Source organism: Glycine max, chromosome 17, assembly GCF_000004515.6.
Source record: "Glycine max cultivar Williams 82 chromosome 17, Glycine_max_v4.0, whole genome shotgun sequence".
NCBI classification, from domain to species: Eukaryota; Viridiplantae; Streptophyta; class Magnoliopsida; order Fabales; family Fabaceae; genus Glycine; species Glycine max.
The window spans coordinates 13,378,300-13,450,073 of NC_038253.2; the positions used below are offsets into that span (position 1 = coordinate 13,378,300).

General features: G+C 31.0%; 2 protein-coding genes, 2 long non-coding RNA genes, 1 other non-coding gene and 1 pseudogene across 5 annotated transcripts; 5 read left to right on the forward strand and 1 right to left on the reverse strand.

The window, feature by feature from the left end:
* Positions 1-21,066: 21,066 nt before the first annotated feature.
* On the forward strand, positions 21,067-21,259 carry MIR1520O (microRNA MIR1520o). Its single transcript, NR_048716.1, has one exon. It is a non-coding gene; the product is annotated as a microRNA MIR1520o (primary transcript).
* Positions 21,260-23,162: 1,903 nt separating this feature from the next.
* LOC100807653 (probable xyloglucan endotransglucosylase/hydrolase protein 6) lies at positions 23,163-25,410 on the forward strand. Its single transcript, XM_003549948.5, has 4 exons — positions 23,163-23,676; positions 23,950-24,050; positions 24,145-24,341; positions 24,684-25,410. Exons 1-4 carry the CDS (start codon positions 23,487-23,489, stop codon positions 25,072-25,074), a joined length of 879 nt encoding a protein of 292 aa, XP_003549996.1. The 5' UTR covers positions 23,163-23,486; the 3' UTR covers positions 25,075-25,410.
* Positions 25,411-43,203: 17,793 nt separating this feature from the next.
* On the forward strand, positions 43,204-43,928 carry LOC112999990 (uncharacterized). The gene is made up of 3 exons (XR_003265263.2): positions 43,204-43,273; positions 43,558-43,618; positions 43,881-43,928. It is a non-coding gene; the product is annotated as an uncharacterized lncRNA (long non-coding RNA).
* Positions 43,929-45,830: 1,902 nt separating this feature from the next.
* On the forward strand, positions 45,831-47,756 carry LOC121173846 (uncharacterized). The gene is made up of 3 exons (XR_005889364.1): positions 45,831-45,881; positions 47,407-47,522; positions 47,696-47,756. It is a non-coding gene; the product is annotated as an uncharacterized lncRNA (long non-coding RNA).
* A 245-nt stretch (positions 47,757-48,001) lies between these two features.
* LOC100790875 (glycine-rich RNA-binding protein 2, mitochondrial-like) lies at positions 48,002-49,554 on the forward strand (annotated as a pseudogene).
* Positions 49,555-59,651: 10,097 nt separating this feature from the next.
* Positions 59,652-61,044, reverse strand: LOC100807123 (homeobox-leucine zipper protein HAT22). The gene is made up of 3 exons (NM_001317665.1): positions 60,478-61,044; positions 60,045-60,124; positions 59,652-59,943 (listed from the first exon to the last, which is right to left on the reverse strand). The coding sequence occupies exons 1-3, from the start codon at positions 61,042-61,044 to the stop codon at positions 59,652-59,654; spliced, it is 939 nt and encodes a 312-aa protein (NP_001304594.1).
* Positions 61,045-71,774: the final 10,730 nt, after the last annotated feature.

Consider the following 71,774-nt stretch of genomic DNA (forward strand, 5'->3'; position numbering starts at 1 on the left):
GTCACGTTAGCACAGATATTCAGGACTTCGAGTTAGCCATGTTGTGATTATGTGTCATAAGTAAGACTTAAGGCTTTTTTTTTTTCCTAGGTGAGAGAATAGGTGTCTCTCAATTCATTAGGTTAGAAACTAATTTCATTTGTGGTGTGTAACTTGTGACATCCTCTACCCCACACACATATATGTAATAATGAAATATAGATGTGGAACTATTTAAAAGTTCATAAAACACATAGTATCTAAAAACATTTTTAAGGGTAAAAGGTTCACATTCACTACTCAAGTATCGAAATAGAACTAGCCCAAATAAGGAAATCAAATTGTCTCGGCTCAAAACTCGGTTGTCCAAGTTTATAAAAAGGAATTCAACTAACAGTGGAAACCATAAAACAACTACACTGTTCATGAAATCATAACATGTGAATTAAAAGTCCTATGCCCCAATGTCACGTCTATTAGAGCATTTCCTTGAGAAGGGCTAAGCCCCTCCATCTCTAGCATGATCATCATCATAGGTTGGCTCACCTGAAACAAAATGACATTCAGTCCAAACACAACCACACACCAAGAGTGAGTTATCACATTTCTAAATAAAATATGAATAAACAAAGACATAAGCAAAATACATTACATAAATATTTATCACATAGCACAACGTAATACGATTCTTGTCACTTCACCCCATTATCATTTAACATTTATTTTTCAATCACCAATCATATTACACATGAATCACACACTTAACCCAAGACATAACAACATTCATAATTTCATAGTAAACAATACACAGGCGTTATGCAACAATTATACTACGACTCAAGCTTATATGCAATGTGATACCACCAGGGTGCTTATGAGTACATAATAGGACACGACACACAATGAGTATGTTAGGTCACTCTCACTAAGTGAATCATGAGGTGACCAGTCAGGGTCACTCTGTTTTTTGATAATGCTCCAACTATATGGGATCAACATAGACTTAAGGGAGTACTCAAACTGAGTGTATTTACCTCCAAAGCCTAGACTCCAAAGAATTCATTAGGACATTACCTTCCTGATTCAGGTTCAACTCCTAAAACAACTTTTGCATGCAGGCACTGCTCATGAATTATACAATACCCATGACCTTACACTTATTTTCAAACACATTTAACATAATGCGCTATAATTTAACACCTCAACTCCCTAACTTGGAATCCTACACTTTCCTTTTAACACCTCGCGCATAAACATTTTTCTCGAGGTAAAAACCAATTGGGTTATTGTATAATTCACACCTCACAACACAAGTAATATCACCTCAAGTATTAACCACATACTTATTCACAACCAAATTCCATGTCAAGAATTCTTATACATACATAAATATATAGCTAACACATATGCATAATATCTTATCTTAATATTTCCAAATCCCAAAACAATTAATTTTCAAGATCTTACCATGACATAATAATAATAATAATAATAATAATAATAATAATAATAATAATAATAGAAGACACAATCCGTGAACAAATTACTCCTAGATGTAACAAAGCTTTCCTATATGTTTATAATGACAAATTGTCCTGGTTTAGATCAAACTTACATAAACCATATAAATGAAATCTTTCTTGCTGACAACTACTAATTATGAGTATATTTTAGGGTTAAATTATATACAAATTTGTAATTTTTCTTTCCTAATTTTTCCTTTTTGACCAAATAACTATTAAATTAACATCATTTAAGTTTTTGTGTAGAAAAATATTAAAAGTGGTGAATTCATGATGCTTGGTGAGTAAAATAAAGCAAAAAAAAAAATAAAAATAGGATAATTCAAGAAGGTAGGGATAATTAAGGAAAGCAAACTAATTAAGGAAAATAAGGTTAATTAAGGAAAGTAGGGTTAATTAAGGAAAACAAACTAATTTAGGAAAGTAAGAGCGAGCTTAGTGCAAGAAGTCCGCTAATCTGCACTTATAAAAGAAGAAGAGAGAAGAAGGAAAAGACATACAGAAATTCCAAGAAAATACAATTCCTTATAGATGGCAAAGGCTAGAAGAATGAGAAACAAACATTGAGAGTCATTCCTTCCCTCCATTCCCTTTCTTATCTTCTTCCCCTTTACTAAATATTCCTCTCTTGCAATTGTAAAGCCTCCATGACAATGAGAGGCTAAACCCCCTTTGTTGGGAACTTGACAGCCAACTACTCTTGATATAATTTTTCTTTCTATCTATTTATGAATATTAAATTTTCATTATCTTTTGCTATGCTTAATATTATTTTTTGTGGCTTGATCACCCATTTGCATGAAAAGTTTTACAAGTAACGTTAGGAAATGTTATTTTCTAATAGAACTGGGAAAGGGTATCTAAATAAAGTCATCACTAGGAATGAGTTGATTTTTGTTTAGCCTGTTATACATATTTATTCTTAATGCAATTTATAATTTTAACTCTGCAAAGGGATTTGGGAGAGAAAATAGATAAATTAGGCTATTTCATACAGCGAACCAAAGTTAGATTTTACTAGTAGATGTAAGTGTAAATTGGAATAATTATAAATAGAGAAAAATCATTAACATTACATCAAAGAGTAGCTCTAGTAAACTAAGTTTCCAACATTCTCATCTTTTAAATTTACTTCTACAATATTATTGAGTTCTCTAATCTTTTTGTCTTTTAATTCAAATTCTTGTTTAATTTCTCCTATTGTTTGATTTAATTTTCTGCAAATTTAAATTACTATTTTTCTTATAACCTTTTCAAGTCAATTTTCTTTAACTTCTTTTATTAATAAAATATTTATCTACATAAGTACTAACAAAGTTCATGTGGATTCAACCCTCGAACTTCTGTTTTAACTTTACTACTTGGGACACATTGGTGCACTTGCCAATCCATCAACAAGTTTTTGGCGCCGTTGCCGAGGACTTTGTTCTTTGTAGTTGGTATTATGAATATTCTATTTTTTTAGCTATTTATTTTTCTCTAATTCATTTTTTGAAAAAAAAATCTAGTTTTCAAATTTTCTTTTTCACTCTTAATTTTAATCTTTAGTTTTTAATTTTTATTTTTCTGTGATAACATACACGCTAGTCTTTTTGTTTCTTGTATGTGAGAAAACAATCTTGTTCCATTGGATTTAGAGATTGAAACAACGTGTAGAAGAAACAACACTGCAAGAAGAAAGAGAAAACAATAAGGGAATCAAGAACTATCATCCTCTATATCATTTTCTTCTTTTCCACATCCCAACTTTGAAGAACACATCATGGCAAAAGACTAGCCACAGAGGATCACCTTGGAGGATTACTTTAGTACCTCTACACCTTTGTATTTCACAAGCACAACCCGACCTGAAGTTCAAGCTGCCAACATCACTTATCCACATTCTCTCATCTAGTAGATTCAAGGCAATCTCTTTCATTGGCTACCAAATGAAGATCCATATGCCCACCTTGCTACATACATAAAGATTTTCAACACAGTGAAAATAGCTGGAGTTCCTAAAGATGCTATTCGCCTCAACCTATTTTCCTTCTCCTTGGCTAGTGAAGCAAAAAGATGGGTGCACTCGTTCAAGGGAAATAGCTTGCGAACATGGGAAGAGGTGGTAGAGAAGTTCTTGAAGAAATATTTTCCCAAGTTCAAGACCATTGAAGGGAAGGTGGAGATATCTTCATTCCACCAATTTCCCGATGAATCACTAAGTGAAGCTCTTGACCGCTTCCATGGTCTACTCCAAAAGACTCCCACCCACGGGTTTAGCGAGTTGGTTCAGATCAATATCTTCATTGATGGCCTGCGACCCCATTCGAAGCAGTTACTTGATGTCTCCGCTGGTGGGAAGATCAAATTAAAGACATCTGATGAAGCTATGGAGTTGATTGAAAACATGGCAGCTAGTGACCATGTCATCCTTCATGATTGAGCCTACATGCCTACAAAGAAGAGTCTTCTTGAGCTCACATCACAAGACACATTATCAGCCCAAAACAAGCTCCTAGCCAAGCAAATAGAGACCCTCACAGAGACGTTGAGCAAGCTTCCTCAACAGTTGCATGTAGTGCAACCTGTCCATTCTTCAGTCATGCAAATTGGGGGATGCAACATTTGTGGTGAGACCCATGAGTCAGGCATGTGCATTGCTTAAGATGATGCATCTAAAGAGGTCAACTATATGACCAATACACACTGTCAAGGGTTCCATCAAGGAAGACCTCCAGGATACCATCAAGGGGAAAATTTCTCTCAACATCAAGGCCAAGGTTGGAGATCCCATCTTGGAAATAACTTCAACAAAGATCAAGGTGGTCCATCTATTCGACCTCCCAATCAAGGACTTGATTTATATGAGAGAACCACCAAGCTAGAAAACACTTTGATTCAGTTTATGCAGGTTTCTCTGTCAAATCACAAGAGCATTGAGTCTGCCATTAGGAATCTGGAGGTATAAGTGGACCAATTAGCTAAGCAATTTGCTTAAACATCCACGAACAGTTTTGTGGCCAACACGAAGAAGAATCCCAAGGAGGAGTGTAAGGTAATTTTCACTAGGAGTCAGAGGAGGGAGAATGCAGAAAGAGAAAAAAAAGTTGATGGAGTATTGGAGTATGTGAGTTATGATGAAGGAGAGAATAAAAAGAGAGAAAAGGATGAAGAAGAGAAAAATGAGAGTAAGGAGAGAGGTGATGAGGTTTTTCCTATTAAGCCAAAAGTCAGTTAACTAGGGAGGCTAGAAAAGAGATACCCTCAGTCCTAGTGAAGGACATCCCATATCCCTTGGTGCCATGAAAGAAAGACAAGGAGCGATATTTTACTTGGTTTCTTGGCATCTTTAATAAGTTGGAGATCACCATCCCCTTTAGAGAGGTCTTACAGTAGATGCCTTTGTATACCAAATTTCTGACGGAACTTCTCACAAAGAAAGGAAAACATATCAATGATGAAAGCATTATGGTGGAAGGAAATTATAGTGCTGCAATCCAGAAAAATTTACCATAAAAATTCAAAGACCTGGGAAATTTAATCATCCCATGCTCTATTGGGGATGTGTTAATGGGTAAAGCTCTTGTTGATCTGGGGGCAAACATTAATTTGATGCCTCTCTCTATGTGCTAGAGAATAAAAAATCTGAAGGTTGCTTATACTAAAATGACTATTCAACTAGCAAATCACTCCATTATCAGACCATATGGTGTAGTTAAAGATGTCCTGGTTAAAGTTTGTCAATTCACTTTTCTGGTGGACTTTGTGATAATAGACATAGAAGAAGATTTTGATATTCCTTTAGTATTGGGCAGACCATTCATGCTGACTGCAAAATGTGTTGTGGACATGGGAAATGGAAATTTGGAGATGATTGTAGAGGACCAGAAAGCCATCTTCAACTTGTTTGACGCAATAAAGCATTCTAGTGATAGCAAGACTAGCTTTAAGGTTAAGGCAATTGAGCAAGAAGCTGACTATGCTAAGCAGCATTTGAAGTCTAAGTTTCTAGAAGAAGATGAAAACAAGCCAGTTAAGAATCCAGCAGACCCTTCCATTGTCTTCCCGGGGCCAAGGCGGGTCAGGGCCCGAGCCACTCCACACGCTCCACCATCTCCACCTCCGGTGATCCCTCCTTCAGTTACAATCGAAAAGTCTTCTCCCTCTTCTTATCTGCCGAAGTAGCTCCTCTCTATGCTGCAGAGCCTCCACAACAACCAGTACCTTTTGATGCAGAGCTTTCACCAACTATCTCTCCAGCCGCCAGTGATGACACCAGAGGCATTCTTATCTCAGGTTGCCTGGCTAGGAGTCCAACTTCATTCTGTAAGGGGGGGGGGTGATACCTTTGATACTGGTAATGATGATGCCGCAGAGGCTGAAGCTGATAATGATTACATTACGAACATCACTGTTGCACATGAAGCTTGAGATCTAGGGCCCACACAGGATTGAGGCCCATTATGATAAGGATTTTTCTTTAATTTTCTTAATTTGTCTTTATTTATTTTGTTTTGTTTTCATTTTAATTTCTTGCATTTAGGACAATTTAAATTCAGTGGTTTAATTTCAATAGTTTAAATTTAGTCATTTAATAGTTTCAAATTAGTTGGATGCATGATAGAGAAGTAGGTACTTATTGATTGGTTACAACACATTTTGAGTGAACCATTGCATGAGTGAGATAAACTGCGTATTAATGAGTATTTTTGTGAATGGTTGATTCTCGTGCTAGCAGACATCATAGTAAGTGTTGGAGTGTAAACTAACAGTATAAGAGTGAAAATGTTAGTATTTTTGACAGAAAAACATGGAAAAAGAACCTGAATACTTCAATGAAAATCAGTAAGTTATGTGAACTTTAAACTGTGAGAGACTGGTTTTAATTTTCTAATTCTGCATGATTCTTGGATTACTTGAAATACATGTATGATGTGGAGATGATCAAGGCCATTTTTGTTATTTTAATTCAACTACTTAGCCAAAAAGTCATCTTGTGAATGAATGTATCCCTTGTACCTTTTTTGAACCTAATGTAAATAAAAATTTGTCATTGGAACCCAAGCCCAAAATGTTGAGATTAACTAACTACCCTTTCTTAGGTTGTAGGAGAGTACTCATGAATCTAGACAAATTTGTCCCAAATTTGGGAAATGTTTTTGGGTGATTTTCTATTACAGTAAAATGAATGCATAACACAAGTTCAATTGAGTCACAAAATATGGTTTTACTCCAACCCAGTATGAATGTTAATTGAAAAAAAAGAAGAAGAAAGAATTGTTATTTTAAAGAATAAAAGCTGGGGTAAACCATCATCAAAGAAAATGAATGTGCTGAAAAGAGTAGCAAAGTACTAAGGTTGGTGTTTGTGAAAAATTCTAAGTTGTGGTTTGTAAATAATTTGGGGGAATGAATGCTCTCCTAGATCCTAAGTTTTGAATCCTAGAAAAACCATGACTTCTTCGTTAGCCTAGCCACGTTACAAGCCTAATAAAGTCCTTAGTGATCCACATTGTGCATGTATGATTGCATTGACTGAGATGACGTGCAAAGTTGGAAATTCTACTATTCAGTTGTTATAATTTAAACACTTTTACCGAGACACTTGAGGGATTAAGAGAAACTCTAGCCTTGTGAGGACAAGTTTGGTGATTATTCCTTGTGATATGTCATTCTTGCAAACCATTTCATTTGAAGTGCATCTTGTTCTGCTCCTTTCATGAACTTATGACAACTGTGAACTTGAGAATTGGCCAATGAAGCTTTTTAGAATGTATGCAGTTATCTCATGAATTGTGATTGGTAAATTCTGAAATTTTTCTTTTTGTTTGAGGACAAGCAAAACTTTAAATTTGGGGGAGTTTGATAACTACTAATTATGAGTATATTTTGGGGTTAAATTATATAGGAATTTATAATTTTTCTCTCTTAATTTTTCCTTTTTGAGCAAATAATTGTTAAATTAACATCATTTAAGTTTTTGTGTAGAAAAATATTAAAAGTGATGAATTTATGATGCTTAGTGAGTAAAATAAAACAAAAAAAGAAAAACATGATAATTCAAGAAGGCAAGAATAATTAAGGAAAATGAGCTAATTTAGGAAATCATGGCTAATTAAGAAAAACAGGGTTAATTAAGGAACTCGGACTAATTAAGAAAAACAGAATAATTAAGAAAAACATAACTAATTAAGAAAAACATAACTAATTAAGGAAAGTAGACTAATTCAGGAAAGTAAAGGCAGACTTAGTGCAAGAAGTCCGCTAATATGCACCTATAAAAGAAGAAGAGATATGAAGAAAAAGACACACAAAAATTCCAATAGAATACAATTCCTTATAGAAGGTAAATGTTAAAGAAGGAGAAGCAAGCATCAGGAGTCCTTCCTTCCCTTCATTCCCTTTCTTATCTTGTTCCCCTTTACTAAATATTCCCCTTTGCAATTGTAAAGCCTCCATGACAATGAGAGGCTAAACCCCATTTGTTGGGAACTTAGCAGTCAACTACTACTCTTGATATAATCTTTCTTTCTATCTATTTATAAATATTACATTTGCATTATCTTTTGTTATGCTTAATATTATTGTTTATGGCTTGATCACCTATTTGCATGGTAAGTTTTAGGGATAGCGTTAGGAAATGTTATTTTCTAATAGACCTGGGAAAGAGTATCTAAATAAAGTCATCACTAGGGATGAATTAATTTTTGTTTAGCTTGTTATACATATTTATTCTTAATGCAATTTACAATTTTAGCTCTGCAAAGGAATTTGGGAGAGAAAATAGATAAATTAGGTTCTTTCATACGGCGGACTAGAGTTAGATTATATTAGTAGATGTAGGTGTAAATTGGAAAAATGATAAATAGAGAAAAATCATTAACATTACATCAAAGAGTAGCTCCGATAGATTAAGTTCCCAACATTCTCATCTTCTAAATTTACTTCCACAATATTATTGAGTTCTATAATTTTTCTGTCTTTTAATTCAAATTCTTGTTTAATTTCTCCTCTTATTTGATTTAAATTTCTGCCAATTTAAATGATTATTTTTCTCATAATCTTTTCAACTCAATTTTTTTAACTTCTTTTATTAATAAAATATTCATCTACTTAAGTACAAACAAAGTTCATGTGGATTCAACACTTGAACTTTCATTTTAACTTTACTACTTGAAACGCATTGATATACTTGTCAATCTATCAACATTTGCAAATTTTAATTATATAGTCACGTGTAGTGTACTAGCAAAAAAAAAGAAGGAACCACTTATTTATCACTCATAATATAAAATAATATTTCATATATATCTTTTCTTTTATATACAAATATTTTATATGGTTTAAACATAGTAACCATCACAAGGCTAAGGATCCGTATCTCCAAATTGTTTCAATTGAAAATATATTCATATAATGACGAAGCTTTAATCAATTTTATGATCAACACACAACTTCTTCTGAAAGTTTATTAAAGAAATGACTTTGAAGTTAAAAAACATTTTAATACCTTATACCTACACAAACATTACCGACACACAATCACAAAACAAGGACTTATAGGACTTATGACTCGTGAATTGGAATAAAGGAGGAAAGGTCAAGTTATAACATTTATACGGTAGACTTTTCACTCATAATTGCTACATATAGTCACAATAAGGAATTAATTTCCTCTTCGTCACATTTTTATTTCACATGGAAGAAACAACATGATACTCGTGATGGAAATTTACAGATTAAACATTGAATACAATACTTCAAGCAAATAATTTACTTTTCATAATTGAATTAATACAATTACTTAGATTTACGCTAACACACATGAATATTTAAAGGTAATTCAATCATTTGGAAAAAAGTATAGTTCGTATACATGAATATTCAATGCACTCAAATCATAATCTTAATTTCAACGATTCATGCTAAATAAATAAAAAATTCAATTCTTAGGATTCACACTCAACACAAAAACATATCAATTTCACAAAAATTTCGCATTGGGATACCAATTGGTCTGTCAAACACAATCAATCCGCGATTAAAAACATAAAAACAGAATTGAATTTTATAAAACAACCCAAAAAATAATCTCTAGAGATCCTTCCACATGTTCATTTTAATCCACAAGCGTGAGTAACTCATCCCTCGATGTAGTCGCTCAAGCGTTCTTCGTTAACAATGGTGACGTTTTTGGTACTCTCTAGAACTTTTCCTCCGATTGCTCTGTTAGGGTTATTGAGAGTCAGAGAAAAAGGAGCAGAAAATATTTTGTAAAATTGCTTTATGGTTATTTATATAGTGAGATTTCTAATGACCTAATTCTTATTCTTATTTTATTTATTTATTAAAAAAAAACAAAGGAAACAAGTTGTTACATAACTACTGCTGGTCCAAGAAAATTGTTCACACGGTGAAAATCACGAACATGGATTTTTTCTGAAAAATAAATCGTTCTCACTCATGTGTAGGTAATAAAATCTTCCACCACTGCGTTAATCTTTTGGATTAAGACTTAAGGCTTTAAGTTATAAATTAGGGTAAAAAATGACACTTAATCTGATCATGTATTCAACTCCCTCATTTGATTCTGCGGGGTCGAACCTATAATCGACTCTGACTCACTTATCCGATATGCTACCAAATTCATGACCTAAGTTTGATAACGCTCGTTAAATAGAACGCGTAATATTAAACCAAAAGTTGTAATTACAGAGTACTATAACTTTATCTATTTAATTCTATCAGCAAAATTCATGAACTTGAGCTTTGCTAGCTCAGTCTCACATCCCATCCATAAGCACATTAAGCATCGAAAAATGAGGTGGTTGTCACACCCACATCAAATTAAGAGCAAAACGACAAAGTTTCATTGTTCTGCAGCTGTTTTATATAATATGTAGTATAGTCTATCACCCTTTATATCCATTCACTTTAGGACAACAATATTTAATGTAATCATATTAAGCTGCCATTTAATAATTTATTATGGATACACCAAATTAAGGGTTGACAACGTTCTTATCTATGAACAATAACATGTGGTGTCTATGTACGTCTACATCTGAATGGAAAGCAAATGGGAAGGGTTCATTCAACTTTAACTCATCATCTGGAAATTTGTCCAGCTCCTTCAATTATTTTATTCTGTATGATGCTGCTTCATAAGCCATCCACGTCAATGTTTATATTTCAAATGTGGTTTATTTGATAGTTCTGCGCATTATGAGAAAAGGAAAAGTGGGTCTTAATCAGTTTCAAATTCTCAATAAAGTGACCAACATTGGCTCTGTACTGAAAGTGATTCATGTATTCCAAGCCACAAGAAACTCCAGCAAACTACACTGTATGATATTGACACAGCAATATGTCTCAAACAGATCTCATCAGGATGCATAAATTAGTTGTTATACCTTACGTGTTATGTTCTGCGATAATTTGAAATACGAGAATTCACCATATGGTACTACCTATGCTTACAAATCTGGGGGTTTTAACACAGGGACTAAGAATTTATTTGGTTCCAATATGAAGAACAGGTGAAAATTTATAGCCAAAACTATAATAATTGATTGGAAAACTATAGTAACAGTGAACTTGTACAGCTATTTTTGTTCAATTATAGTAATAGTTATATAATAATAATCATAAAACTTGTCCAGCTATATATATTTAGTCCAACCAATCCAATAATCGAGCTAAGAGAGATGTAATCAAACCTATCAATAGCAACCCCTCTCTGTTAAGGGTTATATTGGATTGTTAGAAATGAGTACTAAGGGGGATGTGCAAAAAATGGGTTTGGTTCAAACTGATTTGCATCCGAACTGAAATTGAACCGATTTTCAACCAAACTGGCTTGAAAAAAAGAGAACTGCATTGTTGTAAAAAAAAAAAAAACAGTTTGAAAATCAATGGTTCATGAAACCAGTTTAAAACTGGTTTAAAATCGATTTTCTAAAATTAATTTGGTTTCAAACTGATTTTCTAAAACAATTTGATTATTTGGATTTAAAACTAAACCTGTTAGAACAATTTGAAACCGGTTCGGTTTGTGATTTTTACCAAACTGTTTTTTTTCACACCCGTAAAATTGACATCTCTATATAGAGCACTTACCTACAGTCAATCTCTTCTGTCATTTTAATCAAATACAATGAGTTGCTTTGTTGGTACTCCTCTATTCTTCTTTGAGTTTATTGATGTGTGGCCACATCAATTAGGTGTTACTTGCATTGCATCTCTTTTCATTTAGTTAAGATCGACTTTAAGAGGCCCAAATGTATTCTAAAATTAAAGTGGTTAAAATATTATATAGGTTGAAATTGATATTTGTATTATTATTTTTATTATAAATAATTAGATATTAACACCTGGATAGATAGTATCCATTGATTAACATCAATTAGTTTTATATAAATTTTTTCTTCTTTTAAGAAATCAATTAATGAGAAATGAATTAAATTTATATTGTTTTCTCTACAGTCTTTTAATGATGTTTTTCTTAGGAATAGAGTAGCATAGTTTGTGCTTCCTAACAATCTCCGTTACAAAGAAGTTTTAATTTAAACTTGCTCATGAGAACCCCAAAACATGTTGATATCCTGTTATCTTCACCAACGTGTAATGATACATTACACATTACGATTTTTAAAAGGAATGTCAATAGGTAGAATAAGAAAACTATAATATCTGTCTCCATATTTACATTTTGAAAAACATCTACTTTTTTGCACCTTGCACGCCTCTGTAACAATTTTAACATCTGTATCCTTACCCAGATACTTATATACTTGCGCATATTTTAAACCTATCACTTGCATTTTTGTTAATACTTAAGTAAAGAACTTGGAGCTTATGGGATTTTTTGCAACTTTCAATCTGCTTAAGAGAATGAAAGTTCAGAATTCCACAAGTGGAAACAAACTTTAAGCTGGAAATTAGAAGGATGAATGGATAAGATTGTTCTTTAGAATCTGATTGGAGCTAACAAGAACCCAGCTAGTCCAAGATTCGACATCTGATTAAGCATTTTGAAAAGCTTATGGTATTATCAGTGGCTGTACGTGCCATCAAATCTACTCAGAGAAACCAAATTTTTTGTCGGTGGCCAACTCCAGCAGATTCTAATTAATAGCCATAAAAATGTACATGAATTTAGTAAGATAGTTGTGCATTATTTGATTTGATTAAAATGTTTTGTCCTAAACGAAAAAAGAAATTATTGTCGCCATATCTATTTTGTAATAAGGCGATTGGAGGTTGTTATTTATTGCACACAATCTATAAGCAGTTTATTCTAAAAGGAAAGGAAAAAAAAAAACTCATAGGGATTTGAGAACTGGTTTACATTAATCTTCCACATCCAGTTCTGTACTAGCAAAGTTGATAAGAAATTTTTCTGAATGATAAAAAAAAAGTTGACAAGAAAAAAAAGGGGGAAATAGCAACGGGTAAATTTATTTATGGTTTAATTAAGATTGTAATTAAAATGGTCCCTCATCCCTTAGGTTAAGCTTTTGTTAATCTTCTCAATATGTTAGTCACATTTTACTGTACATGTTTCACAATGACATTTCCTTTTTGTTGTTTTTAGAGGAATGCTACCAACATTTCTTTTAATATTATTTTTTTCATACTTTTTTTTATGATTAACTGAAATTTATTAAAACTTTTCTCAATTTTCTCAATTTGTTAGTCACATTTTACTTAACAAGATTCAAAAAGATATTTTATTTCATTATTTTTAAAGAAATACTTTATCTAGTATTTTCTTTTTAAGATTAACTATTGGACACAGTTAGTGACAGATCATGGTAAAAAAATAATTATAGATAAAAAAATATTATAATTTTTTACGAAATACATAATCTCATCATAAAAAGAAAATCAAAATGTCTAAACTTTTGCGAATTTAAAATGATAAAATGAGTAAAATTAGTATCAATTTATTTTTTCTTTTATTTGTTACATTCTTTTATTGAAAAAAACATATTTTATGGCCGCAATATATTTTTTTTAGGGGACAAAAACACCAATTTTGATCCGCCGCCATTGTGAATGACTCACTAGTTGGATCGCTAAATCCATTGACTCAGACCGAGCCACACCAAGTCTGTTGCATGGACAATTCATTTAGTGGCTCAATTGATGATCATGTCCTTTCTCATACTAAGAATGATGATGGAGTGAATATATACATTTCGGTGTTTCGCTATCAGCTGTTGATGGCTGTAGCCCGTATGTAGTCCACTACTGTCTTTGTCTTTTGGCCCCTCACTCTTCTAAAATTTCCTTTTTTCCATGTTTACCAAAATACCAATGTAAACGTAATAATCTAATGCACACAAATAATCTTACAAATTATAAGAAAACAGAGACATGATTTACGCACGAGTTAATTTTACAACTTTTTCATTCCCTTTTATAATAATTTTCAAATACATTTGCGTTGCTTTCTAGATTTTAATAGCCATGCATGATGTTAGTATTTTGCAATTTTGGTATGCATTAATATGAATGCCATTATTATTTTCTAGTATTTTCAGTGAATATACATGCGAAGCTTCATCAAACTAATTAGTGAGACTCAAGAAGTGGAAGCTGCTTGAATAAGGAGGCTTCCATATCCGGTATTTTTTATTCTATTTTTGTGGTATAGTGATGATTCGAAATATAATTGAACATATAATGTCTTATAATTAATTAATTAAATTCTTCACCGTTCGTTCTCTCCAAATAAATTAGCTTTGGTCCTATGAAGCATTACGCTTATTGAAAGGATTCCCTTGATCATATATAGCTGTATGCAGCTGCCTTTTATTATAGAGACTAAGACATGCATTTTATTTTTGGCCACAAAGAAGGCATCTTATGTGTTGTGTTTGTGGCAAAAATATTAGTGCTTTGCACTGCACTTGCATTTGGTATTTGGAAGCCCTTCGGTCCCTCACCTCACCTCGATCATTCTGCTTTTACTTGTTAGAATTGTGATTTTTGGACACTTTCCACAATATAAATATAGTTTGGTTAATATTTAGTTATAAGATTGACTTGATAATTAAAAGAAGATGGAAAAAAAAGTTATAAATTTGATTTTTTTTACTAATTAATAAATTAATATTTATCGATAAATATATATATATATATATATATATATATATATATATATATATATATATATATTTAATGAGAAACTATTTATTTATTGTTAATTGTAGTCCAGATTGAGCACAGCATAAATAGTGCTGTTGTTTGGATAAAAAAAGATATAAGATACAAGGGTTATTGAATTACAGCAGCCCCAAAATAGAACCACAAAAAGCAACAAACGCATAGCCATACAAATACCAGCTAATATACAGTGTACGCCCTTTGAACCTGAATAGTGTTTTGACCCTAAAACAATGGTGTTTTGTTAAATGTAACATTCGAAGAACATTTGTACAAGTCAGAAGTTCCGCATTCGAACACGAGGTCGTAATGTTTCAATAGTTGTCATATAAATGTTTGAACGTTATAAAATTACACGAGAATCTCTCTTCTTTTTTTTTTAAGATTACCCATTTTTCTTTTTAATAAGCCCTGCAAAACGCGAATATCTCATTAACTATGTTAGACCAAAATGAATAAAATTAAGGACTATAAATTGTTGGGATTTGATCTTTGAAGGATTAGATTCTTAAAAATAACCTTACTAAATAAAATTGGTTTTATATGTGATTTAGGAGTCAAAAGGATTTCTTTTTCTTTTCTAGAGTCCAGTACTAATCTACCAAATATTGCAACCTATTTGAGGAATTGACTTCTTTTAACATGTTTTTTTTTTCTTCATACGTACATATAATTTTGAGATTGAACCTGACTACACGTGGATAAAATTATTTCGATAATTTCCCCATATCTTTATAACTTTCTTTGCAAGAGTTTTAAAATGATTTTTTTAGAAAAAATAAACAGCCAAAAGTTTATTAAAAAACTGAAGTTAAATACATTAATTAGCGATTGTAAAGATAAATTTGTAAGGATCATCAAGAAGATAAACGTCATATTCGAAATCTAATTATTGAATAGTACGTTCTGGCTAGGAGCAATGAGTAGGTCCCACGTTGGAGGTAACTGCCAATAGGACCTGTTCGTGATCAATCAACTTCTCTAATAAGCTGTCCACGCTCTACAGATTAACACATAACACATAGCTCAAACAGTTATATATGAATTAATGGCTGACCTCGACTCAGCTACACGACCCTCAATTTTGAAAAAAGGAAATTTAAAGATGCCAGTGAAGCTCATAAGTAACAACATTGTTAGGCCTGTCACCAGTAATACTAATGAACAATTAAATTCGTACCAAACCTATTTCTCAAACTTATCATCCGCAAAATCAATAGTTATATTCTTTACTATAGGGTTAGGGTTTTAGGGTTAGGGGTTATGGTTAGGTTTTAGGGTTTATGGATTTGGCTTAGGGCTTGTGGTTAGGGTTTTGTGTTAGTGGTTAGGGTTTAGGTTTAGGGTTAGGGCTTAGGGGTTTAAGGCTTAGGGTTTTAGGGTTAGGGGGTAGGGTTGGGTTTTATGGTTAGGGGTTAGGGTTAGGGATGTGGCTTAGGGCTTGGGGTTAGGGTTCAGGTGTTTGGGGTAGGGTTAGGGTTAGGGTTTAGGTGTTTGGGGTAGGGTTTAAGTTAGGGTTTAGGTGCTTTGGGGTAGGGTTAGGGTTAGGGTTTAGGTGTTTGGGGGTAGGGTTTAAGTTAGGGTTTAGGTGCTTTGGGGTAGGGTTAGGGTTAGGGTTTATGTGTTTGGGGTAGGGTTAGGGTTTATGACTTAGGTTTTAAGGCTTAGGGGTTTGGATTATGGGTTAGGGGTTAGGGCTTAGGGTTTACGATTAGGGTTTAGGGTTAGGGTTTATGATTATGTTTTTAACTAACGAATTCATTGAACCCCACAAATTGCTAATGTACACAAACCAAAATAAGTTATGTTTTTAACTAACAAATTTATTCAACCCCGCAAATTCAATACATTGAAGAAAACTTAAACAAATACAAGTCACTCGACTAACATACATAAATCAATGAGTTGAACAACTCCCACGCTCAGATTGCATTGGACAGTGACGCCTGTTATGCCCTTCAGCTCCACATCTACTGTATTTTTGTCGATGCTCAGAGGGTTCGACCCAATCCATCTCATTCCTTATCCTTGTTGATTTTGGCCGACCTTTCGCACGAATTGTTGTTGGATCAGGGATAAGTGTCCATGCGTCATTAGAAGGAGGAATAACCGCTTCATTCCCAAGAGGCCACCATTGTGCGGAGTAAGCTTTTACGATGTGCTCATTTGTATAAACAACATCTATATATTGGTAGTAGTTCAGGCTCACGTAACCACAAGCTGCAATAATATGTGAACATGGATAGTGAAGCGCAGAATACCTTCCGCATTGACAATAATGACCATTCAAGTTAACTGCCCACTTTTGTCCGCCACGTTGCGTAATAGGATTGAAGGTCTCCTCTACTTCAAACCTTGTGGAGTGGATGTCATACACGCAAACGATGTGCGAACAAGCTTGTTCTTAATTTTTTCGAAGTTCTTTAACAAGCTTTGAACAATATACTTGCCCTTCATTTAACTGTTTCTGGGCTTGGCGGCCACGCTCAACAAAGTACTTCGACACCTACTGTACGTTGATTTGACCAATGTTGTTATGGGAATGTTGTGACAATCCTTCAAAACCTTATTGATACATTCTGAGAGGTTGATTGTCATGTGGCCATATCGACGTCCTTCTCTATCATAAGCCATCGTCCATTTTTCCTTTGAAATGCGATCAATCCATGTTGCTATGGCTGGACTCAATTCACGAAATTTTTCTAAATTTTGATAAAAAACTGTGCTTGCAAGGAGTGTAGGCTGCATAAAATTAGTTATGAATAACAATTTTAAGTATATATAAAAGTTAAATAAACGTCACCATCAAATATGAAATCTTACCCAATTTCTTCAACATTTCTTTTTGTTTGGCATTATTGAATTTTTGATTGAAGTTGTTTGCTATGTGTCGCACGCAGTAGACATGATAACCGTGGGGAGGTTGGCAACCAAGTGCTTCGTTAGCGACAGCGGACTTTATACTCGCGTGTCAATCAGATATCAGACAAATATCATTTTTATCTATGACATGTTCACACAAGTGTGCCAAAAACCATGACCACGCTGTCAACGTCTCACCTTCAACCACTGCGAATGCTAGAGGAAGGACACCACCATTTCCATCTTGTGATGTGGCCATTAAGAGGGTCCCACGGTATTTGCCGTACAAATGTGTGCCGTCAACTTGTATGATTGGCTTACAGTACTTGAGAGCCTCTTTACATTGGCCAAAAGTAAAAAAACTCTATGAAACTGACGGTGTTTGCGACTAACCGTATTCCTATCGATAAAATCATCATGTAGTACTTGAAAATATGATCCAGGAGAATGATTTTGCATGTGTGTTAGCCACGACGAAAGTTTCACATATGACTCATCCCAATCGCCATATTCAATTGCAATGGCTTTCTGTTTTGCCAACCAAGCTTTTTTGTACGACACCTTGTACGCAAATTCACTATTAATCCTCTCTTGAATCAAAGAAATTTTTATTGACGGATCTTCTCTGATCATGCATGTCAATAACATAACAAAATTTAAATGACAATTAACAAAAAATGAACATAATATGAACATAAAATATGTACCTACTACACAAGTGGCAATTAAATCTGAATCAAGTTTCTCGTGATCTTGTGTCATGATCATATTCAGACATGTGTGTGGTCCACCCCATTGTGTGACTTTCCACGTATCTGTTTTTTTAGATAAAATTGCCCTCATATAGAAAGGGCCAGGACACTTTGCATTTTTATTCAAGCAACAAACCACATACTTGTTCGATTTGCTTTCAACAACTTTGAAACTTTGATACACCTTCATAACATATTGTTTGACTGCATTTTTTGACGGCATCTTTATTATCAAATTCCATGCCAACATATAATTCTTAGCCAACATTAAAGGTCGACGACATCTCCAAACCGCAAATGTCCTCCTCATCAGGATAACTCCAGTTGATATTGTTATAATGTAAAGCATCATTCCAAAATGGATTTTCAATTCGTTGTGCACCTAACAGTTCAAAATAAAAAATCAAATAATACTTATTTAGCATTAAATACAATTGTCATCAAATAATAAATGTATTGTCTAATTGTTTTATACAGCAAATTATACCTTCTGCTGGGTGAACAATTTTTACTGGTTGAGGAATGTCGGTGACTTCATCGTCTGTATCAGATATACCGTCAAGACTGTCATCTTCGTCTAAAGACTCTTCAACGTATGAGTTAGACACATCATCATCATTGTCTTCGTCAATATGTAAATTGCTTAAATTTGTTGCCGGTTGTGTCTCATCATTAGATAAATAATTTCCACATGATGTAAGCGAATTTGCAGAATGAAACATTGAACCACCAGCCACATCCTTTTCTATGTACAATTCCAGAACTGACATTTGGTCTTGTTGTTTAAAACTTTCGAGCATCGTTTCAACGTCTTCGTCATCACAAATTTGCAAGGCAATATATTTTCCTGACACTAAAAATCTACAGTTGATAGTAGAAATAATTTTATTATTTTGTAACTTTACCTTATCTCCAATTTTTTTCTTCAAAGCATTGAAACTAATTCCACGTTTAATCTGAATCGCTTTTTTACTGCCTTCAAATATTACACCATCATTATCTTCATATACCCTTCCATTGAAATACAACACTGTTATAACCGAATTTATCGTGTACCTACAAAAACAATATTTTAACACGTCAAATAAATTATCAAATGGGTATCACAAAAAGTCATTATTGGAACTTCAAAATAAAACTTTATTTTAAATAAAAATTTAACTTCAATCAATTTCACATTAAGACACTTTAAAAATATTAACGATTTCAATGTAGTAATTTTAAACTAATCAAGATGTAATCAAAATTATTAACTTTAAATAAATTTCACATCTAAATTATTAACTTAAATAACACAAATAATTTTATAAAAATTTAAATCCAAACTAATAAAATATAATCACAAAAGGTCCCTTTATTGGAACTTCACATTCAATTTCTCTTTTAAAAAAAATTAATTGACTTCAAATTAATTTCATGGGACACACTTAAAAAAAATGAACAATTTCAACATAGTAATTTTTAACACAAAATAAAATAATTCATGAACGAAGTTAGTAGTAAAAATAATTAATCTTAACAATAATAACTTCAAAATGAAAATAGGTAATTACAAAATTACTACAAATATATTAAATTAAATATGATACGACAAACAACAAAACATCATCAAATAACACTTTCAACTTGAACGCTTATCAATTTTTAACACACAAAAAAATGAACCTAATCTAATTAAAAAAATACTACAACTTCATATTAAAATAAATTTCGTACTCAAAATACTTTCTTCAAATAAATTTGATCTACAAATTTTTTTAAATGAAAGTTGAAACGTTCATCAATTATTAACACACTAATAAATCATTAACACCAACCTAATCTAATTAAAAAAATACTACAAAATTCATATTCAAAATATTTTATTTTCACTGATAAAATTTTCTTCAAATAAACATTATTACATAATTTTTCTTTTATTTTAGACATTTAAACACACACTAACAAGCTTATTAAATATAACAAACTAATTTAATTTTTATAAAAAATACTTCAAGATAAATCTTTATTCCAACCTAACAAAATAACTTACAAAAAATATGTGATACTACAGAAATTTCAAAAACCACCTAACAAAATAACTTACAAAAAAATATTGATATCACAAGAAATTTTCAAACCCACGAAAGCAAAAACGAAGGCAATTGTTGCAAGTGAAAACAGCTGAAAAAAATGGTGAAGGAGGAGGTGTATTTAAACACCCTAAAACGCCAACCCCATTTACGCTTCCATGCTACTGCCTCGCTGCTCCTGCCTGCCAAAGCTGCTCCTGGTCTCCTGCCAAAACTGATGTCCTTGCTGCAAAGGTAACACGCCAGTTTGACTGGCGCCTTGGGTTTCCATGCAAAACGCGCCAGTGGTCCTTGCGCCTCCATTGCCACGTAAGCAGAAGGGCAACGCGTTGGTGCTACTGGCGTCTCCGAGGCCACGTGGCAGCTCCTACGCGAAAGCGCCAATGGTGGTGGCGCCATGCATGGGCTTCACGTAAAAAAACTGCACCCCCCAGGAATAAGTTTCAAAAGAACCCCATTTGGGGAATAAGTTTGTAAAAGGGCACCATTTGAGAATTTTTGCCACACAATGTTAGAAACCAGGAATGAGTTTTGAGCCGTTTTCTTTCATTATAAAGTATATTTAGATGTCCATACCATAAATACTTGTAAAATTATATTTTTGGTTCTCTTATTTATCTTTAATTTCGATTTTGATTCTCTTTTAAAATTATTAAGGCATTTAGTTCTCTAATTATGTTCAATCCTGTAAATATGGTCTCCAAATTCAAATTTAAACGTTGACTATTACAAAAGAATATTGATTGTCATGTGTCACATTCTGATTGGATGATAACTGTCATGTGTTAGGTTTTGATTTAATATTGACTCTATGGACGATGAAAATGTATTGTTGTTGTCAACGTTCAATTAGAACGTGACATGTGATTGTCATCGTCCAATCAGAATGTGACATGTGACAGTCAACATTCTTTTGTAACATTTAACGTTTAAATCTGGACTTGGGGACTACATTTATGGGATTAAACATAATTGAAGGACTAAATGCGTCAATAATTTTAAAGGGAGCCCAAAATCAAAATTGAAGATAAATAGAATGAACGAAAATACAATTTTACCTAAATTTTAGGATGATCATATCAACTAGAATTAAAAAGTATGTTTTAAAATTCATAAAATAAAAGTGTTGTGTGTTGAAAAATATATCAGTACGATATGTAATTTACTAATTCAAAAATATTTTACTTTTGAAATAATAAATTATTATTTCTTTATGTTATGAATTAGAATTTAAAAATATGTATTGAAAATTTTAAAACACATCTTCTGCTTTTATCCCCCGCATAGTCTAATAAAACATAAAGGGGAAGTACGAGAAAATTTGTAGTGATGTTTACGTACAATAAACGTCTGAAGACTACTACTGTCTTCGAAGAGTCGTACTGTTGGATCGTATGAACTAAAATTCCTAATACTATAGACCTTTGTTGGAGATATATATGCCTAGCTAATTAGTGACAAAAAGAGTGTATTTCTTTAGAAGTGATGTTTGACTTTTTTCACTCATTTCCTCCAAATAATATTGTTAGTTTTACAAATATTAATCATCAATCAAATCAAACTAATGAATATACTTGGTACGTATAGTTACATGGTAATGAAAAAAATTAGAAAACTGAAGGTGTGAGATACATAGAGACCATATAATTAATGCCTGTTTTAAAGGTTCTCACTCGGATGCAGAATTTTCTATTTTTAAATAAATGAAGTATACATGTTTTTGTAATTTTATAATAATAGTATTGTATATGTGTAAGTCACTTTGTATTTAGCAATCCAAATAATATCTTTTTATTATATAGAATAGAATAAATTTGTTGTGTGTTTGGATTGATTTTATGTTTGAAACAAATTATAAATATAATCTAATTTGAAAAATTAAAAAGAAATTCCATAATTGTCCGAATTTAACTTGTTATTCATTTGGTTAAAAAGTTCAAGCGCAAGGATAGCAATAATTAACAAAAATAAATGAAGCAATAGAAATAAATTAAAAATCGTACTTGCATGTGACCTATATTCGTAGTTAAGGGGATTAATTGCAAAAGTTGATATATAGTTGACAGATATATTTTAAAATGTTAATGCTCTAAAGGTTTTACACTTCTACAAAAATATCAACAAGGTACAATTGGCATATGATTTTATCTTTTAAGTATGAAATTCGAAATTCGATGTCTACATGTATGAAATTTAAAAATAATTTGGATAGTGCCTTTTTCTAAACATTGTTAAAGAATCCATTTGTGTGACTAACGAATTACAAGTTTTAACATCACAACTCGCTTTAGTTTTGAAATTTTTATTATCATACACCCTATTACGTGTATGTTTTTCTTTTAAATTATTCATCCTGAGTATTTGGGAAAGAACATTTGAATAAATATGATTAAAAAAGACTTTTTCTTCTTAAGGTGATTTTTAATTAATATTACATGTGTTATAAAATTTAAGTTATAAGATTGATTTAATGATTAAAACAAATGGGAGGAGAATGATGTTGTGACTTTTAGGGATTAATATCATGAAATTGAATATCTTTTATTAACAAAAACTCATAAATTAATAAATATTTATTGATAAAAAAATATACTCCAAAGACCAATTTTTAATTTGAAAAATCATAAACAAACGTATCTCAAATTAGGAGGAGATTAAAAACATATTTAACTCTTTTGAAATGTCTGCATGATGCATTTCAAGTTTCTAATATCCTTCAAATTTGGAACTTGAGAGGTGAAGTTTTCCAAACCATAAATCCGAACCAAGATAATGGTGTTCTTTGTTCTATTTAATGGTGTTGTTTGTGCTATTTATCACATACACAAAACTCTATAGGATCACTAGGATGCACACGTTGAGAAAGTGATTTAGGCAGCAGAGAAGTAAAGGAGCCAAACAAGAATACAAACTGTTGGGTAGGCCCTAATGACCCCCAATCCATTAGCTGTATGGAAAGCTAAGGCGTGTTTTGAGACACAATATTTCAATTCAATGCTACTCTCAAAACACAAACAATAACAACAACAACAACTCTTGTTAATTCCCTTCCCTTCCTTTTCCTTTTCCTTTGTTTTCCCATATAAATAAGACTCTACCCTAACCTTCCATTTCACAACAAAAAAATTCTTCAGTTCACTATATCTATGGCAATGTTTTACCAATTTAGGAATGCTGGTGTCTTTTTTTTCCTTTGTGTTCTTCTCTTATCTGGTGTGTGTGTTTTGGGTCGACCAGCCACTTTTCTACAAGACTTTCATGTCACGTGGTCTGACTCCCACATCAGGCAATTTGATCAAGGCAGGGCAATCCAACTCAGACTTGACCAAAGCTCTGGTAATATAACAACATAACATGTCCGAATCTATTCCAATGTTATAGTGCGTGTTTGGATTCTCGGTTTCCAACTTTCATTTACATCCAACCTCTATTTTTAACAAGCATCCTCTTCTTTGCTTTTGCAGTGAAAGTGTGTTGGACTTTGTGTCATCGCAAACACCCTCTTAAATTCCTTAATATATTATGTTGAAAAAACCTATATATGTGGTCACATGGTCCTAAAGAAACAACCATTTGGATAAATAAATATAATAATACTTGTTTTTACAGGATGTGGGTTTGCTTCCAAGGTGAAGTACATGTTTGGGCGTGTTAGCATGAAGATCAAACTCGTCCCTGGAGACTCTGCTGGCACAGTCACTGCATTTTATGTAAGTTCAAATTTTCTTACCACATCCCTTAAATTTGTTTGGAAATTTCTCAGAGTGAAACACTGACATAAAATATATGTTGGGTTTGTGGTAGTTGAACTCTGACACGAATTATGTTCGTGACGAGCTTGATTTCGAGTTCTTGGGGAACCGTACTGGGCAACCTTACACAGTTCAAACAAACATCTACGCTCATGGAAAGGGTGACAGAGAACAGAGGGTCAACCTCTGGTTTGACCCTGCTGCGGACTTCCACACCTATTCAATTCTCTGGAACCATCACCATATTGTGTAAGTAATTAAACATACACGCATACAACATATTGATAAATCATAAACAATTTTTTTAAATATTTATTCAATACAAATAAGTACACCACAGTTGTGATTAAATCACAACCTAAAGTTTAAATTCAATTCACCAATCAGAAATCCTTCATATAAGTTTTAAATAAATTATTTGTAAAAAATAATAACCACAATAATTGTGATTGAATAAAATTGTAAAAATTATTTATATATCAAGTTTTGATCTAATTTAATCCTATAAAAGTTAAAGATCTCACTTATATTTTGTCTTATTATTATTTTTAATTGATATCAGATTTGATTTATTTTTTTCAATACACGCAGATTCTACGTGGATGATTTTCCAATCAGAGTATACAAGAACAACGAGGCCAGGGGGATTCCATACCCAAAGATGCAAGCAATGGGAGTGTATTCAACATTATGGGAAGCAGATAACTGGGCCACAAGGGGTGGATTGGAGAAAATAGATTGGAGCAAAGCACCATTCTATGCTTACTACAAGGACTTCGACATTGAAGGATGTGCAATGCCAGGACCTGCAAACTGTGCCTCCAACCCAAGTAACTGGTGGGAAGGGGCTGCATACCAAGCCCTTAACTCCATTGAAGCAAGAAGGTACAGGTGGGTTCGTGTGAACCATGTCATCTATGACTATTGTAAGGATAAGTCAAGGTTCCCAGTGACCCCACCAGAGTGCCTTGCTGGCATTTAATTAAATTAATTTTCGGTGGTTTCTCAACATTCATGCATGCCTCACTTATTATATGTTGTTTTTTTTTTTTTTTGTTCCTTTATTTTACATTACACTGTTTTTGTTGTGTTGTGTACACATTGTGCATATAACAAATTATTCTTGGGTCCGAGCTCGTACGTTGGACGAAGCCTATGTTCGAATCTGACGGGGCATTTGTTGTTTGAGTAAAAAGAAAAAAGAAAAACCTCTTCAGGTCCTCTTTCTTTGTATTTTAGTGCGCGTATATTGGTTGTGATATAAGAAAGCTTTGTAATTGTACTCATTATTGGGATGAAATGAAATGAAATTTATTGTTATTGTTTTTTTATGTATTATACGGAAAGTCTCAATTTATGTAGAATAAAGTCTTCCTCCTGTTTCTGGATAAGATAAACGACAAGGAAAATTGGTGGGTTGACAAGATTGCATTAACATGCTCCAAGGTCCAAGCTGGTCTTGGGTTTTTGATTTGTCGCCGTTTTTTTAAAAAAAATTATTGATGTCATGTTAATAAATCGGAGTCACATGATCCATTTAAGTAAACGTCAGAACCAACACTGGTCGGCATAAATACTAATAATGATTTGTGTTGTTAAATCAAATGATTCACACTTTGAATCCTTATTTTATAGTTAGGTATGAAATAAATAATATTGGGAGAAGAATATTTAATAAAGTTTTTTTTATATATAGTTAATTATAAAAATCTGAGATTAAATGCTGCTCCCATCATCCATCTCTCTCGTTGTGCCTGAATATATTTTTCAGAATTTCTCTGATCAATTAATATAAGGCTAAAAGAATTAGTGATGAAGAAGTTAGATTAGCTGAAGTGGGTTTATACCATGATCTAAGCATTAAGAACTTATAATAAATTTGTAAGCACACGTTCACCAAATGTTCAATAGAATTAATGCGCACGTGCACGAGAACTGCAACACATCTGACCTGTGCCAAGATGAAAAACAACTATATCCTAGGGTTAATCTAGCGGTTTTTAGAATTTTAGTAGTATGTATATGTTTATTAATTTTTATAATAATTATTTTCAGTTAGGTTCAGACCTAGAATACATTCATGCCTTTGCGTGCATGCATCAACACGATGTCATGACAACAAGCACCGGGTGATGCTGTAGTTCTTTCTTATCTAGTTTTTGAATTATAGGAGGTTGGCACATATCTTTCGGTTCTCCATTTCTTCGTGTTATCATCGTTACTCCTCATTTCATTGTTGTATTTTTGTGGCACAACTAAAAAAACATGATTTTATGACGCACATTCGACATCGGTGCTTAGAAACCGTCTTAAAAGAATAAGCAGTGACATTTTTATAATTATGATGTGTTAAACGACGACGATTTTACTCAACCCGTCTTGAAATGAACAATACAACACGGCTGTTATTTCCACCATCGCAAAAATGAGAAATCCACAACGTTCCTAGTATACACCATCGTGGTATGCGTTGTCAATTAAGTGAATAATACTCGCGCCTGAAGTCACTAGTGACTCACGTTACATTTTTTCCCCCTCACTCAGCTCACGTCCTGGCCTCCGTGACTCATCGACCATTGTAGGTGTCTTCGAAAATCGTCCAGTTGTCAAAGGTTTGTTTTGAGTCTCTCATTTTCGCCTCTAAGTTTCATGCTTTATGGGGTTGAATCTATAATGAACTGTTGGGGGTTGAATAGAGCATTAGTTGGCCCTGTTGAATGTTCACCCAATTCGTATTTTGAACTCTTTGATGGTATTTCGGCACTAGTTAGCTCGAGGTTGTACTGTTCCCTCGTCAGGTTCTTCTCTAGGTCACTGTTACTATCTGTGCTTCATTTTTTGTCAATATGGTGTTTTATTTGACCTTCATATCAAATGAATAATGATCATTCATGGTATTCAATGTAATACATGGCAAATGCTTATCAAATTATACTTACTATCATTTTCCCTGATTTGTTAACATAACGTATTAGTATCAGCAGGTAGGTTGCCTATAAACATCTGGTTTTATTAATAATTTAATTTGTTGGTGGTGTTTTAAATGGATTAAAAATTCATGCGACCTAATAAAATTTTGTAATGATGTGTTGAAAATTTGTATGTTGTAGCATGGCATTGGTTGAAGCAATTCATGTTTCTTACCAAATATAATTGTTCAGAAGAATGAGATATTATATTGATTGCAGGACAAACCAGTATTGCATGTGCTCTAACTCGAAGGTTGCACTCCAAAGGGAAACTGTGTTACATCGTTGAGACAATATTTGAGTTGGTCTAAACCAGGATCTTAGTTTTAGAGCAGGAGATCATTCTAAAAATATTAGAAGAATTGGTGAGTTTAGCTATATTTTTGTTGGGTAATTTTCCCCCCAATTTCTTCCTGTCATATGTTGTTTTATTAATAGTCTGACATGACGATTTTAAAAATTTTAGGTGAGGTGGCACAACTCTTTGCAGATGATGGTGTTATTTGCATGACTAGTTTAATATCACCATACAATAAGGATACATATGCATGCAAACCAATACTTCCAAAAGGAGATTTGATTGAGGTAATATTGTTATTTTGGTGATCCAAAATAACAAATGTTAAGTCATGCCTCAATAATTGGGCTATACTTTATATAAATTGGTTAATGAACAATAATTTTGTTACTGATATGTAGTAACCCTGCGTGAACCAATAACTGAATCATTGTTGACATTAACCATAGAATTGGTTAATCAACAACTGGGTAACCATTAACCGGTGTAAAAATGGTGTAAATCTGAAGTGAAAATTGGTTGTGTTTTGGATGGGGTACTGTATTTTGTTTCATTTTCTAATTTTTTTTTTTGTTTTGTTTGGGTTCTCTGATGTTTTGTAGATAGATTGTAAGCTTTCCATATAAACCAAATCTTTCATAGTTATGTAGTGCTTGACTTTGAAAATTGTTACTAGTACTACCTATTTTAAGTTTGGTTTGGCACGAACAAACTACAAAGGCTTCTTGTTTAAGTAATGTTCATTTACTTGTGCAGGAGTTGATATTGTCTATAGTTTAAAGTCGTTGTAGTCAATCATAAGCTGAAGTTAAGAATTGCTTGCATTTTTTAAGCCATTGTCACCATTTTCAAAGCTCAAACCAAGTTTGAATTAACCTTTAAAATGTCATGTATTAAATTATTAATTAAACTTGTATTGTATTATGAGTACTTCTTCATTATGAATGAGGTTCATTTAAAGTAGGACTATTATTATCACTTTTAAATGACTAAATTATAAATTACAAATTACATATATAATACATTTTTGAAATACCAAATTAACAGTTTGGTGAAGTCATTGTAGCTGTAAGCCTATCAATTCCCAACTACTGATTAGAAATAACAAGTTCAGTTGGAGGTAAACTATATAAACAAATGTAATTATAGAAGATAACATGGATAAGCACAAGTCATTAAGGATTCTAAGTTAACTCTTATTTTCTTTATGGATGTGGGTTCAATTTTGTATAATACCACTTGAATTTTGCTTGGTGTGAAACTCTTCTCAAGAAGATTACTTAATGATTAGAGACTAGTTAAATAACTACAATTTGATCAAAAAAATGTTTTTGTAATTTTGGCCTCTACAATCATCTTTTGAGTAACTCTTTATTCTTAATATGATAGTATTGAGTATATCTCTATGTTCTTCTATTTTTGGCTTGAGACCAAATTTGTAACATTTTCCCCTTATAAAACCATATCAAAGTCATTCTAGTCATTTTTAAAATGATTTATTATTTGCTAGTAATCTTACTTATATTCTAGGCTCCTGTTGTTGATAGCTATGGCTACCTTTTAGTCTTACCTTTGATGATAATATCACCACTTTGCTAGTCAGGCCACACGTTTGTTTGCCATGAAACCTTAATAGTAGTACATACAATTTTGGATTCTTTTAAGTACATTGGCAGCTATTGTTGCATATGAGACACAGTCGTCTAAGCCTATATGAAAGGATTGCAAATTTTGCTCTATACAAAAATAGTCATAGAAACCTGTCAATCACCATTGCATTGCATTTTATATGTATTGTTCATCTTTATAGCTAAGAGTATCACCATTAATGTTTGTTTATTGTTAGCAATTTACTTTTCATTTCCAAAAGCTCAGAATAGGCTTGTATAAAAGATTTTATGAGCTTCCCCTAAAAACTAATTGGGTAAGAGCCATGTTGAATTAGTGATTACTGTCAACCTCTAGGCTCTATATAGACAACCTTTCCCTTGTTTAACAGCATTGAAGAAGAAGATTAAGGGGCACCACATCAAACAACCAAGATGGAGTGCAATGTATCACACATTTACATTACACCAAAGCCAAACAAACAATTATGGAAACAAAACAAAAAAGAAACAGCTACTATGTATATTTCAGGACTTTTTGACAAATAATAGCAGGCATATTACATGTTATCTAACTTCATTTTTTAACACATGTTTTTATTATCGACTTAGACCTATATATGACAATATGAGTTGTTGTTAATTAAAACTTGGGTTGTCGACCAACTGCTAAAAGGACGAGTCTTTCAAGGATTGCATTGGTCATATCATATTTTAGTTGCTAGTATGTTGATCTAAATGGGTTAGGGATCTCGGAATGTGATGTTGTTGCTGCTATTTTACAACATCATTACTAAATTAAGGTAATCAATTATCTTTGATTGTTGGATTAGGAAGACTTTGCTACCAAAGTCAGTTTCTATTTCACTGCGTAATGAATCATACCGTGTGGGTTAGGTCTTAATGTCATACTAATCTAGTGATGCCTCTGGAATCAAACAATAAGCTTTTATTTAAACATGTAAGAAATTGGAAGATTATTACCTATTGGCTTCTATTTAAGATGTTATGTGTTACCATTGACATTGACAACTTCCCATTTGGAATTGAATTAGTAGTGAGTGACAATTTCCCATTTTATATTGTATTAGTAGTCAGTGTCATAAGCACGATGTCTCTTGTCTTGCTTCTGAATTTCATACAAGGAGTAACAAATCATAGAGTGCCTCTACAATCATGCCCAACTTTGTGTCCTTCAACAATTGAAGCAAAGGTGACACAATGGCAGGTCTAATGGCCCTACCTTTATTTGCAAGGTTGATAGATAAGTTAAAAAAAAGTTGTAACAACATGTTTATTTTCTCTTTTAAGTTAAAAGTCGTAGTAGAATGTTTGCATTCAACGACATGTTTTACTTAATAGACGTTGTAGAATGCTTGCATTCAACGATGCGTATTAAGTAAAACTTGTCTTTGAATTGACTCAGTAGTAGAAAACAATTGCTAGGGGACCGTCGTGAAAAGTCAACACTTTCCACGACATGAGCTTCAAAGACGATTGGCGACCGTTGTAGAAACATCATTTTTTAGTAGTGTGGGGTGGAAAAGAATAATAAACCATACTCTAATGCATATAAAATGGATGGAGATTCTTGCTTCACAAAAAAGCAGTTGAGGCCGCAAACAAAATTAAAGTACATCCACGTTTTTGTTAATTTTTTTAATCTTTTAAAATAATTACATCAATCCAAAAAACATTTTCATCTTAGTAATTAATTGTAGTCGTTAAGTTTTCAGAATTAATTCAAGGTTTTTTTAAACAATATAATTTAATTATTGCATGTACTTCATATTTGATGATGATCCTGGACATATAGGAGGTTTTTTTTTGTCTAAATTAATGTTATATATTTTTTATTGAAGACAATTATATTTGAATTGAATAAGATCATCATAAGCGATAAAATTCAAATTTTTTCCAAGTATATTTAATATAATTTTATAATTAAGACTCAAACTCGATATTTATGATTAAGTGGAATGATTTCATGCCAATTAATCCTTCATATTTGTTAGTAAACACACACACATATATATTTTTTTGCCAAAAAGAAGATTAGAAGAGTTCAAAAGTGCATTATCATGGTCAAAGTGACGCAGTCCCTTCAGTGCCTCTTTTCTTTCCCTTTCTTCCATTTGCTACAGCATATATATAGGAGCTCTATGTTTAAGGCAACAACACTTATCCACTGTTTAACCTGCATAATTACACGTACCGACACTCTGCGACAAAGGAAAATAAGAAATTAAAACATAAAAGGGGACAGATACAATCATCAACAGAAAACACAAAGAATAAAAGGAGATTGAAATAATTCTTCACAACGTGATGATCTCCAATTAGAAACCTTGTCGAAAAAAGTATTCACATTTATTATCTAATTACCCTAAAAAGAAAATATATGTAAAAAAACAGAAAACACGAGGAAGGGATATCTTTCAAGAACACCTAAGAGAAATATCATCGGGCTCAATATCCAACCCGTAATATACATGATCACCAATATAAGATCCATAAGCACACATAGATAGCATGGAACAATTGTGGGTATCTCTGCAAGAACAGTGTAATCGAATATTTCCTTGATCACTCCCTATGTACCAAGGTAATCAAGATCCAAATATCATTGAATTTGCAGAAACAAGACGCTATCACCCGCTAGGTTGAGTCATAAATTTGATAACAAAAATAATTATCTATATGTTTAAATTACATCATACATAAATTAGAATTTATTTTTTATTGTATTTTAAATTTATAATAAAAAAATAACGAGATATAACTCAATTGATTAAATATAATATTTAATTTATTATAAATTGATTGACACGGTTTAATTCCTTCAAATCCAATAAAATTACATCATACATAAATTATAATTAATTTTGAATGGTATTTTAGATTTTATAATTACAAAAAAAAGTCCTTCAAGAAATTATTTCTAATTTTAAAATATTAAATATGAAAAATATAAAGTGTAAATGATAGACAACAAAAATAATCCTAGAAGTCAATTGACAATTAAAAAAACAAGATCTTAAACAATAAGTCTATTCTATATACCTATAAGGTGAAAGTTACAAGTACATATATTTATTATTAATTTATTAGCTTGTTCATAAAAGGTACTGACACCCATTAAGCCTATACTATATTTTAGTCCCTAAATTTAGAATTTTATATTTTATCTTTTAAATTAAAAATTATATATTTTAATTCTTTAAATTTAAAACTGCTAAAAACAGTTAAGAACTAAAAGAATTCAAAACTGAGGTACTAAAAAAACTAAACTAAAATTTACAAAAATAAATCAAATTCAAGGAACTAAAAATATATTGAAGCGTATATTATATTTTTTGAGATATCTCTATTCGAAAACTAATTTTTGAAACAGTATTTCAAGAATAAGTGAATGTTTTTTATTTTTAATTTTTTAAATATGTTTATTATATTTAAAAATTAATATTAAGAGGGTCTAAAGTAGTTGCTTGAGCAGCTTATGAGAGTGTTATAAATTCTTGATATTTTGTTAAACTGTTATGAATAAAAAAATAAACTAATAGTGGGATGTATATATTAGTTTGAGTGTGCGACAGTTTTTACTACCGGAAATTTAATTTCCGGAAGAGAACAGCTCTTGCATAGCCGCAGTTTGTAATAGTGCCGTATGCAATAGTTTCGGGATTGAAAGCCATAGGCCTACTTTTTTAATTTTTTTTTTCTCTTTCTAAATATAGTTTTTGTTTTCTAATTTTTTTAAATCTGTATTTTTAGTCCTCTCTTTCTGAGACATTTCATTTTTACTTTTGAAAAGTTTTCTGTAGTCATCTATTTTTTAATTGACATATTTTGTCTATCACTTTTAAAAAATTTATAATTTTAATTTTTGTCATCAATTTTAAATGTTGATTTATATATTCTTAAACATTGATTGTCTAACCGTATATTTATTATATACATAAAAATATTTTTTTTAATTATTTAATTATTAAAATCTTAATTTATTAAAAAAAATTAAAAAATACAAAGTTAACAAGTTTGAAATTGACCAAGATGACTAATATAACATAATTTTAAAAGTTGAGAAAGAAATGTTTCAATTAAAAAATAGAGAACTAAAATTATGAATTTTTTAAAAGTATAGAAAAAAGTGTCTCAATTAAAAATAAAGGGACTAAAATCACATATTTAAAAAAATAGAAAAACAAAAATTACATCTTACTTTTTTTTTGTTACCACTAGTTTTAGTACCCAATGTTATTGATAAGTATTATTTAGTTGAACAATGTCTTTGAGTATTGTAAATTTTATGGTATTGGGTTCAATTTCTACTGTTAATAAAAATAAATATGATAGTAATATTCATAGTTAATACATATCAATATTTATATGTATGTATTATACTTATCTTTTATTTTATTTAACATATACATGTATTTCATGGTAAAAGGGAAGACAAAAAGATGAAAATGAAAAAGGTAAAAGACTCACTTAAAAAAGAAAGTTAAAATCTCATTATACTTATGACGGGATATGATTTTCCTGTGTTATGTTTTAACTATATTTTTAATACTAATTAGTTTATATATGTGTGTGAGAGAGAAAATAAGGAAAAGAAATATTTTATTTACACTTTTTTAATTTTAAGATTTTAAATTTTAAATACCACCTGAAAGAATTGAAATAAAACTTTAAAGTGAATTTGATGTCTTTCATTTAATTAAATATAATTAAGGTTATATTCGATAAAATATTTCAATTAATTTTTAGTTATTTTTACTAGCAGAAAAAATTCATGTGACTTTTCAATAAATAAGTTTTTTTAGTAGTTTTTACTAACTTTTATCATTTTAAGAAAGAAACGTTACTTGAAGTGGCGTTTTATTAAAATTTTGAATTTGTAACTTTTTATATTTTTTTATACTTTTATCCTTAAAATATTTATTCATTTTTTTTACCTTTTTAAATTAATCATGATTTTATTATGTTTATATTATTTTATACTTTTCAGCTACTTCATTAGTTATTTTTATGAAACACTTCTGATTTCAAAAGCTAATTTCTTAGCTTTCAGCTATCAATTAAGTTTTCAGCTTCTAGTTAACTTTTTAGCTAATTTTGTCAAATATAACCTAATTACTTAAGAAAAATAAAAAAATTATTAGATAAAAAAGTATTTGTTAAATTAATTAAGTTAGAACATAGTAAGCAAGAGATTTGCATTTGTAACCAAAACAAAAGCAAGAGAAAATAATTTCATATTAAATTTAGCAGAACTAATTAAAAAAAGTTAAAAAATTATAATAGAATATAATATCTATCAAGTAATTTAAATTTTATGGTGATTTAATGTAAATTTTTTATGTTATAAGTTTAGTCTGAATATAATTTCTTCCCTTGCATCTCATATATTATATTTGATTTATAAATTTCATTTGAATAAATTGACTCACACATATCAATGTATAAAAAAATATAGGTAAAAGAAAATCTTAATAATTCATTAAGTAAAAAATTATAAATAAGAAATAAATAATTTGTCTGATAAATAATTTTAAACACTAGTTTTCCTTAGAAAAGATAAGAGTGATTATGTTAGATTTAATTTGATTTCATATTTGAAAGGAAAAATATTTAGTAAAAGAAGCTCATTCTTACGAATTAAGTGTAAATTTTTATCTTAGTTCTTACAAAAATGTTTATCCTCATTACTATATTTTTATTTTTTATCCGGTAAGATAAATTTAAATTTCTCTTAAATTTTCATGAAAAGTATTAATTTTTATTTCTTTATATTTTTTGTCATACTGGCAGAAAAATATCATGAAATATAATATTGTATGAATAATATAATTAGTGAAGAGTTAACTTTGTCACTTTAAGAAAATAGTTGAAGAGAAAAGTTAGGAATATATTTATTATTATTTCAATATAAATTAATGTTAAATGTTGCTGTTTTCTACTTTAAGTATTATTTGCTTTAACAAGTTAATTTCGAAAAAATAAATGTTGAAAACAACAATTACAAAGAACTTTTTCTTTCTGCAAATAATATATTAAGATCTTAATATGTATGAGTTTGGAAAAAGCTTGATAAATATATATGTTAAAAATGCAGATTTATAATAGGAAAATGCCTTTTTAAAAACAATTAGTTTGTGTTTGGTTTGATGGATGAAAATAATATGAAAAGGATGGAAATAATAATATTGGGTGTTTGGTGAAAGAGAAACAAGATAAAAATAAGTTTTAAAATGATGGAATCCACTTGTATTATTTTTTACCTATTTTCACCTAAATTTCTTTTCTATTTTTCTTCCACTAAACAATTTTACTTATCACTTTATTTCTCAAATATTTTTACTTTCCCATTTTTATTTCATCTACTCTATATCTCTATTCTATATGACATTTAAAATTAATGTTGGGTTTGACCAAAGAATCATGGGAGAATTGATCGGACGGTGGAGATTGGAGAAGCGATGAGTGGCGAGTGGAACGAATGAATTCAGTTTTGACAGACTTTAAATGGAATCCCAAAATCTTTCGGGGGTTTTGTGAAGGTGAAGTATCCTTAAAATTTCCACAGGGGAAAGATAGGAAGGAAGTTGAGAATGGTTTTAATTGCTGTGGTTGTTGAGAGAAAGGGAAAAAAGTGGAAGTAGGACACATGAAAGAGGAAGGAGAGATGAAATTGGAGTTGTGCAATTGAGTGACATCCGTACAAACTATTATGTAGATTCTATAGAGATGGGTATAGCAAAAGTTGGACTCTTAACAATTGACACCTGTCGAAAAATGATTGAAAGGGTCGAGCAACAGGTGTCTCTCAAAAGTTTTCTAAATTTAGGCAGTATGGATTTCTTAATTGTGAAAGAAGAAAACCTGGTTTTGCTAGTCGTAGCTAGAAGCCTAGGACAGCACACGAGTGGATTTTTATTTCTTTGGTTTTCCGTTTTCTATACCTCCTTTGGCCAAAGCAAATCTATTGTCATCTATAATTATAGAAATAAAGCCTTCACAATGCATTGAAATTATACCAATGTTCCTATTTTGCTGAGGTGTCAACATTTTATGCATCCATTTTCCTGTCTAAAAACGTTCTCATCACACTATATTTTTTTTCTCTTCTGTTTCAATGCGGTGTGGGCAGAGTTTAGAGAGGGAAGGAGAAAGAATACACGCTCCATGAGAGAAGGTGGAAAAACACACTAAAGTTATGATTTTTATCTCAAAACTTCATGAATATAGGTTCATTTTCTTTGTTTTTTTACTTTATAGTTTAACTCCATGAGTAGCGGTTCATAAACACACCAAAGCTTTGATTTTTATCTCAAAACTCCATTAGTACAGGTTCGTTTTCTTTGTTTCTTTATTTTACGGTTTAACTCGATGAGTAGTGGTTCATAAACACACCAAAGCTACAATTTTTATCTCAAAACTCTATGAGTGCAGTTTCGTTTTTTTTGTTTCTTTACTTTACAATTTAACTCGATCAGTAGTGGTTCATAAACACACCAAAGCTGCAATTTTTATCTCAAACTCCATGAGTATAGGTTTCTTTTCTTTGTTTCTTTACTTTACGGTTTAACTCCATGAGTAGCAGTTCATAAACACACTAAAGCTGTAATTTTTATCTCAAAACTCCATGAGTACAAGTTCGTTTTCTTTGTTTCTTTACTTTACGGTTTAACTCCATTCGCAATTTGTTGTAACACCGATCTCATCTACTCATTCTCCTATATCTGCTTCAGACAGGGTATTTACACAGTGTAAGGTAAAGTGGTATGATTCTCTTACTTCATGAACCCTTAGCAGAAAATAATTTATTTTTTAATTGTTTTTTCCAATCCGGCTAATTGATAGTTTTGGGACATAGTGCTGGCTCACTAAGTGTACGATGACATTTAGTATATTGCTTTCTTTGGTACCAGAGAGTTTTGAAACCAAATTGTTCTTATTATGTATGGAGTTTTGTTTGTCGGGAAGAACTTATATCTGGATTGAACACATGTTATGACAACAACTAATTTATAGCTAATTGTTTCGTCGATCTAAATAAATTCTGTTATCTTTGTAGCAATGTCTCGTAAGGAAAACATGATCTCTGAATTGCATACCAAGAAAGGGACTTGGAAGATAACAGTATGAATCACTTATATGTGGCACATTAACAGCACAATGGTAGACAAACAATAGAAATGGTGTTCGTGGACCAAATGGTGTGTTTGCTGAGATTTCATACTGTAATTGACTACATTCATTTTCCCTGCTTTCTTGCATTGATCACTTTCATTGTTCACTCTTACAAGGTGCAAAGATTGGTGCCACTCTTTGGCAAGAATTGTTTGCTGAATTTGAGTCAAAGTTGCATTGTGGTTCTGCATATGTGATTCAGAACATTAAGGTTGTTAAGAATCATTCTGAATACAAAGTGAGTAAGATTCCATTTTTGATTTACTTGGTGAAAACTACTTCTGTTGGGGAGGCTGAATGTCCTGAGATTCTTCCTGATGTCCATGTTCTTACTTGATTTACTAATATTATTGCTGGGGTGACACCGCGTGACACTTTAATGGGTATGTGCATTAGTCAAATTGCTAGAATGGACATTATTATACTTTGTCAAGAATACTTACGATTTGGTTGTGTCGTAATTTTAATATATATATATATATATTGTTAGTGTTGTGGTTGAAGTCATTGAGCGTAAAACAATTAATCCTACATATAGAGTTACAATCAAGTTAAGGGATAACCAGTATTGTTTCTGCCATTCTTTTGCTACATATATGCCATTTCAGGTAGCCATCTTTGTAATAGTTAATATGTTTAATTCTAGATGTTTTCGGCTATAGTGATGGTGAGATGATGATGACTGTCTGGGAGGAATATGCTCTTCAGCTTGATGATGCTATAGAGAAGAATCATATTGATAGGAAGCCATTGGTGGTTATGTTAACACTTGCTAACATCAAAGATCCTAAAGGTCATTATCATGGAGTTTCTATTTCATTTGAGATTTGCTTCAATTCATTATATGTTTGTGTTTTACATTAAACTATAATATGATTTCTAGACAAGTATCCTCTCAGTGTCCAAAATATCAAGCATGGGTCGAAGTTGTATGTCAACACTGATATAGCAGAAATCTGAGAATTCCATAATAGGTAGCAAACCACTTAATTATCAGAACACTCAGATTTGCCCATGATCTTTTGTTGCATTTTCATAAAACACCAATTTGGTAATGTTGATGAATGCAGATTAGATGTAGGTATGCCATTCTATGTTGGCGGACTATCAGATCAAGGAAGTGTTTCTCAATCATAATATACCCAGTATTCCCAATGAAGCTCTGGGGACATGTTCTTGCATAATGTTAAAATGCTAAAATGGTTTAATTCCAATATAATCAGTGTCATATTTGAATAAGTCTTATGACATTAGGTTAATTTGATATTGTATACTATTTAATCTTTAAATACTTCTCGTGTAAAGCATATGAACATGATCTATCTATATACAATATGTTTGACAACCAATGACATCCAAGATTTTTTATTCTTTTTCTGTCATTTATTTTATTTTGTTCCTTAAATATAATATATTCCTAATATATGAGTAATACTAATATAGCATTCGAATCCATTTACTTGCAGGTTCAAATATCAAATTCAATGATCATCTAAAATTGTCTTCGTTGTTCTCCATTGGAAACATATGTCTACAAAAACATATTCATTCCTATGCTAAGTTACATTTAATCCATATTTATGTCCATTGATATTTCTTCTCATTATGTTTATTCAATTTTTCAAAATTCATATTATTATCTATCAAATATGTCTTTTCAGTTACATTTACATATTAATCATCATATTTGCTAGACTTTTCAGTTTCTATAAATATTAATCCATATTGATTCTTATTTTTATTAGATTAGACGCGTGAATTGTACCTGGCTTTCCCACTTCCCAGACTTTGAACAGGGACTTTCCTACTTCCCAATAACTACAGGGCAATTACATCAAGTAGATAAACGAGGCAGAAACAGAAACCAGCCGACTAAAATACCCATCAAATGATATACATTGGAACAAGCAATTCAGCGTTCGTACTAGACCTTTCTTCCTCTCTCGCTCTGCCCAAACTGAAAAGAGGGAATTGTCACCATCAAGTCATCCAGCCGAACAAAGCCACTCAAAGATTATCAACATGAGTTCTCAGTCATCAACTGATTCCAGTATTGTAAGTTTATTTGTCATTTAAATTGTTTCTTCTTTTTTGCATGAACCCAGACATGATGTCTTGGTTGCTTTACGTAAAAGAATTATTTAAATGTCATGTGAGCAAAAGTTAAAATTCCAAATTGAAGGATTTTTTTTCCTGGATTTTTTATTTGCCACTCGTAGTAGCCATTTTTTGCTGATCCGAAGAGTCTTCAACAGTTTGTTCGGATCAACACATAATAAAAGAATGGAAATGATGTTAAGAATCATTCCTTTGTCCTGCATGTTTACCTTATGGAAGTAGATAGATTAACATATGTATATTTGACAACACAGTGGAAGGGAAAGAAAAGGAAATGAGAAGGGTATAGAAATTAACATTTAATGTAATTTTTCATTAAATTCATTTTTATCTGTTGTGGATAAAGTTTGATGTTCATATAAATTCTTTGGATACTTCACTTTCATTTTTTATTGTCTACCCATTTTTGGAGGGAATATAGATCACCAAAAAAATGAATTCCCAGGGAACACTTTATTCCCTAACGATGCTTTTGTTCTTCTATTATAATCATAATGATCCAAACAAGGGATTAAACAGTTTTTTCACCATTAATTTTCAATATGTTTGTTGGATGAATAATATTTGCATTTCATACTCATTGTTTTTGCCCTCATTCTTTTCTGGACATATGTCTTCTTTGGTTGGCAAAGTAGGAATTCCAAAGTGCAAGCATCGTAGCTTGTCGGTCTAACTTTGCAATTTATAGTGAATAAGGGTGGCTGAAATTTTCAGCTTTTCATTTTGACCCCACTTTTTCCTTTCATTTCACTATCATAACTTAAATTGAGCATATTTCCGAAACATCTCAATTACAAATTATTGTTTCACACTCACCATTGTTTTGCATCCAAATTTTTTACAATGTTTGGGTTCTGATTATTTCTCACCCTACCACGTATAACAAAACTCTCAAATCAACTATTTAAACAATTACAAATTTTTTTCATATTCTCTTTATTCCTTTATATAATTTTATATAGATATAGATATTTTCTTTTGCTATATATTTTAGTAGTATTGATTTTTTTTAAGGCTTAAATATTTTTTTAAAATTTGTTAATTATTTTTAAAAATTCCTTCAAAAATGATATTTGGTTTTTATTAGTCATTCAAATTTTTTAAATTTTTTTTAGTATATATATAAAAGAGTAGTAAATATATAAAAAGTATATAAATATATAGAAGAGTATCCTAACAATATCATCATTTTAAACATATAAAAAGTATAGGCAGGTTAAATGATCGAAACAAACATTTTATATTATTGACACCTGACTTGATCAAGGGGTAAAATGGGAGTTTTGATAAAAAAAATTTATTTTTCACCTTTTATTTTTTATTTCTATTTCTAAACCAAAAACGTATTGAGAAAGAGAGAGGTGGTATGGTAAGGTAATGTTGTATGGGTTTGTCTAACTAAAGCTTTTTTTTTGGAAACATTTGGGTAATGATGATGAGGCATTATCTTTTATATTATCGCATTGAATGCTACTTCTGTTACGACACTTCTTTTTTCTTCTTCTATCATAGCCATAGCCTGCTCTCTGTCCTCGGTCTGCACTCTCCACTTCACACGCTCTTTTCCTTACAAACACTTTGCACCCTATCAACTTTTTCACTTTTAAAATATATTGAATAAAAAATATGCTTAATTTTGTTTTAAAATATAATAATAGATACATCAATTTTCATAATATAATAAATTTTATATGAAAGTTTATTTAAAAGTTTAATTTCTATAAAAGTTTGTATATCATTAATCAATCATAAATTTTTTCAGCATAACTTATAAAATAATTATTATAAAATTTAATAATTTTTTTAATATACTTACTATAAAAATTAATAAATTTATCATATATGATAATTTTGTGATTAAATAATAATATAATTTAGGTACATATTATTCATTTATTAAATTATAGTTGGAGAGGGTAAAACTATCAAAATTTATAAGTCATTTTCATTCACTTTAAAAGAATACATAGATATATATATGTAAAAGAGTATAGTTTGGTGAGACTTTCTAACCGGACCTTCTTATACCATGGGATGACCTCCTTATCCAAACTCAGATACCAAATATAATAATAGATACATCAATTTAGTAGTATAAGAAATTTTATATAATAGATACAACAATTTTAGTAGTATAAGAAATTTTATATAATAGATACAACAATTTAAGTAGTATAAGAAATTTTATATGAAAGTTTATTCAAAAGTTTGATTTCTTATCAAAGTTTTTCTATTATTAATCAATCATAAATTCTTTTAGTATAACCTATAAAATAATTATTATAAAAATTAATAAATTTATCATATATGATAATTTTGTAATTAAATAACAATATAATTTGTGCCCAATATATTCATTTATTCAATTATAGTTGAGGAGAGTAAAATTATCAAAGTTTATAAGTCATTTCCATTCATTTTTTTAATAAATAAACTGTTGGTCCAATTATATGACTCCAATAATCCTATATTGTTGACACATTGCTTAAACAAGGACAAAATGAGAATTTTAAAAACTAAAAAGAGAAAGATAACTAAAAAATAAATACATGCAAAAGGACGTAACACTAATCATGTGTTATGTAAAGGAAAGACAATAGAAATGGAGATGTTTTTTTTAGTGATGGAGAATATTGTACTCCTTTTGTTCACCAAAAAATAGTTGTGATTTTTTATACTTTTTCTTACCATTTTTATAATTTGACATATTTTACTTTTTAATCAAATTGCAATTTCATTATATATATAAAAAAGCAGAGCAAAACGGAGCAAGCCATGCGTATGGTAGCCATCTAAATTTTCATTGAGTTCTTTTTAGTACAAACTCAAATAATATAAAAAAGACATCCTACATTTAGCAGCCATCTAAATTTTGATTGACTTCTTTTACATATTAATTCCCATTTCAACAAATAATAATGTACTACATGTTTAACTTTGTCAACGTTTTTACATGTTCCAACATACTCACTTTTTGAAGAAGTACCAATGTACATCTATCCCCTTTATCAAATATACAAATCATTACCTATATTGTTTATAATTCAAACTTATTTTTGTGCTAACCATATATGACATACCATATATAATAATATGTCATCACAATATGTATATGGGATATCATATTTTGTTCAAATGTTTACTTGGTTAATGTTATTTGCAATTTCTTTAATATAATTAAACTACCAACATATATTATCAAATATCAAATATTACTATTAACCCATGCTTCGGCACGGGCTAGCTTTAAGTTATTAATAAAACAACAACCAATTGGCTAACGTGTCACATTTGTAAATTTTTGGCAATAAAACAATGATCTCCTCTGGCAACCCCGCTTCAACTCTACTTTTGTTTTCTTACTCCCGCTTCACCTATGCTAACGTGTCAGTTCCATGAATTTCGTTATTATAAAATTCCTAATTCAAAACCCATAGCTTTCTCCATTTCACAATTTGTCCATTTCCTCTTTCTTTCGAGCCTCTTCCTCTCACTCTTGTGATGTGCTTTTCAAATTTCAAATTTGAATTTCAAATTTTTGGCTTTTATAATTTTCTCTTTCTTCTTCTTTATCTTTTTCCTAGACAAAATTGAGCTATACCGTCGTCCGCTCCGTTCAAAATTATATTCGAGTTGTACCGCTCACTCCATTATGAGCTCCATCACTATAGACTTCTCGCTGCTCCACCTCTCACCGCCCCACTCCTGCTGCCACATATCCTTCCTCATTTCCTGTGATTCCTCCCGCCGCAAATCTAGCTTTGGCGACTTTCACAGTAACAACAACAGCGATTATCTCGAAGCTTCTCTCCTGCTATCAGGTTATTCACTCTCACCTTAGTTCTCTCCTTCAATAATGTTTATAAAACTCTTTGCCAACTTCCAAAAAAAAAACTTTTGATAACAAAGCGATTATTTTCTCAGAAAAATGGGATCCAAATGTGTGAAGAACTTTTCATTCAATGCTCCAAATGTGGCAAATGTTGTCCTAAGGTTCGTTCTTATTTCACTTTCTAAAACACTCAAATGTGAGATTTGTACAAAAAAATAATAATTATAACAGGACAAGGCTATGATGAGGTTTCTAATGAGGAACATTGTTGATCAAGCTGCAGTCAGAGATGTTCAGGAGGCTTGTGTTTATGAACTTAATTTTCTTATTCTTTACCTTTCTTTATTTATTTATTTTTTGCACGATATTTATTTGGTTTTTTTTGGGGCTAGAAAAGCATTTAACAATTTACTAATATTGTAATAATTCTACTGTCGGAATGCAGGACGCCTATGCCGCGCTATGACCAGTATAAAGATGCATAGGATATAAGTGTTGTAATTAAGGTATATTCTTGACAAATGTAAGAAGTCATGTTTTTAACTTTATCTTGGTAGAAGAGGTTTTTGCCATAAAAGTGTGTAAAAAAGAATTAAAATTTTATTTGATTCATAGCTTTGATTTGGATGGTTAGGATAATATTATAAATATTCTTTTTATTTAAGTCTATAAATCCATTTGGTTTACTTTTTTTATTTGTCATTAATGTTTTAAATCATTGTATTTGAATCTATTCATGCAATTAATCAAGCTTATCTAACTTTTCAGATCAAACAAGGTAGGAAAGTTGCTTGCTGAAGCATTATTGGGAGGATGGTAGGGAAATAGGTATTTTGCTTATTTCAAAGTTTCTTTATAAAATTTAGCTACTTTAAAATTGTGAATATGAAATATTTTTAATCTATGAATTTCAAGCCTGTTACACAAATAAAACATATTTTTTATCTATCTATGGAGTCATGGTCTATTTTATATTTACACTAATGAATTTTTAAAGACGGTTTAACAACTCATTGTCTATTTTAAAGCCTGTTACTTTCTATCCTTTTTGTAATGTAGTGGTTCTGTTCATATTAATTGTCATTTGTGTATTTGTGTAGCATTATCCAGTGCTTTATTTTATCTAGATAATGCTATACAAGTCTTTCTGCATTTTGTTTGAATGATATTATATTTTTTTTTTTTTTGGACTAATTTATGAGTTGCAAGTCATGTGTTTGATATAATGCCCAAATGAACTTTGAAATATTTTAGCTGATATAATGCCTAAGTTTACTATAAAACATGAACTTTGAAAAGAAAATTGCACATGGTTAGCTCAATTAAATAAAATTTTTTCTCAACCTTTCAGATGATTGACTTTCATTTACAATTCATCATTGCATGTTTGCTGATTAAGGGAAAAAATTGCAGACCTAGGCCTCCAGGACTGAACCCTTCGATATGATATTGTTGAAGTAAGGAGATTACCATGTTTTAAGCGAGAAGATGATGAAATTCAATATGCCTTTTATATGATCCGTTTTACTGTGTGTTTGCAGTTGTAAATGAAATAGTGTTGTGAATATTATTTTCCAAGTATAAATATGAAATAGTCTTGTGAATATTATCTTCAAATAGTCCAATGAATATTGTTTTGCTCTTCATACTTTTTCATTTAAGAAACATCACTCCCTGAAGATAGTCTAGTGAATATTTTAGATGAGTTTTGTTTATGAATTGAACTTTGGAGGTGTAGAATTTTTTCACAACATTATCTTTATATGCAATGCTTAATTCTGATAATTTGGTGATAACTGTGATTGTTTTTTTATTGAATCAACGTGTGTATCATGCTGTTAAAGGAGTTTGTTTTGATAATTCAAAAGAAAAAACAAATCTAACAGGAATATGATTTGCAGATCAATTATATTTTCATTTGAAGAGGTTACTTTGAAGTTCATTAGTGCTGGTAAACAGGTACTCTTTGTGTTGTTGGTCTTTAAATAAGAATTATATGATTGCAATGTTTTTCAATGAGTGAATTTTTTGAAGAGTTTATATTGTAATTTTGTTTTTTCAGAAGAATTTTTTTTGCTTATATTCTTCTCTATTTCATTCTTCTTTTGCATCTAAAACTTGTGTTCACAAAGTTAGTCCAACCACACACATGGTAATAATTCAATAATGTTGATACTCATTTATGAGTTAGTTTTTTTGTTTAATAATGAGTAAAGCTTAAGAGCAATTTCTGATACTCTTCTAATTTTGTATACTCTTATATGGCTTTGGGCAATTAAATTACTACTTTAGTTGTATTAATAATTTTTATCATTTGAAGAGGTCACTTTGAAGTTCATTAGTGCTGGTGAACAGATACTCTTCATGTTGTTGGTCTTAAAATAAGAATTACACGGCTACAGTGTTTTTCAATTAGTGAATTTCTTGAAGAGTTAATATTATAATTTTGTTTTACAAGAAGAAAATGTTTTTGCGTGTACTCTTCTCTGTTTCATTCTTCTCTTGCATCTAAAACTTGTGTTCACAACTTTAATCCAACCAAACACACGGTAGTAAATCAAATCAATAATGTTGATACTCATTTATGAGTTAGTTTTTTTTTTTTTAAAAAAAAGGGTAGAGCTTGGGAGTAATTTCTAATACTTTTCTACGGCTTTGGGCAAATAAATCACTGCTTCAGTTGTATTCTTAATCTTTAGTTTTTGGTGTTTTCCTCAGTGACAACAAGAATGTATTGGACGAAACGACTACAATGAAGCTTTTCGAAAGGTAGTAGTTGATTCTTGATATGATTGCTCCATGTTTTTGGTTAGACATTAATTGTTGTTGCATACATCTTTTCTTCAATTTTATTTATAAAGTTCTTCCTGGTCGTTTGTGTATATGAAATTCGCTCAAGCACATTTGATTACTTAAAAGTTAATAAAGATTGTCAATGTATATTCATGTGAGTTTATAGATATTTTTGGCATGCAAATTAATTTGGGTTTCCTATCTTGGTCTTTTAGATAATTTGACTACTCATAAAAGATGACTCTTCATCAAAGAATAATAATTTCGAGTATCAATCAATTAATAAAGAGTTTCATTCTTTTCTCATTGACAACAAGGATGTATTGGATGAAATGATTGCCATGAAGCTTTTAAAAAGGTAGTAGTTGATTCTTGATATGTCTGTTGTATGTTTTTTGGTTGGACATTAATTCTTGGTGCATACCTGTTTTCTTCAATTTACTTATAAAGTTCTGGTAGTTTGTGCATATGAAATTCTCTTGAGCATGTTTGATTACTTAAAAGTTAATAAGATTGTCAATGAAGATCCATGTGAGTTTATAAATATTTTTTGCATGCAAATTAATTTGGGTTTCCTATCTAGATATTTTGGATGAATCGAATGCTCTTAGAAGATGACTCTGCATCGAAGAATAGCAATTGAGATGAACAATCAATTATTAAAGAGTTTCGTGCTTTTCTTAGTGACAACAAAGGATGTATTGGACGAAACAACTACAATTAAGCTTTTGGAAAGATAGTAGTTGATTCTTGATATGTCTGCTGCATGTTTTTTGGCTAGACATTAATTCTTGGTGCATACCTGTTTTCTTCAATTTTATTTATAAAGTTATGGTAGTTGTGTATATCAAATTCTCTCGAGCACATGTTATTTCTTTTGCACACAATTAAATTCAACGAAAGATGCAGGAAAGTAGAGGATGTGCTTTGAGGATAGAGTGAAGGGTCCAAATCCATGTTGTTTGTATTGATTAGTTTTGTAGTTCTTTGAGATTTTTAGAATTTTTGGCTGGACATTAATTCTTGGTGCATACCTGTTTTCTTCAATCTACTGTTAGTAATAAAAGAACAACCAGCTGGGACACCTGTCACACTCTCAATTTTTTCATAATTTTATATTAATTCTGCTTCCCAAGCCGGACCTCCTTTCCTCTGCTTCTCTTTTTTGTGTTCTCGCAATTATTACTTCTACTCTTTTATGTTCATTTTGAAATTCAAATTCAAATTTCAAAATTTTCAATTTCAGTTTCTCTTATACGTTTCTCTCTTTCTTTCTTTCTTTCTTTCTTTCTTTTTTTCTTCTCTCCACAGACAACAAATCCAACTCATTTTCTCCATTTTTGTCTCTCCCTTTCATCATTTTCTCCTTCTTCTTTTTCTTAAAAAATCTAAATCTGTGAGTAAGTGTTTATTCTCATATTTCTTTTGCCTTTGGTGTTCGATTTCATTTTTCTCTCTTAATAATTTTTATGAGGTGGTGTTTTGTTATGTGTGTTTGTAGTTTCACCAATACCAAGTGGTTGGGAGAGCTCTTCCCACGCAACCAGATCAGCACCCCAAGATCTATCAAATGAAGCTTTGGTCCACCAATGAGGTTTTCGCCAAGTCCAAGTTCTGGTAATGTTTTGTTTCTTTTTAACAGTTTTATTTTTCTGACATGATTGATGTAATGTTTTGCGCCGTGTATTATTTTCTTAGTTTCTAGCAATTGGATTTAATTGCCTTTATTTTTGAATTCTATGATTTAGGGATTGTTTGTATAATTTTGATTTTGTTTTGCTTTCAATTAGGTATTTTTTGAGGAAATTGAAAAAGGTGAAGAAGAGAAACAACCAAGTGCTTGCTATCAACGAGGTAAAATATCATTTTTTGAAGTATATTTCCTATTTATTAATGTCGAGGTTGCTTTATGATTTCCTTACTTAATTTATTTTATGTCTGCCAAATGGCGACTATAATGCCTGAAAGTTATTTTAGTTTTTTTGAGAAGTGAAGCTCATCACCTTTTAGAATTTGTCATTTGGTTATGGCTATCACGATGATGCATTTTTATTCTATTAATCCTTACAATAACTGGTTTCAATTTTTACAATATTATGTGCAAAAGCACCTTTTGTAATAAGGTTGGAAATGTCTTGAGGCAGAGTGTTGCTCGTAGCACAAAAGCACCTGTTTTATCCATGTATAATTACATTCGTTGCATGTCTTCAAGCAAGCTTTTCATTGGAGGTATTCATTGTTGTTGGAAAAATAGTTGTGGATACAAACCACACACCTGATCGCCAATTTTCTTATAGTTTTATTGTTTTTAACTTTGCTATTTCAGGCCTTTCATATGGAGTTGATGATTAATCTCTTAAGGATGCATTTTCTGGCTTTGGAGATGTGGTTGATGGTAAATTCGGCTCACTTTCATTGTTGTCACATGGTGTCCAATTTTAGCCACCCGTCATCCTCACTTTACCATATGTTCTTCAGTTTCCTTTGATGTCATTATAATTTTGCCATGGCATTATAATCACAGCAAGCATAGCATTTGTATGTCATTGCTAAATAACTATAATTGTTCTTTTGTTGGTGCATTCAATCGAAAATTTCTTGGTTTCATATTGACAAAACTGGAATAAACATAAACATGTGGCTGGTGAGATTTCATGCCTGCATTAAAAAATGACTGTGTGGTCCTATTTTTGGTTCTGTCATACTTATACTTGTGGGTTTGTTTCATAGCAAAAGTTATAATTGACATAGACTCTAGAAGATCAAGGAGATTTGGGTTTGCTAACTTTTCCAATGATGAGTTTGTAAGTTCGGCACTCTCTGCAATGGATGGGAAGGTCAAAGTGCTTTTCAGTTTATATTGAACTTTTTTATTACAGTCATATGCTGATGGTGAGGTTGGATTTAATTGATGATGCAATTTGATAAAAATTTCTAGCTTCCTTTTAATACCTACTCTAGCCTTGCTTAATATTTTCTGTTTTGGCTTAGCTGATGGCCATTAAATTTCTCATATTTGTCTCTCCTTCCTTTCTTGGTAACAAGTGGTTTTCTCTTCAAGCAATGTTTGTTGTTGAAAAAGTATTAAGGCTAGAGTAGAGATAAAGATAGGTTGTTTTTGTGGTAACAAATGGTTTTCCCATTTATATTGTTGCTTTTTTAAGTTCTTCATATTATGAACTAACCTCAATTTGACACTGTGTTTATTGTCAGCTATTTCGTTGTTTTAATTGTATAAAGGCCTCACTTTAGCTTCTGCTTCACATGGTATGACAAGCATTCTGAGTTGTGTAGTTGATTTCTTTGAGGTTAATTCTATTTGGCAGAGTTCCAAGTCGTATTACGATATATGAACTTTGAAGTTGTTTCCTATCCTTTTTAGCACATGTAATTTTTAACCCAGTATCAATGTTTTAACTTTCCACGTTAAGAGTTTTTTTTTCACTAGGTCTCATTTAGTTCTCTTTATTTAACTATTACATTTTGGTTAGGTTTCTTGTTAAGATCTTCCATGATTTACTTGAAGAAGTAATGGCTACAACTGCAAGATGCCATGGTCTTATGGCTCATGTTAAACAGCTTGAGATTGAAGTTCCTTCACTGGAGAAGGCTTTCTTTTCTCAAACTCATCATTCCTCATTCTATACAAATGGAGGTTAGATTTCTCTTTACAGAGTCCCATTGTGTTTGTAACTTGTCATTGTCATAGTGATTTAAGTTGTAACCATTAGGTGTAATTGTCCCTTTTTGCTAATTTAAACATACTTGCATATTGCATTGTAGCGATTGATTGGCATCCTAATCTACGTTTTGAACAAAATCTTGTGACTTGTGCAGACTTACCTCGATTTACAATGGATTCATATGAAGAATGTCATGGTCCTCCTAGACTGTACTTGTTGGATAAGTATGAGCTGATTCATGAGACATATGATTAGAAAATAATTATTATGTTATAGATTTTTCAAATTTGTTCTTTTTGGCTTTTGGCTTCTTTAAAGGTTTGATGTAGTTGGGGATGGGGCATGTCTGAAGCGTTATACTAATCCATCATTCTTTAAAATGGAATCAACTTCATCTGTAATTGCTACAATAGAAGTTTAGAGAGAAAAGAGAATAAATTTACTGTTTGGTGTTGTTCTAAGCATTACTATATATTTGTATATTAACTTATAAAAATGATTAGTGAAAGTCCAATTGTTCTAAGCATGATTAGTGAAACACCTTCATTTGTCAACTTTTTTATTATCTGTTATCTCAAATTAAGTTATTGGTTATGTTAGGATGTTCCAAGTAGTATGTATTACTATATGAAAGAGAAAAGGTTTACTCATTTGATTATAGAAGATTGTGCCGAATGCCGCATTATTTACAATGACTGGCGAAAGATGGCAAAAATTGGATGTGGATGGAGAAATTTTTCCAAAGCCCACAACTTCACACCTGCCATGGAAATAGTCTTCGAATTTCTTGATCCCAATGTCAACTATGTTTTGGTTTGACCATGTTTATAAATTTACTGTAATGTCGAAGTAACATTTGTAAATTTTTGTAAATTGTACACTTATTTGGTTCTCAAGCTTTTGTGCAACATATTATGTCTTCAACGCCATAACTTTGTTATTTCCTTTTTGGTATATAATATATGTTTTTCTTTTGCATCATTATCAAATTTAATTTGTACGTACTGGTGATTCACTTTTTTTATCTTATATTACTTTTTAGCTTATTCACTTGCTTTTAAATTTAAGAAATAACAATATTGTATAATATTATAATTATATAGTCCACACCTGTATTGTAATTTTGATGTAAGCTCCATTGGAGCTTGTAGGCCTATGATCTTCTTCATCAATGGATTCCTTTGCATCTTGGAAGATAAATGACAGCGGAATGGAGAAGGAAGAGAGAGAGGAGATGCCACTTCAAGGAGAAGATGAGTCTAGAAAAAACTCACCACCATAGGAGGCCATGGATAAGAGCTTGGAGGAAGAAGAAGATGAATGAAGGGAGAGGGAGAGAAGAGCACGAAATTTTGTGCTCTAAAAGAGCTCTAAAATCTGAAGTTAATATTCAAATGATCAAAGTTCCAAAAAATGCACACACATGACCTCTATTTATAGCCTAAGTGTCACACAAAATTGGAGGAAAATTTGAATTTCAATTCAAATTTCACTTGAATTTGAAATTGAATTTGTGGAGCCAAACTTTGGAGTCAAAATTTCACAAATTATGATTAGTGAATTTTAGTTATGGTTCAGCCCACTAATCCAAGATCAATTCCAAGATTCTCCACTAAGTGTGCTTAGGTGTCATGAGGCATGTAAAGCATGAAGGACATGCACAAAGTGTGACTATATAATGTGACAATGGGGTGTAGTAAAAAAATGCTCACCTCCCCCTCTAAAATTTAATTGGATTGAGCTTCAACCAATTCAATTAAATTTATTTCCAACTACACACATCAAATATTCACTTAGTGCATGTGAAATTACAAAACTACCCCTAATACAAAAACTAGTCTAGGTGCCCTAAAATACAAGGGCTGAAAAATCCTACATTATGGAGCCCTAAATACAAGGCCCAAAAATAATGAAACCTTAATCTAATATGTACAAAGATAAGTGGGCTCATACTTAGTCCATGAGCCCGAAATCTACCATAAGGCTCATGAGAATCCTAGGGCCTTCTCTTGCATCTTTGACCCAATCTTCTTGGAGTCTTCTATCCAATGCCCTTAAGGGGTAGGATTGCATCAAATTTGTATTTTTCAACTTACCCGTGCAAATACACAGGTTACTGACTAGTAAATTAAATGAATGAAACAAAGTGAAAATGAAAAACAAGAGACAAACAATAAAAGGTTAGGATTAAATTTTTTTTACAAAACTAAGGAGTAGTGTGCAAGAATGAGAGAACTTCTATTCTAGGACTAGGAGGCTTCGAGCCACTTTTACCCTCCTATTACTTTATTTTTTATTTTTTTATTAATTATTGTTATGTGAAACTTTGAGGTTAGGTTCCTCTTTTTTACATGAATACCATTAGAATTGGGCTCTACCCAGTTTATTCCCTTGCCTCTTTTTCTTTTCTATTTTTTTGGGCTTGTGCTTCCTGCACCCCTCTTTTGCTTCTTACATCTCCAAAAAGACCAAAACAGACCAAACTACTGCTCCAACCAACCACCCAACACCATTGTTCCTCACCTCCACCCAACCACCCAACACCACCGCTACACGCAAACACCGGAAACCAACACCATTAACGACCATGGTGTAGGGAAGAAGGCTTGATGGAGTCAGGATAACGAAGGAGGTGGAAAATGTGACCCCATTCCAAAAAGGATATTTTGGAATACACTATTTTTTTTTTAACCTTCTGGAATAGCCTTTTCGAAAACATGTTAACATAATTTCATAATAGCCTTTCCACCTCTTTTGTCATCTGGACTCCATCCCACCTTCTTCTTTGCATCATGGTCATCGATGGTAGTGTTGGCTATTGGTGTTTGTGTGTAGTGGTGGTGTTGGGTGGTTGGGTGAGGGCTAATATGGTCTGTTTGGATTTTTTGGAGGTACAGAAGAAAAAGGGATGGGGATGCAGGAAGTAAAAGTCTTCCTATTTTTGTTGTGTATTTTGATTTTTCAGGTCTCGACCGATTTTATATATTGTTGTAAATTAAAATATTTTATTCTGAAGCATTGGATCCTTTCTAATTACATGCCAGTGTTTAGTAATATTAAGTTTGGCTCATTCCGTTAACTATTATCATTAATAGTTGGATCGGACATATTTTCCTTTTTGACCTCTTGGGATAAAAAGCGATACAAAAGAAATTTATAATACTTATGTATTCTACTCAACCAATTGAGATAGACCTTTTGGTGAAACATATTATTCTGATTAAATGAAAATCTAAATGCAAAATATAAAAGCTATAAAATATTAATAACATTATTGTAAAGTGAAATTATTAATAAAAAGTGGTTTATAGAATGTGACATACTTTTGATCTTTAGATTTTTTGGGAACACATGTTTTGATAACTTGGTGATGATAGAATTTAGTCCTTATAAAATCTTCTCATGTGGCACATTCATGTGTCTAACATGTGGTACATTCATCTGGTTACTTGGTATTACTACTATTTTATTTTTAAGATATATGAGTTGTGATAACCTCAAAATTCTAAAATTAAAATGAAAATAAAAATGACCAACACACAATATTTCACAAAAAAAAAAAAAAACACTTAACTTTAATTATCCACTACACTAAGAAATACGTAAGACTATGTGACTATTTCTATCGAGCAAAAAATATTGATTATCACTAAAATAAAATAAACTGATTTAAGTGAATAACTAAATTTTTTAGAAATAATCATTTTTAACAGACATTGTAAGGTGTTCATACGAACTTTACATTTGCATAATCAACTTTGGAACCTAATTTAATTTCAAATATCATTTTTATTTAAAAATATATATATATATATATTTCCAACATTTTTCCACATATAATGACTCTAATTTCTAAAATTTTAGTGTTTCAAGTTCGCCGTGTAGCCGTGACCGAATTGCGACAAAACTTTCTATAATTTTAGGCAAACTTTAACCTAAACATTTTCACAAATCACAATGCTTGTATTTTTTTTTTGGATCCACCAACGCACATATTAGGTTGGCCATTATCTAAATTGCATTTACGAGTTTTGGGCCAACCACATAGAATGATTTGGGCTATGTTTGGGCAGTGTCGCGGGTCAAGTTAGAATGAAAATAAATAAAGAATAATGGATATGAAGAATAATACATGTCTCTAGAACTAAGTGATTAGATACAAATAAATAATGAGTTCAAGTTAAGATTGAATCATTTAAATAGTATTTGAATTTAATTATTGACAAAAATAATTAATGATTAGACTTTATATCTTTCAATAAAACTTCCAATTAGTGTGAATATCTTTCTCCTAATGAACCAAATGATCAAGACAAAAAAATAAAAAATAAATACATACATGTGCCTCTAGTGACCGGTCCTCATCACCTTAACACAACATGGCATATGCGCTGTCCTCTGAGCTCCGTTAAACATGTTGATCAATCCAATAGCATTTATGCCTCAATTTCACCTTTGCCTACAACTTACAAGGCTGAATACCGTTTTACAATTAACAAACATGGTCAGGGGAAAGGGTAAAAGATATACTGATCGATACTCATATGTAGTTATATACTTATATTGTTATGTTAACCCGACATGAGAGAATAAGATGGTTTTATAGGGTAAAAAATTAATAATAATGTTATATAAAAAATAATTAAAACTATAATACTCTCGGATTACTTAATCATTTCTCCTTGTTACTTGCGGCAAGAGCATCGCTTTCGATTCTAAGCTGAAATAGCAGGCAACGATGTTGTAGTTGCCATCTGGGCATGTTGAATTTGATCGTGGCCCGTTATTCTTATTCTTTGTTTCAATGTTTATGCTGCTAGGTCACACCCAGTTTACTTAGGACACTTGGAGGTTGAGCTATTAGCCCAACAAAACTACCCCTAACCCTATTTAAAACCATCTTTTATTCTCATCCTTTCCGTCACTATATTGCATGAAAAGGAAACTATGACAATAATCATAATATCATGTTGTTTAATTACTTTCATGAATTTAATTACTTTGTGCCATATGGCCAATTCCTTCCTTTTCTTCGTTTCAATGTCCTCTCTCCTTTATTTTAGTGATTAGCAAATTTTGATTACACGAATCTAGACAATTCCTTGATATTTAGGATTTAAGGTGCTTTTGATATATACTGGGAAAGATTACAAACAAAACAGCACAACATAACTGATATTCATGGATATATATTTCATTGCAATAATTGTTTGCCGACCGGTTGATGCAGAGAATGGAGATTTTTGGCGATACAGCAAAATTTTCTGTAATACCATCTGTGTTGTGCATTATTTGTTTTGTTTGCTTGCAATAAAATAAAATAAAATTAAAAGGACATGATCATGGTCTTTTTTATCTTTTGTGATAGGGACAAATCGCATTGTTTAGAGAGTAAAAAAAATCATACTTCATCAATACTATCCTTTAAGTTGTTCTTGCCCAGAACTTGGATTTTTTTTAAAATGAAAATAAAATACATTTTTTTTGTGCTATCCTATTTTAAATTTTTAACCAATACAATGCATCACGGTGAAAGCTTTGAGAATTATAAAATTGATTTGGTGGTTGAGAATGAAGGGTTTAAGAGTTAAAAATCTCTCACTAACATTCTAAGAAAAAAATTAAGAACTAATATTGACTGATAAAAAACAGTAGCTTGTATGAAGGTTTTCAATTTGATCTTTTCAAGGTATTTAAATGTTTTAATTAATGACTAAATTGAAGTAAACCGATGAGAAATAAAAAAAAAATCGAGATAATTAAAAGTATCGAATGTAAAGTAACCCTGTTGAACAATTAAGTGAAATTCATTATTTTTATGTCTTTTTCTCTCATAATCTGGGCATTATCATATTATTCAGTAACAATAGTCAATAGCTAGTATGATCCTATATGATAACTTTTTTTTTTACACTAGAAAATTCTAGCAAAGTAGTTTTATTTTATCTTTGCAACGCGTGAAACAAATTAAAATTAAGAGAAAATAATGTAAATATCTCATGCAATTGAGTTTGTTACATCATCAATTTAGCATATATAATTAAAGTATGGTGGTTGAATTCAGGAAAACATTCATGATATAATTAATGGATGATGTTTGTAAGTTAGGTTAAGTGACAATTACTCCACGTTTCAGATAGCAATTTAATTGGTATTTAAGAAGTAGTGACTGAACTTCCATTTGCAAAACATATATTTCTTTCATCCTATATCAAATTTGGGTGAAAATTTTTGTTCCAAAATAATTATTATATTAAATTTTTTAATATAATTTCAATTTATTTTTCCACTAATATTCTTAATAAATATTATTTTAATTTTTTAGTGCATTATTAATACTAATATTTAGTAAAATTATCATTATGTATCATCCATTTATTAACTTTTTGATCATTATAAAATAATTTATAATGATACTTATTTTTTTTTAAGATGGATGGTATAATATATACTATAACCGTAATTAATCAGATGATTGAGTTGAGTGATTTTTTTTTTTTTAAATATTATATTAAGAACTGTTGATCTTGTTTAGATGATTAGACCACACCCATATTGCTTTTCATCAATGATGGAAAAATAACAAAACCGTGTATTATTATGGTTGAAATGAGTACCATTTAAAGGCCGACAAAGTAGCCAGCAAATGACCTATGTCTTTGGCTTATCTAAGACTGGGTAAGTACTATTACGTGTGCGCACACGTATTATACAAAACAGAACAATAATCATCCCATCACAATAAGGTGAACTAAACTTCCAAGACTTTTTCACAAAGGAAATTTGATTCTTCATCCACGCATGCATGAACCAGACATATATCCCTCTTTTTTACTTTTTAAATATGGATGGACCTGGTTTGCTCTATACATGTTTCGCTTTCACTTTGTCCTTTTTTTCTTTTTTAACTGAGATAAAATTGCTAGGTTTTTTTTTCTTTCAATCTTGGCTTTATCACGCTAGGTTTAATCAATCAATTGAAATAAAATTATTATAATCTAATTAATAGTATTGAGTTTACATCTTAAATACTAAAAGTGCATTAAATATTTTTTAAAAAAAAATTATGGTTCATAATAATTATATCTGACTGAATTATAGTTGTCTCCAATAAAAAATATTTATGATTTATAATATTATAAAAATTAGGTTTAGCCAAGGCTGACATTTATGATCACAAGTGTCCAAGAAGAAGGTGGTTCAGCAAATTTTAGGTCATAAAACATGTTTAATTATTTTTCCATCAATTATAAACTTATAAAATAGTAAACCATCAGATAATTTAATTTGATTTAATTTAATTTTCTTGGTCGCTTTGATGATCAAACGAACAGATTGACTTGAGACTGGTTCAATTCTTAATTTTTGTTTGACAAGCTACTACTACAAGGAGAAATACTCAACTGGAAAAATGTACTATATTTTTACATAGCTTCAACACACTATTTTGGTCTTCGCGTAATCAGCATAATTTAATAAAATTGTTATAGTCGTGGAGTTTGGAGTACAAGGAGGGATGTGATGACGATGGAGATGGTTAAAAATGGCGTATGAAAGTGATGAGGAGGAGGACTCTGATTAGTAGTTTCCAGGAACTTGTCTCCTTTTCCGGGAAAGTCTCTCTCTTGATATTTATTGGTCCACCCAATTATGAATGATGTGTGGAATTTTAATACTAAAAGATAAATCAATATAATTTTGTATACGTTTTTAACTCTTATTGGTTTTACAGATCATTTCACACTCACATTTGTGATTTTTATTTTTCTCTTTCAATTCTTATATTCTCTTTTCACTTTCAAAGTACATACACTCCAAGAATTGCCAAAAAAGAAAAATACTTTTAGAAGTTATTTTTTTTCATTTAAGAATTATTGCTTTATATATATAAAATCATTTTCACTTTATTATTTATTCATTTTTGTAATAAATTATTTTAAAAGTTTGATGCATTAATTCTTTTTATCTTGTAATATTCTTAATTAATTATAATATTCTCTCTTAGGGTCGAAGGTAGTATTTTTTTTTCCAATAAATGTTAGTTAATTTTATTATAAATATCAGGAAGAAAAATTCAAACTCATAATTTTTATTAAAAGGAGTTAACTTAATCAGTTAAATAAAGTATATTAATATTATAAATTCTTTAATATTATTTTCGATTCACACGAATAAAAAAAAAAACTCATAATTTTTTCCTTTTGCTCACTTCTTTTGCAAGCAGCAAGTGAATCTTATATCTTAATCATTGTGAAATATATAGTCTTGTCCCGTCTCTTTTTTTCAATGTTCAAGCGTCCAATTCCAATCATGATAGCGTGGCTAGAACGTATATAGCAGTGGATTTCTGAGTTGGGGGGAACCTCAAAGCCGATATGATTTGTGAGGTAGAATTCATGAGGGGGGTTTATAAAATGCCAAATGAAAAAAAAAATATTAAGAAAAAAGGGTTTGGATAAATTACAAAATAATAGGAAAATGGAAAACTAGATTCTATTGTTTATTAAATTAAACAACTAAATAATCACAACAACTTTGACACAGGTTTGGGGGCAATTTAATGAAAAAAGAGTGTGAGAAAAGAAAGATGGAAGGGCTGACCTTGAAAGAAAATCTCATGTCGAGATTTTGAGAGAGACCGGCCCATTGGGTCATCACGTGGGGGTGTGGCCCACCAGTACCCTTAAAGGGAAAGCATCTCACGAGAGGACATCATGTTCATGTAGGCACATAATAAACCCTATCTCTATCACGAAAAATTATTAATGGATCCGAACTATTATAATTTTTATAAAGGTAAATTGTTTTTTTATAAATAAATATCATTAATTTTTTATTATAAATTAAAAAACTAAAATGCATATCACGTGAAAAATCATAAACACATAATAGTCTTATTATATAATTTTTTTTTTCATTTTTCTATCTCAATCGTGTGTTTTTTCAATTCGATTCTTTGTCTATGTATATATATAAAAAAAAAATCATTTGAGAGATTAATCCCATCACTTTTGATTGCGAGAAAATTGATTTGATTTTTTAAAAAATATAGTGTTGTTTTTTTTTCCATAGTCAAGCACTCCTGTCTTTCCACACATGCTTAATCATACCCCCTTGGCCTCTCTCTCTCTCTCTCTCACACACACACACACACTCAGTTTCTCTTTAAGCAACTGATTTGCAGACAAAAACACGTGAGCTAACTTCCCCTCTCCGCACCTTGAACCTTCGCTTACTCAATGATAGCCTCCAATCCAACTGATATATACATATATCTTTTGACTATACCTTTCCTCCTCCCCCACAAGCATTAAAGATATTAGGTAGGAGCTAGCTATTTACATGATTGCAATGAATTGCTTTTCCCTTTCGGGTTGTAGATTAATGTTCAATTTTCCGCTTCCATTTAAGAAGGCTACAATATGTAAATTATTTAGAGTAAACATACGAATAGGAAAAAAACAATGATTAAATTAATTTTTATTGGATAGAGCTTAACCTTTAGTCTTAGAGATATCATTTTCTATGTAGCAGATAGACGCGGCTAGATCTCAATTAACCGCGTCCAAATTCATTTTTGTTATACGGTTGTATAAGCCTTTTACTAATTCACAAATGTGACTGAGTTCTTTTTCTTCGGGGCATTATATTTTAGTAGCATTTTAGTCAAAGACATATATAATTCGGATTTGGACTTGTGATCAGAATGCTTTCACATACACTCACGCGCGCACACCACACACGTATACACAATTACAAAAATGAACAATAATTAAAAAAAGTCATTAATTCCTTCATAGATGGATGTCTTCTATAACCATTTATAAACATAACATTAATAAAGGAAGAGTAAAAAGTAATTCTAATCAGCAGTTACAAATTTCTACAGTATATTAGTTAATTAATTACACCCTTAACCTTTTTTTCACTAGCTATGTAGTTCATAAGACGTATCCCTCAACCAAAAAAATACAAAGGTTGTGGGGCAACTCTTCTTTGGTTTTTGCTGTTTTTTTTTTTTTTAATGAAAACTAATTAAAAGCCTAATTATAATAACAATCAATCAACATGCTGCAGAAGGGTTGGCGAAGGGGTTGAAGAAGTGAGGCTTAGGAGCCATGGAGAATGGTGTCTTAGGGGAACCGCCGCCGCCACCGTTGATGCCGCCGCCGAGCCTCTCACAAGAGGGGCACATGGTGAGTGTTGCCGCAGGCATAGGCATGTACAGAGGCTGAGCCAGTTTCAGTGCTTTAAGCTCTTGAAGCTCCTTCTGTAACCGTCTGTTTTCGTCTGTTAATGTCTCACAACATTTCTTTAGGAACTCGCAGTCCACCTCTGTCTGCTTCAGCTTTGTTCTGCGTCACAAATAACAAAAAAACAAATATTAATCACAAAATTCAATAAATTTTACATATAATCACTTTTATCATGGAATATAATTAATATATATATTTACCTGGCTCTCCTGTTCTGGAACCACACCTCAACTTGTCGTGGCCTAAGATTCAACTGCTTCGCCAAAGCTTGCTTCTGTTTCTGTAAACCCAATTCAACACAACAATATTAATCATATTATTCAAAGAAAGTGTCACTACATGGATAGAAAAGTTATGTAAAAAACTTAGATATAGTTTTTTTTTTTTTTTGGTAAAGTTTTGACACTATTATATGATCAGAATTGAAGTTTTACCTCGATAATTTATAAAATTTTGTTCTAATTGAAACAATTAAGAAATTATTACAAGTAATTTTTATCTAAAAGTTTTTTATTTCAGAGTAAATGATACTTATTAATTGTTAAGTTTTATCTAAAAGTTATTAATATCGATATCATGCATGTGTGAAAATAATAAGAGAGAGAGAGAGAGAGAGAGAGAGATTGTGATTACAGGATTGAGGGTGCTATGTTGTTTGAAGCTTTCTTCTAGCAAAGCAGATTGTTCTTTACTAAGCCTAAGTTTCTTTCTGGCGGCGGTGCCGTCTTCGTCTTCGTCAGTGGCTCTTACTATTCCTTCACAGCTATGGTCCCTCTGATCAATCTCTGTTGCATCCACAACTTCTTCGCAACTGAGATCCCTCTCCCTCTTGACCCTGCCACTGGAGAAGGAGGAAACAGCACTGTGATGAGGTGAATTAGTCTGTGTGGACAAGTGATCAAGAGGGTCATCACAAGACGAGACTTTGTTGTTGCTGTTTTGTCCTATGATGTTTTTGGGTACTTTGAGGTAACTCTCACGGGACAAGCCCAACGTTAATGATGGTTCAGCCTCAGAGGAATTATAGGGTGACTTTGTTGTTGGTCTAAGAGTTATAAGATGGTGATGATGATCAACATGATCAAGCTTGTTGGAAATGGATGGTAGTGATGGAGTAGTGGTGGTGGTGGCAGTCAAAGCTAACCCTAGAATAAGATGAAGGCCAGAGTTGCTGCTAGCATCTTGATCAAGACCCATCATAATAAGAGGAGTTTGTGTGAAAGAAAGAAAAGAGAAAAGAATTAAGAGGGAGAATGAAGAGAAGAGAGAGTGGTTTAGTTTAGATGATGATTAGATGATGGTGTGGTTTATAAAGTGTGTCATGGGAGAGAGAGCACAAGGGGTGTTAAGGGGAAAGAGAATGAATGTGACTTTTTGTGGGGGCAAAGGGTGGGTGGGTGTGGCTATGATTATTATTAATCCAAGGGTGGAATGAGTAGGGAAACGAATATGGGTGTTGGAAATTATGACCCCCCTCTCTCTATATCTCTCCTTCATAGGTTGACCATTTTGTGCCCCACTACTGTTACCCTCCATTATGATAACAGACAAACATGGATAATCTTTCCCTCTCCGATGCTATAATATTGCTACACAATCCTAACATTTTCACATGGCAGTGCCCAACACACATCAAGAGGGTGGGTGATTCTCTTGCCTTCGCCACCCACACACGTACCTATTTTGCAATACATCATTATTGCCACACTTTAAATTCTTTTTCCTACATATGCTTCCCTGCGTATGTAGCAGCTTCACTTTACATTGTCCCAATTATTGGCCCCCTTTCCTCCCACTTTACTCGTGTCCCACCAGTCTTTTTTTTTTTTTTTCTTTCATTCAAATGTTTATTATTAGTGAAATGTTAGGGACATTCACTCTCACATTCTTATATGACTGTAATATTTTTCTCTGAACATTACGTGGAATTCATTAAAATTTATTAGAAATTATTAATTTTGTTATCACTTTTTATTTTATGATTTTCTCTTTTAATTTAGTATTGAGACTCAATTAAAATTGATAATTTTTAATAAATTCTAGTTAATCGTATATAGGATACTAAAAAGAAAGTGTTACAGAAAATATTATTATCATTATTATTATTGCATGATCGGAATATTGTGTTTTCTATAATTACAACAGACCCGCATGAACTGTCTCCCACTCCTTGCTTGGCCTAACTAGATAGAGATAAGAGATGGGTGCCATGACCATGTCATGCACCTTGCTTACCAAAATAGCATACTTCTCAATGAACGAGGAATAATGTGAGGGGGGGGATATGGTTGGACGGTTTGGTCTTGCTTAATTATTATGAATTTGGGAGAGTAGAAAGGGATGTGCACGATTTGTTAATTTTCATTCAAAAAAGAAAAAGAAAGAAAAAAAAAAGTAGGTACAAGACACAAATATTGGAGTTTCAAAGAGTTATAATGGCGCCAGAATATGATTCATCAACAAGAATCCGGATCTTTGCTTAACTAGAAAGTTGATGTGGAGTGTTCCGGACCTACTTCTCTGTATTAGTACTATAAGCACTTCCAATAATGCATTTGTCGGCGATGCAGGAGTGTTGGCTCACCCATAATTCATTATCAACCTAAATTACATATTTTTATTCACACGCCTAGTAGCTACCAAAATATAACGCCGTTAACACCATCAATTAATACATGCTAGGTTTTAATATAATTAATTTATTCATCTTATTTTAAATTTGTAATAAATATGCATTGATGCATGGCTGCTGATCACCTAGCGGTTCTCTTCAATGTCAACAGGTTCGAATTAATTTTGTAGGATCAGAGATTAGCGCCAACTTATAGGCGCTGCTACATGACGTCAAAGTTAAAAGGCCAAATATCTATATCTTTATCTTTAGGTAGTGTTTGGTTTAAATTGTCTGGTACGAATTCACCAAAAAAAAATTTTGCCTTGGATGAATTTGATATGAAATTTTTTAAAAATAATGTAGGTTTTATATTTTTGCATTCTACTTTAATTTAAATATTTTATGATGCCAGTTTTATATTTTATACATTATTTTAATTCAAATATTTTATCTCTTTTCACATTCATTTATCTTTCATTTTTTAAAACCAAACCAAGGCTTAAGCTGTTGAAGGTTGAATTAGAAGTGATAGAAATCTGAAGGGATTTTCTTTGTTTTTTCACACAAAAGGTGTTTCGATGTAAACTGACAACAGATCACTCAAACATTGACGGTCTCTAACAGTATGACTAAGCCACTGGGGTTATTGATATTTTCTGAGTATAAAATTTGGATCATACCAATTGAAAAAATGGTTTGTGGATTTGAGGGAAGAAAAAATCTCAAATTAATCTTTTAAAGATTAATAAGATGTTGGTTTTGTTTCCCAAAGATTGTAGACATTAATTATATTACTCAATTGTTCAAAATAGATATCAATTCAATCTTTTAATATAATTTTAAATACTTATTTAGTCCCTAAATTAATTTTCTTTTTTTTGTTAACTTCTAGAGCTACCACAATAATGTAAGACTCTCTTGTTATATTTATATGTGTGGAAACAATTGATCTATCTTTTAAAAGAATTCATGTTTAATTATCATTATGTATAAAAAAAATTTAGACCAATAATAATTATGTATCGTGAATGAGATTAATCATTGACCTAGTGAATTGGAATACATCTATAATATTTTATCAAAAACAAAAAAAAATATTTTTTCTTAATGTAAACGACTAAAATAACATTTAAACTATTTGGAAACATATTTAGTATCACTTGAATTTATAAAGTATATATATTCATTCAATAATTTCTCATGAAAATCAATTAAATAAATATTTTTAGAAGAATAGAGAAATCGTACCGTAAGCTAATCAAATTTATTAGTTTTTGTCTCAATCATCACATCTTTATTGAAATTGATTTTTTTTCCCCATAATTTAGAGACAATCTTATTCAAAACATAATTGTTAAATACTAAACATAAATATCTCTTCTAGCAAAAAAATTAAACTTTAGATTATCACATGATAAGAAATTAACTCCTTCCATTAAACCCAAATCACGTTGATCGTACTGAAATTGATTTAAACATTATTATTATTATTGTTATTATTATTATTCAACCATACCGACAAATAATCTGAGTCAGCTTACATCAACGGAATAAGAATGTATTAAGTATTAACTAAGCAGTATGTACACGAAGGGACATCAGCCATCAGGCCACGCATCTTTTGTCTAACTTTAATGGGATGCATCGTTGATTATTTATACCTGAATTAAATTTCTATCTCATCATGGATCATAAGGTCAAAAAGAAAAGAGATATACGATCTTTAAAATAATAATAACCATTTCCCATCCTTTTTGGTTGGACTCAAACAAAATTGTATATATCTTGCGCGTGCTTAGGTGATATTTGAATGTGAACTCATTTATTACGACATAGGTAGTATTTATGACATAAGATACTTTTACATTATTGTTTTAAAAAAAAAAACACTTTTTTCTAGGTATACAAAAAATTTTAAGAAGAAAAAATAATGTTCCAATCTTAAAGTTATGTCGCCCCTAATTTAAATTTTTAAATAAAAAAAAATTAAATAAAGAAATTTACTGAAAAGGAATAAATGGTATAAGAGTATAAAGAAATCATTCCTAAAAAAAATTCTAAATTATAAAAATACTCATAAAAATACAGTTATCTCATCCAAAAAATAAATACAAATAAAAATCGACTTTACGTCTTTTATTTATTTGCTACGCTAATAGATATGTTCCATATATTAAAATAATAGTAACGTCATGAATTACAATTTATATAATGATTGAGCAAATAAGATGAGATGTCATGTACCAAATACTTTAGAAGAGGATTATCCAGGGCTTTTGTCAGTGAGTGGCTGAATACCAAAAAGAAAAACACACCATCAACCGTTGTTTTGTTTTGTTTTGCGACTCCAACCCACCCAAATGAATGGAATTTGACGTTGACACAGTGAATGAATTAAAAACTAAGACCAAAAACCCGGAATTATCATGAAGATTAGTATTATTATAGATTATTATATGTCTACGTGAGGTATTTATTCTCCCAAATTTCACTTTATGGGATGATTGGCTATAATCATAATATTCATGCGAATTATACTAATGATCGAAGTATTGGCTTTAATCAAATCAGTAAACAATCTGATTCCACGTCACATCCCCACAACAGAGTGACATGAAACTCAACAAATCAGTGGCGGTGGTTATCATGTCATCTTCACAAACAAATTTTGTTTTGTTTACATATAAAAAGCTAAAAATGATAGACTAATATTAATATAATTTTAAATTATCTATAATCATGTTATATTAGATTTTTCATTAAAAGAATAGATTAATATATTTAATTATTTATTAATATGTATAAAAAATTAGTATATTATATATTTCAAAATATATAAATAAAATGTCATTGTATTTTTATTATTATTTAGTTTATAACATCTAACAAAAATAATTATTTATTATAATTTAATATTTAAATTGATGGTCAATAATGTGTTGATTCGAGGATACTGAATTCAATCTCCATAAAATATCTCATTTTTAATTTGTAGATAAAAAAAATTCAATAAAAATAATCAGTTAATTTTTTTATGAAAATTAATCATTAATAAAATAATAATATCACCTCACAATAACATGATAATCAATATATTTTTGCTAAAGCATGTAACAAATATATTTAAATTGATAAAAACATTTTTTATGATTCTTTAACATATCACACATTATATCTGTGTATTTTTTTTATTTGAAAACTAACTAAATAGAAAATGCAATAGGTGGGAATGTAGACACGTGGGGAGATGAGATAATGGACAGACATATGGCCCCCACCAATGATTTGGTATTGATGCATTTGATTCCGTGAGAAATAGATGATTATTATGGAGCGTACAAGTTGAAAGAAAAAAAAAAATAGAGGAATGATAATTTGAGATAAGAAGATTTCGGTGATGTTTGTTTCCTCCCTCACCCCTAAGATGGTGGGTGTCACCCCGACCATGCTGTTTTCCTCGTGTTCGCCTCTTTTCTCATTTTACTCTTCCTTTTTATTTGAGATTAATAAATTTTTCATGCAATATGATCATTTTTATACTATTAATTAACTAATTAAAAATATTTTAAATATAATTAATCTAAAAGATTGTAATTTTTTATCATATAATAATTTATTTTAAGAGATTATATTAAAAATGGTGATGGTATAATTGATCAAAATAATGATCATTATTAAATAATTAAAAAAATACCTAAAAGGAAGAAAATAGGTGAAAAAAAGATGATAATTTTAACTACCATATTTAATTAATTACACCGTGCATAGACTAATATGTATGTAATAATTTTAAATATATAATTAATTAATTAATACTTATACAATTATACAGAATTATTTCTCATGAAAAGTGTGTTTATTTATGTAAAGTATTGCAACACTTCATCGTGTATTGCTTGTAAAAATGTTCTTGATGAATAGTCAAATTTCATGTTGATTAAAATTTGGTTGGTAGTTGTGCATGTAAAAAATAAATAAATAAAAAATCACAAAGAGCACAGATGACCACTCACCCTGAAAATTATCAGAGTGAGCAAATTTTGTCTTCTCCAAATAAATAATATGGATGTTGTATATTAGCCAAAGAAAAAAAAACACACACACACACTTTCACAAGAGACATTATGTCACTTTTTCCGTTTTTCCTTTATTTAATTTAATTTAAATGCCTACTGAGCTAACACTTGAGGAGAAAAATAAACTCAATATATTTCCCCTTAGACTTGGTGGAGACACAAACCAAATTGGCAATTAAGTAAGGACTCGAACTCTATCTCCAATGGAATTTTGATAGAAAATATTTTCATAATAAATGAAAAATATTATCAAAGTTTAACGACTTTTTCTAATGACCGCCTCTAAAACCAGATTTAATATTGCATCGTCAAATAAATAAATAAAAAATACCAATCTTCATCTTGTAAATCAGTGTGAGCACCCGCATTGCGTGGGATAGTCACTATGAGAGTAGTTTTTGAGAGCTTAAGAATAGGTTTAACATCAATGCATATGTTAGTCATGCCTAATATGAGTGAGTCCTTTGTAGTGTTTTGTGAAGCGTCTAAGATGGTATTACGAGAAGTGTAAGGTTATCAAACTCGAGAGTTTATGCAAACTCATGAGAGTTTCATAGACTCGACTCGTGACTCAACTCGTAAACTCGTAAGAGTCTATTTCGTATAAAGATAATATCTATAAATAATATATTAATTAAACATTTCAATAATATAATAAAGTAAAATAATAAATTATAAAGTTCAAAATATTTAATTAACCAAGTCTAGTAATAATATATCACTACTAGATAATAACTTGCAGAGATTATAGTAGTGGTAGATCATTCTCATCGAGAGTTTGTTGTTATTAGAGAATAAAGGTTTAATATTATTAAAGGTGAGAATTTTGTATTTGAGAATATTACACTAAATGAAGGTATGCTGAATACTATACAAAAAGAAAACAATAAAAAATGACTTACATTTTGGTCTAATTTTTTTAACTTGCTAACTCATTGACTTGGTGGTAAACTCGAGAGTTTAACGAGTTTACTCAGAGTTTATAGAGTTTGCCTAGAGTCTACTAAAAAAAGAGTTTACTCAAGAGTCGACTCGCAGAGGACAATTGAATTTGTAAACTCGTAAGAGTTAGCGAGTTAACTCGAGAGTTTGATAACCATGGAGGAGTGTTTATGCATAAAGGTCAAGTAATAGCCTTGAAGCTTTGGAGACATTACTTGTGCAATTTTAGGTTTGAGGTTTTTAGTGATCATAAGAGTCTTAGATACTTGTCTGACCAAAAGGAGTTGAGCATAAGATAGAGGAAGTAGTTAGAATACCTTTAATGACTATGATTTTGAGCTTAGTTACCATCCCAGGAAAGCCAATGTAGTGGTTGTTGCCTTGAGTGAAAAATCTTTGCATATGTCTGCTTTGATGGTTAGAGAGATGGACCTTAGAGCACCTCCAATTAAGGGTGGATAAGTGGGTTGGCTTGTCCCGTGTAAGGCCCACCCGCGTAAGCCTACATTGGCAGCAAATCGGATCTGTTTGCCCCGTACTCTTACACAGACTTAATACATTGGTTTGTTCTCACCTTGTGAATCCCATGGGCCAAATGGGTTGGTCCACAGGTCTAATTTTAAAAAAACTGTAATTTTAAAGTAAATATATATTTTTCTCTTAAAAAAAGTCAGTTACACTTAATTTATATATATATATATATATATATATATATATATATATATATATATATATAAAGTCTTAATAAATCTCTAACAAATACTCAATACAAAAGTTTTAACACAACCGAATAAATTTTCAACATAAATGCAAAGAAATTTTGAATTGGACTTTTAGGATTAATTGAGTTTGGGTTGAGTTTGGCTGGTGGTTGTAAACCAACCCGTGGACCCTGTAGTCCAAACCCACACAACAACGAATTATGTGGGGTGGGTCCAAAATATTGCATAACCATAAATTTTTTAAAAAATTTGATCTGTGGCCCGCACAGACCATGGGCCTCGCAGGCCGGTCCATGAACTTGAACTCGTTCACCCACCCCTACCTCCAATAGGTGTTCCTGCACCTTGATCTTAGATGCAAGAACTGATCTTGCTAAGATTTACTATTGGAGGAAGAGGCTTGATCTCTAGCATGGAAAGGTTGTTCTTGTAGAAGAACACTCCAAGATTAGCATGTGGAACCCACAAAAATGATATTTTAATGACATAAACCCGATCGTGCATGATATGATCAACTTTTTTCATAAACCCGATCATGCACGATCGAGTTTATAATGAAAATAATAATAATTATTTAGCTGGATCTTTTATCGTTTGCTGCAATTAATGATTAGTTTTTTTTTCATAAACCCATTACAATAGCAGACTTTTACCGTTTGCTACAATGTAGCTTTATCTTTTATCATTTTCTACTCATATAGCAGCAAAAATTAATTAAAAATATACTTTTTTCTTCTATAAATTTAGTCATCGTGGAACAATTTTTTTCACACCATTTTCATTCTTCTTTCATCAATTTATTGCAAAATTATCAAATGAGTGACCTACAAAAAGTAGTTTAAGATCACAAAGTTTGATCTTCCATTGGAGTAAAAAATTGGAGAGATTTTTAAATTGATGTAGCAACACAGGACCCACAAAAAATTTAACTAAGATCACAAATCTTGATCTTCTATTGGAGATGCTTTTATAGTATAATTTAGAGACGTGAAGTTGGCTAGGGAGACAAATCTTATAGAGTAGTTTGGAGACATGAGTTTTGTGTGTGAGGTTATCCTTAGGAGTGTAAGGTTGGATATGTTGAAGGTGACTAGTGGTTTGATAGAGAAGATTAGAGAAGGTCGAAAATCAAACTTATTCTTGTTAGCTCAATTAGAGACTGGAGTCTTTAACCCAATGAAAAGACAACATTTTTATAATGTGTTTGGATGAAGCAATTTAGTAGGGAAATTCATTTTTTCAAGAAATTTAAAATGATTCATGATAAAATAGTTTGTTTGGATAAATCATTTGAAAGGAGATTTAATTTTTGGTATTTTTATGAATCATTTTGATTGACTAAAACAGTGAGATTTCAAATTCTCTCAAAATATAGAATTTGAAATTCTTTTTTTTGGAGATACTCACCCTAACTCACGTTCTTATTCGCGACTCTTTCTCGCTCAACACTCACAATTACGGGTGACCAAAGTTTTTACGGTCGATATTGACATAAGTTATTTTTCACTGACGTTGACCGAGGTTTTTTCGGTCAGAATTTTTTTGTATGATGTCAACCAAAGCTATTTTTTGCCGATATTGGCTAGTATTTTTTTTTAAATGATGTTGGTTAGGGTTATTTTCTCATCGACGTCAGTCATGAGAAATTTTTGCTATCGTCGGCCAAGGATTTTTTTGGACGTTGTCATCCAGGTTTTTTCAGTTGATGTTGACCAATGATTTTTTTGGTCAACGTTGGCTAGATTTTTTTTACTGATATCATTCATGACTAACTTTTGAGTAAACACCTGTAAGGATTTTTCAGTCAACGTCAACTAGATTTTTCAAGCCAAAGTTATTTTTTAGCCAATATTGGCTAAGGTTATTTTTTAGCCGATGTTAACTAGAATGTTTTGGCTAATGCCAACTAGATTTTCTTAGCCGACGTCGGTTATGATTTTTTTGTTGACATCGACTAGGATTTTCTGGCTGACATCAGCCAAAGTTATTTCTTAACCACCTTAGCTAGGTTTTTTGGTTGATGTTGACTAGGGTTTTTTCTGCTAACACCAGCTAGGTATTTTTGACCGACATCGGACATGATTATTTTTAGTCGACATCGACTAGGTTCTTACAGTCGACATCCACTAGAGTTTTTTCCGTCGACATCGGTTAGAGCTATTTTTTAGCCAACATCAGCCAATGCTATTTTATAGTCGATGTTGGGTAGGGTTTTTTGTCCAACATTGGTTAAGGCTATTTTTTTAGTCAAATTCGACTGGGGATTTTTAGGCCAACATTGACCAATGATGTTTTTTGACCGACATTGGGTAAGTTCTATTGGTCAGCATCGACCAAGTTATTTTTTAGTTGATATTGGGTATATTTTTTTGTCAACGCTTGCTAGGATTTTTTAGGCCGACGTTAGCTAAAAATAACCTTTTTCAATGTCGTTCAAAAAGACCCTAGCCGATGTCGGCCAAACAAACCCTAGCCGACAGTTGGTAAAAAAAAATCTAGTCAACATTGGTTGAAAAATAGACTCAACCAACGTTAGCCAAAAAATAGCCCCGGCTGACGTCAGCTGACAAATATTCCTTGCATACTTTGACAAAAAAAATCTTATTTGATGTCGACCGAAAATAGCCTTGGTTGATGTCGGTTTAAAAACATCACTAATTGTGGTCAGACAAAACAACCCTAATTAAAATTATCAATATTTTATATTTATAAATTATTAAAAATTGAAAATATTTTTTTAATTAATATTTTAAAATTAGATTATATTTTTTCTATAAAGTTTAATATTAAAATTTTATCTATTTAAAATATAAAATTAAAATTTTACATATAGAATAAATTGAATAGCCCTACCAGACATTTTAAATTTTTTAACATTTTAAAATCAAACCGAATCACACAAATGCCGTCACCACCGCTCCCTCCGTTCCAAACTCCATTGTCACCTAAGTTCTCACAACTCCACCTCTCGTTGCTCCTGTCCTGTTGCCAGAGTCCATCCTTATTTGGTGCAATTACTTTCGCTGCAGATCCAAATACGGAGATTCTCGTGACAACAACGATTATCTCGAAGCTTCTCTTACTCTATCTTGAATTTTTAATTACTTGAACTAGTGTTGCAACATTATGTGTTTGGTGGGAGATTTTGTTTAATTTTTAGTTTGAAGGTTGGGATTTTTAATTTTCTAATTTTAATAAAAAAAAGAATGTGGCGATTAAAACTTGCCAATATACGTGTAAATTAGTTATAAGAATTAATTTACATATAGGAGGGATTTTAAGGTGTTATCATGTTAAATTAATTATTTTGAAGTTTTACTGATTAAAAAATATTTTAAAGTTTAAAAGACTAACGGTGTTAACGGAAAATTAATGGAATGTTCATTTTGGGTCCATACGTAAATAAAAAGGACAAAATTTGAGGTTTTAAAACATAAAAAAAAAGAGAATAATGGACTAAAATGATATTATAGTTTTTATTATTATTATTATTATTATTTATAACAACATTATTGTGACGGAAATTATTGTACAACTTTTTTTTATATTTTTTTTTTAAATAAATGTTATCAATTT

Excerpts from the sequence above, each read along its gene's own strand:
- LOC100807653 (XM_003549948.5), top strand. The coding sequence starts at position 23,487 with ATGGCAATGTTTTACCAATTTAGGAATGCTGGTGTCTTTTTTTTCCTT. Across the intron at positions 24,051-24,144 it reads GCACAGTCACTGCATTTTAT|TTGAACTCTGACACGAATTA; the intron begins GTAAGTTCAAAT and ends GGTTTGTGGTAG. Across the intron at positions 24,342-24,683 it reads TGGAACCATCACCATATTGT|ATTCTACGTGGATGATTTTC; the intron begins GTAAGTAATTAA and ends CAATACACGCAG.
- LOC100807123 (NM_001317665.1), bottom strand. The coding sequence starts at position 61,044 with ATGATGGGTCTTGATCAAGATGCTAGCAGCAACTCTGGCCTTCATCTT. Across the intron at positions 60,125-60,477 it reads AACATAGCACCCTCAATCCT|AAACAGAAGCAAGCTTTGGC; the intron begins GTAATCACAATC and ends TTGGGTTTACAG. Across the intron at positions 59,944-60,044 it reads TTCCAGAACAGGAGAGCCAG|AACAAAGCTGAAGCAGACAG; the intron begins GTAAATATATAT and ends TTTGTGACGCAG.